Source organism: Prunus avium, chromosome 8, assembly GCF_965620075.1.
Source record: "Prunus avium chromosome 8, drPruAviu1.hap1.1, whole genome shotgun sequence".
Lineage (NCBI taxonomy): Eukaryota > Viridiplantae > Streptophyta > Magnoliopsida > Rosales > Rosaceae > Prunus > Prunus avium.
Genome location: NC_142291.1, coordinates 24571219 through 24642116, shown reverse-complemented (window position 1 = coordinate 24642116; position 70898 = coordinate 24571219). Strand labels below are relative to the sequence as shown.

General features: G+C 38.7%; 5 protein-coding genes and 2 long non-coding RNA genes across 9 annotated transcripts; 3 read left to right on the top strand and 4 right to left on the bottom strand.

The window, feature by feature from the left end:
* Positions 1-15109: 15109 nt before the first annotated feature.
* LOC148292363 (uncharacterized) lies at positions 15110-15637 on the bottom strand. The gene has a single exon (XM_088245792.1). It carries the CDS (start codon positions 15635-15637, stop codon positions 15110-15112), a length of 528 nt encoding a protein of 175 aa, XP_088101918.1.
* Positions 15638-15691: 54 nt separating this feature from the next.
* LOC110766319 (uncharacterized) lies at positions 15692-17020 on the bottom strand. The gene has a single exon (XM_021969621.2). It carries the CDS (start codon positions 17018-17020, stop codon positions 15692-15694), a length of 1329 nt encoding a protein of 442 aa, XP_021825313.1.
* Positions 17021-24282: 7262 nt separating this feature from the next.
* On the top strand, positions 24283-31801 carry LOC110766318 (threonine--tRNA ligase, mitochondrial 1-like). Its single transcript, XM_088245543.1, has 20 exons — positions 24283-24620; positions 25074-25323; positions 25418-25507; positions 25791-25880; positions 26034-26108; positions 26232-26360; positions 26465-26554; positions 27036-27124; positions 27212-27308; positions 27387-27473; positions 28101-28185; positions 28463-28557; positions 28816-28848; positions 28948-29034; positions 29467-29559; positions 29900-29992; positions 30083-30307; positions 31191-31262; positions 31340-31411; positions 31547-31801. Exons 1-20 carry the CDS (start codon positions 24493-24495, stop codon positions 31640-31642), a joined length of 2076 nt encoding a protein of 691 aa, XP_088101669.1. The 5' UTR covers positions 24283-24492; the 3' UTR covers positions 31643-31801.
* A 1804-nt stretch (positions 31802-33605) lies between these two features.
* On the top strand, positions 33606-34378 carry LOC148292362 (uncharacterized). The gene is made up of 2 exons (XR_015826229.1): positions 33606-33914; positions 34129-34378. It is a non-coding gene; the product is annotated as an uncharacterized LOC148292362 (long non-coding RNA).
* A 2014-nt stretch (positions 34379-36392) lies between these two features.
* LOC110748734 (fructose-1,6-bisphosphatase, cytosolic) lies at positions 36393-39297 on the top strand. Its single transcript, XM_021948679.2, has 3 exons — positions 36393-36952; positions 37806-38202; positions 38549-39297. Exons 1-3 carry the CDS (start codon positions 36494-36496, stop codon positions 38947-38949), a joined length of 1257 nt encoding a protein of 418 aa, XP_021804371.2. The 5' UTR covers positions 36393-36493; the 3' UTR covers positions 38950-39297.
* A 1052-nt stretch (positions 39298-40349) lies between these two features.
* On the bottom strand, positions 40350-41103 carry LOC110766317 (uncharacterized). The gene is made up of 3 exons (XR_002528140.2): positions 40943-41103; positions 40678-40830; positions 40350-40575 (listed from the first exon to the last, which is right to left on the bottom strand). It is a non-coding gene; the product is annotated as an uncharacterized LOC110766317 (long non-coding RNA).
* A 5408-nt stretch (positions 41104-46511) lies between these two features.
* EX1 (UvrB/UvrC domain protein (DUF3506)) lies at positions 46512-53188 on the bottom strand. Of its 3 annotated transcripts, none has more exons than XM_021969622.2 (12): positions 52629-53185; positions 52407-52523; positions 52228-52293; positions 51957-52063; positions 51021-51102; positions 49968-50687; positions 49747-49870; positions 48802-48971; positions 48149-48223; positions 47943-48035; positions 47674-47824; positions 46512-46761 (listed from the first exon to the last, which is right to left on the bottom strand). In XM_021969622.2, exons 1-11 carry the CDS (start codon positions 53028-53030, stop codon positions 47732-47734), a joined length of 2049 nt encoding a protein of 682 aa, XP_021825314.1. In that variant the 5' UTR covers positions 53031-53185; the 3' UTR covers positions 46512-46761; positions 47674-47731. The 3 variants fall into 3 exon arrangements, with proteins under 3 accessions (XP_021825314.1, XP_088102047.1, XP_021825315.1); XM_088245921.1 differs by lacking the exon at positions 46512-46761 and adding an exon at positions 46806-47110 and having other exon boundaries at positions 52629-53186; XM_021969623.2 differs by lacking the exons at positions 46512-46761; positions 47674-47824; positions 47943-48035 and having other exon boundaries at positions 48802-48985; positions 52629-53188.
* Positions 53189-70898: the final 17710 nt, after the last annotated feature.

The following is a 70898-nucleotide window of genomic DNA, read 5'->3' as shown; positions in this document are numbered from 1 at the left end:
CCTCATCCGAGCTATGTAGGTTGCTGAAACAAAGCTTGCAATATGACCTACGGAACTGGACTGGCAGGGGGCTGTAGCCAAAATGAGTTTGTCTTTAAGCTCTTCATCCATTCATCCAAATTAGGCCCTAACATGCATGGATTCCATCATTTACTATCCAAAGCCCTCATTATTACCTAAAGCTCAATGAACTGAAAGATAAACACAAAAAGGATTAAAAGCACAAGTTTAACTCAAAAACATAACCAAATCATAAGCTAGAAGGGTACAAAATGATATACAATTATGAACCGATCAGTTTGTCATATTTGACGTCTATAAAAGGGAAAGAGATGGGGAAAATACAAAATCAGAAACACATAAAAGAGAAAAGAAATAAGAAAAGATAGAAAGAAATCAAATGGCGTCTTCCTTCCCATTTCGTTGGATCTCAACCTAGCTCAAACATGCCAGTAAACGACTCAATACTCCTAGACAACGATGTTGCCACTGGAGTTGTGAGAAATTTAGTGACTCTCAGAGATATACATGTGTTGGGGACAAGGGATGAAAACCGGGTCGTGAGCGATGCCATGGCATTAAGTGTGCAGAGTATGACATGTGTTGCAAGTGTGGGTTATTGTTCGGTTCATTTTTACACATGATTTTTCATGTTATTCACCTCTTATTTTGAGTTAGTTCTTGACATTTTATAGCTTTTTACTTCTTTTTTGTGTTTTAATAGGTTTTACCTTGGTTATAATGAAAATGAGCTAAAAGTGCATTATTAGTGATAAATTCTGTTTTGTTCATTTTCGTAGGTCAACTTCTTGGCCTCGGATCAGCATGCTCCGGTGCTCGGATGAGGTGAAGATCTTCATGAAACTTGTTCCAATGGATGTTGACTACAACATATCCAAATTTGAGCTCCATTGGATAAGTATTGCCTATCCAACCAATCCAGCATGTTACCACAGCTCTGGAAATCCGACTTGGCCAGTTTTCACCTCCACTTAGTGTGATCTTACTTCTACTTGTTACCATGCCATTTGATAACAATAATTTACTTTAGTTAAGTGGAATTTTCTGAGAGTATATTTGTGAGGACAAAACTTCATCATGAGGGGAGACAAGAAAACAAAGGCAAAAGTGTGCCATGATTAAAGGAGGAGAGAGAGGAGCATAGAGAGGAATCAATTGACTTTGGGCAGATTGGAAGGGCAGCAGCTAAAAAACGTATCATTCATTCAGTTTTTGGATGCCAATTTGCAGAGACTTTCAAAAAAAGCTGGGAGCTAGAGAGCTAGAGGAGGAAGACAAAGTCATCCAAGCAAGAAGTGGAAGAGATTTCCACCATTGAAGACCTTGAGCTTCCACCTTCACAAAAAGCTGTAACTTCTTTCTAGTTTTATTTCGAATTTGTGTTTGAAATGTTTATGAGGAACTAAACTCCATAGCTAGGGCTTAGGTTGAAGCCCTAAACATGATTACCTTTTTGTTTTGATGCTTGAGTGTATGAATTTCTAGATATTGTTGATGAATTCCAATTCACCAAATTAATCTATCCTTGATGTATGTTCTTCTTTGATTGATCACCTTTGAAAGCATGCTTCTTGAGATTGTTGGGATTATGTGTATCCTCATGTTATCCTAAGCAATAAATGGATGAAGTAAGAATCATCCATGTGAATTGGTTTCTTGAATACCTAATGTAAACACAATGCTATTAGGATTCTTGTGATGTTCATATTCTCTTTGAACTTAATGGGTTCTCCTTGTAATTGAATCGAAGTACGAACCATACCTAGGTTCGTTTATGAGGAGGGCACAAGTATTGTAGCACGAACCATGCACTTTACGTATATTAGAGAGAATCAATGCGTCTTGAGCCACGACCCATGGTCTTGATTGCGAACATCTTCATCAACACGTTTAGAGTTCATCACTTGAGTATTCATGAACTTGGGTAGAATTGTTTAGGGTGGATTCCGAAACCCTAGTGTTTGTTACATTTTGATTTCACATCTTGATAATTCATCTCCGCCATTCTCATTTAATTTCAAAGTCCATTTACTTTCATGCAATAGAAATAGGTCACTTCAAACAAATCAAACCCCCCCCCCCAATGTGTGTGTGAGTTGCGTGTTTGACACGTTACGTGTCTTTGTTACTAAATGTTATCTGTTTCCGTAATTGTTTTGGACTTTTGGTCCGCGTTGTGTTCTTCCATTTTCTGTGCTGAATCCAACCGTATAAAGAACGTGAATTTTGGACGTACGGTTGGAAAGTTATAGGCAAAACACTGAACAGAGGTCGAAACTGGATAAACAGAGAAAACGACTCTGCCCAAGAACGACCGGTCGCTAGTGTCTCACGACCGGTCGCTCAGCACACAATTCTGAAGTTTCGACTCTGTACTAAAACGACCGGTCGCTTTTACCTCACGACCGGTCGCCAGACCACAACGACCGGTCGCTCTTACCTAACGACCGGTCGCTGGTCACTGTTCACAGCACATTTCTTTTTTTGTTTTGTTTTTTTGTTTTAGGTTTCTTTTACATTTCTTTTAGTTTCAAATTTGCATTTGTGCATTGTAGTGTGTTAGTTAAGTGTTCTCTTTGTACTCGAATTAGAACTTATAGGCAACCGACAAGTTCTTCGTGGGATCGACCCCGTACTTACACAATCTATACTTCGATAGATTCGTGCACTTGCGGGTATTTTTAATTGGTTGTTTGCACATTAAATTGTGTCCTTTTAGGAATGCAACAGTTATCGCCTAATTGCGAAATCCAATGAGGCGGAGGTGCTTAAGGCTCAGTTGGCAGCGGAGCGGAGTTTGGTTGAGGAATGTCAGGGTGTTATAATTGGTCGAAGTAACAAGCTCACTGTTGCGTCGATTCAGCTGCACCAAAATGGGTTCAACTGCATCCTCAACTTGTGATACTCGCAAGTGCACGAGCCGTTGGTAGTTTAGCATATGTAAGTGCGAGGTCGATTCCACAGGGATTGGTGATTGAATGATCCAATTCAATTTTCCTACACAAAACAAAAATGAAAACAAAAGAAGGAAAAATGTTTTGTACAACATTTGAGAACATGGACATTTTTTGGAGGGAAGAGAAAAGTGTTTAAGAACTTTGAGAATTTGATGAAGGAATGGGAGAAGTGTTTGGAGAGTTTAGAAGAAGAGAAGGGAGAAGTGTTTGGGAAGTTTGGAGAAGAGAGGAGAAAGTAAGGAATGTGGTGTTTGGGAACTTTGGGGAATTTGGAAGAGAAGAGAGAAAGTGTTTGGGAAGCTTGAGGATTTTGGAAGAGAGAATGTGTTTGAGAGCATGTGGAATTTGGAAGCTTTGAGAAGGGAGAAGAATGTTTGGGAAATTTGGGGATTTTGGAAGGGAATGTGTTTGAGAACTTTGAGAATTTGGAAGAGAGTGGTTGAGAACTTGGAGAATGTTTATGATCTTGGAGAATTTGAGAACTTAGGGAAGGGAGAGAAAGGTGTTTGTGAAGTGTTTGAGACATGGAGACTTTAGAGAATTTGAAAGAGAATAGAGAGATGTTTGAGAATTTAGAAGAAAGAAAATTTAGTAGAATGATCTTATTACAACAATTGAGAACTACAAAGGGAAACTAAGAGAATTTGAGGGAAAGAAGGGAAGGGAGCTCTAGAGAAGTGCTTGAGAGCTCCCCCCCTTGGGGTGTTATTACAAGCTTAGAGAACTTCCCTATTTATAGGCCTAGGGGAAGTGAAAATATGAATTCAATATGGCTAATGCATACAACACTTGAATTATAAAATCTGAAATGGCTGATGCACTAGTATTAGAAAATCTAAATTGGGTGATGCACTTGTATTAGAAAATCTTGAATGGGTTGATGCACTTCACCACTAAATCCCACCAGCAGCCCTAGCTCATCTTCATGTCACCATGACCAAGTTTCCAACCAGAAATGATAGCTCATGCCTAGCTCACCATGACCAAGCATCCAACCAGCACATGCTGAGGTCAGCATGACCAGCAACTTCAAGGGCTTACAACTTGGGATTCTCTTAATCAAATTAGGACTTTAAGCACTCGAAATTGAAGTTCAGAATGTCTTCTTTCCAGCCATATGTTATTTGGGCCAATCCAAGGTCGGAGGAAGAAGTTAAGGCCGAAACAAATTGCTAGGTAACGGACTCCAGATTTATCCAATGGGGCTGAATTTTGGATATGTTATAGTACACACCCATTGGAACAACGTTCATGAAGAATGTGGCCTCATTCGAGCTATGTAGGTTGCTGAAACAAAGCTTGCAATATGACCTACGGAACTGGACTGGCAAGGGGCTGTAGCCATAATGAATTTGTCTTTTAGCTCTTCATCAATTCATCCAAATTAGGCCTTAACATGCTTGAATTGCATGAATTATGTTCTCCAAAGCCATCATTGTTACCTAAAGCTCAATTAACTGAAAGATAAACACAAAAAGGATTAAAAGCACAAGTTTAACTCAAAAACATAACCAAATCATAAGCTAGAAGGGTAAGAAATAATATACAATTATGAACCGATCACTCAAACCCTTTTTACATTTGTTAAAGCAAACACGTTTGCCCCTTCTGAATGCATTGCTTGTCACAATCTTATAAACCCACCACACTTTGGTGGCCAATTTTCATTATATTGATGACCTATCAATATCATATAAATTGGAATTAAGTACGTGGACTACTTACACTACCGTCAAACACGTTTGCCCCTTCTGAATGCATTGCTTGTCACAATCTTATAAACCCACCACACTTTGGTGGCCAATTTTCATTATATTGATAACCTGTCAATATCATACAAATTGGAGTTAAGTACGTGGACTACTTACACTACCATCCTTTAGGTTTCAAGTGTTTTTCGTGTTTTTACACTAATATTCTTTGAGGTTTCAAATTGTTTTCATAAAAAATTCTCCAATTAATTTTCCATATTAAAATTATGTAATGTCATATAAAAAGTTAAGCAAATAACAAAGTTAATCTTGAAAATTAGATTGCACGTGTATCTAATCATTGAGGTTGACTTTGTCATTTGAGTAGTTTCTTATATGACATTAATAATGTTTAGATGAAAAATTAACGAAATAATTTTTGTAAAAACAATTTGAAAACTTAGGGACCGGACCAAAAACCTTAAGGCATGTAAGAGAGAGAGAGAGAGAGAGAGAGAGAGAGAGAGAGAAAGAGAGATTAAACTATATCCAGCTCCAGTTAATTCTTACATTTGCCCCCGGAATTAAAAGCGGCCCACCTTGCATTTTTTATCAAGGTTTGGTGTTCCAATTTGCCCCTAACATCATCTCAAGTAATATATAAATTAAAATAAGAATAAACTCATTTAAAATATTTAAATTTTAAAAATAATAAATTAACATATTTATAAATCATGGCAACCCATAAATCAATATGTTCTTGTTATGAAGGAGATAGAGTATGGTGGTAGGTCGGGAAGTGTTGTGTAGATTTAGCTCCACCAAAATGGATTAAGCTGCATCCTCAACTTGTGATACTCGCAAGTGCACGAACCGTTGGTAGTATAGCATATGTAAGTGCGAGGTCGATTCCACAGGGATTGGTGATTGAATGATCCAATTTAGTTTCCCTACACAAAATAGAAACAAAAACAAAGAACATAAAACAAGGAAGAAAGAAATAAGTAACTCAAGCAAATAAGTTCCCAAGTTCAATTTAGATTAATGGATTGATTCTAGCTAAAGTATGATTAAGCCATGGTGTGTGGTCATAACCTTGTGTTCCTAATTCCCTAATTTGATCATTTGTTGTCTAACCTAAAATTAAGCATTAGGAACCCATTAAGCATAGAAGAACATTTTAAACAACCAAGCATGTATCTAATCCCTGTTGTCGAATGTCCATACATACTCTTCCTATTCATAGTTCAATTCGAATTAAAGCATGGTGTATACTCTTAATTCAAACCAAGATAGCTAACATGCAAGCCTAAATGGTGATCAATCATTCAAACTAGCATATTAACTTATAAGCATAATGAATAAGAACATGAACCATAATTGAAACTTGGAAACTAATCAAACTTGAAACTAAAGAAAAGAATTTACATAATGAAAAGTAAAGTGAACTAAGAAAACTTAAGAAGAATTTCAACACAAATATTTCATTACAACAATTGAAAACTAGAAAATGAAACTAAGAGAATTTGAGGGAGAGAAGGGAAGGGAGCTCTAGAGAAGTGTTTGAGAGCTCCCCCCCTTGGGGTGTGTTTACAAGCTTAGAGAACTTCCCTATTTATAGGCCTAGGGGAAGTGAAAATCTGAATTCAATATGGCTAATGCATACAACACTTGTTTTATAAAATCTGAAATGGTTGATGCACTTGTATTAGAAAATCTAAATTGGGTGATGCACTTGTATTAGAAAATCTTGAATTGGTTGATGCACTTCACCAATAGATCCCACCAGCAGCCCTAGCTCATCTTCATGTCACCATGACCAAGCTTCCAACCAGAAATGATAGCTCATACCTAGCTCACCATGACCAAGCATCCAACCAGCACATGCTGAGGTCAGCATGACCAGCAACTTCAAGGGCTTACAACTTGGGCTTCTCTTAATCAAATTAGGACTTTAAGCACTTGAAATTGAAGTTCAGAATGTCTTCTTTCCAGCCATATGTTATTTGGGCCAATCCAAGGTCGGAGGAGGAAGTTAAGGCCAAAACAAATTGCTAACTCATTTTCCACGCTGATAAGATCCATCCTGAGCATGGCTCTGTGTTTGCTAGGTAACAGACTCCATATTTATCCAATGGGGCTGAAATGTGGATATGTTATAGTACACACCCATTGGAACAACTTTCATGAAGAATGCTGCCTCATCCGAGCTGTGTAGGTTGCTGAAACAAAGCTTGCAATATGACCTACGGAACTGGACTGGCAGGGGGCTGTAGCCAAAATGACTTTGTCTTTTAAGCTCTTCATCCATTCATCCAAATTAGGCCTTAACATGCTTGAATTTGCATGAATTATGTTCTCTAAAGCCATCATTATTACCTAAAGCTCAATGAACTGAAAGATAAACACAAAAAGGATTAAAAGCACAAGTTTAACTCAAAAACATAACCAAATCATAAGTTAAAAGGGTACAAAATGATATGTAATTTATGCACGATCAGGAAGCGAGCGAAGGTTTAGGGTATAGTTTAGGACTTGAAAAAAAATTTCAAAGATTGAATACAAGTTTTAAATACTTAAAACTTGTAGGGGCTTTTTCCTTCCGGCGGCAAGTGGGCTGATGAAGTTGTCCCCCTTTGTTTGAGTTCGAAATTAAGCCCCAAAATACTTCGAAATGGCAGCAAAGCCTTAGGAAGTATTCTGGTTATCTTCTCCAACAAAGCAACAACAATTTTACAGATAATTTCTTTACATTCACAAATAAATTTCTAGGCTTGGCATGACGGGGCATGTGGCATGAGAGCAAAGTTATCATGAGTTTAGCACTTTGGAAGAGAGAAAGTTTGTGGGTTCCTATGGAGGTCAGGGATTCTAATAGGAGAGAGGAGAGGTTCTAAGGGGGAGAGTTTTGGGTGGTTTTTGTAGCTTCCGGCAACTCGACAGTGTCTCTGTCAGAGCTGTAGCAATTTTGCCAAAGCGTGGGAGATGGGGGAAATGGGCTAGCAAAGCACGGAAATTTGGTGGGTTTACAAGAGAGAAAGCTTGCTCTCTGAAGATTGTGGGTTGGTTGTGTTGGGTAGGGGAGGCCCTATTTATAGTTGCTGAGGTTTTTTCTTCTCCAAGAAACCCTAATGGTTTCATCCCAACTTAGCTAGGCTTTCTTCTTCTTTTCTTCTCCTCCTTCTTGACTTACCTCATGGTGGCAAAGTCACCTCTGCCAAATCCACAAAATCAGAGATCTTGGGTGCTCCAGGCCTCTTCCAGCGGCGGCCTCAGAGGGGAGCTTCCCCTTTTCACCCATCTTCTTTCCCCCCTTTCTTCCTCTTTCCATGGCCAAGACTGATGAAGGAAAGAGAGTGGGTGTACCCGTTGGTTTGAGGGATAGCATCTTCCCTTGCGTGCCAAAATCCCTTGGTTTATTGACTTATCGCACTTGGAACTTGCTCCCAGTAGCTACTTCTCATGTGCATCTTTGGCCTCTTCGAGGTTTTCTGCTTCAGCCGAATACTGAGGATTCTGACTTCCTCTTATCCAAATAGTTTGGGCCTTTTAATATATATAAAACCAAGTCATTTAATAAGTGGGCTAAATCCATCCAATATTTAGGGCTTTATGGGCTAAAGTAATGGGTTATTTGGGTTGGGCTACCCTAGTTGACTTAATGGGCTATTTTGGCTGAAGCAATGGTCCATCTCCTTCCTTGTGCTTACCCATGTTTGGGCCTAAGAAAATGGGCTTGAGTCCCGAGGCCCCCAAGCGCCCCGAGACTTCCATTTCTCGACCCATCGATGGGCCCCATGATAACTTGTTACCATACATACCACAACCCACTCAAGCAAGCCCCGGGCATTTGAGTGGCTTGGTCCCACTTAAGCTTGCAATGCAATTGGGTGTGAAATAACGATTTCCCACTTGGCATGACATGTTGCTAGGCATGCTTTTAATTATGACGCTTGATAAGATAATTAGCATGGATTCGCAGAGCTAAATGCATTTTTATAATTTTAGTCTCATTTTCTAGCATGATGGATTTTTATTTGGCATGACATGCGAAATATAACTCGTGCATGGCAGATTTTGCGTGCTCTGAATTTAGTCTTTTCTCAATAATATATCGCTTTGGGCTAGGAATTTATTCGGGCCCAACCATGAATTTTTTAGGCCTCAACATTAGCCCCCTTAATTATAAGGGCCATGGGCAGGTGCTGGAATGGGCTTGATAATAAAAACCAAACAAAAAAAAAATCAGATTTGTAATTATAGGGCACCTCTCTTCTTCTCGCGTGCAAAATGACGGCGTGCCATGATGGAACGGTTGCTTGCTGTTTTCCAATACCAACTGCCTTCTTCCCCCTTTTTATTATTTCATTTTATTATTTTTTTTTGTTTCTCGTTCCGCGCACCAGACCCAACCTTTTGGTTTTCTTCTTCCTTTCTCTTTCTCTTTTCACGCACCAGACAAAGAGAGCCTTCTTCTTCACTTGTCTCTTCACTTTCCCACAAACCCAAAACGAGCCATAGTGAAGCCAAGCCCAAAACCGCCCCTCTTCGACTGCTGGGAGAGAGATCGAGTCGAACCCGGCTCTGCCATCCTTCTCCGTACAAGGAAAACCTGTTCGCCGCCGCCGGAAGGGGCCTCGTTGTGCGTGCTTTGCTCGTCAGAACCTCTGATTTCTTCTTTTCTTGGTGCATCCTAGGCCGCCCTTCGAGAGATTAGAAAGGTATGTCTTTCCCTTGTTTTTCCCTTGGATTTATTGAAAAATCCATCGGTTCCTTACACCCTTGAAGATTGCTTCTTGTTTTGAGCAGCCAATCACCAAACCCTTGTTGACCCATTTCGTTGCCGCCGTAACAAGGGTTCACACGACGCAAGTACTAGCAAGGAAGGGTTCCTTCCAATCTTCTGAGATTCTCTTCTCCCTGGTTTGCCCTTTTCTCGAGCTGCTGGAAGGGCACCGAATCTCATCGGTGTGTTCCTTCTTCTTCTTTTTCATTTCTTCTTTCCTTTTCTATCTTCCCTATCTTGCATTGACTTCTTTTGCGCTTATGGGATGTCTGAAATTCGAACGATGTGTTCCCTTTTCCTTTTGGTGCAGGTGGCTACGTCTCTGACACAGGGACAGGTGCTGGAAACCTTGCCTTGCATTCTTCGCTGCTGGAATCTCTGAGTGCCTTGGCTCCCCAACTTAGGCACTTAGCCTCCCATATCAGTCTCTCGGTGAGTAATTCTGCCAATTTGAGTCCTTCAGAAGTAAGTATAGACTGATGCTTGGCCTAGGTTCACTTTCCTTGTGAACACATGTATGTTTGATGGTGTATGTGTTTTTTTTTGTTGCTGCTGGAAATCGACAGAAGGCATGTCTTGCGATGCTTGTTTCCTTTTGAGAGAGGCTTTACTTGTCACACGTGTTGATCACAAAAGCGCTACTTTTGCTTGCCATGAACTTGAATTTTAATTTGCATGTTTGCTTGGACAAACTCAACCTGCCGTGCTTGGCGCGTGTTTAGCATGTGCTAAATTTTTTATTTTCCCCTTCTTTTTCGTGCAGGAATCCCAGCTTTGTCATGACGTCCGCTGATTCTTCCTCCATCATTAGGGATCATCTCTATTCTTTAGAAGACAAGCTAAAAAGGGGTAGGCCCCCTCCCTTACTCAAAGGTGCTGGTGAAGACATAGTCATAGATGGAGAGCCGGCCCCGGAAGTAGCTCCTGTGATTGATCCTTCCTCCATATTGAGGTGCTGCATAGAGAGGGGCCTATTTCCAGCAGTCCCCCTATTTTTTCAGTATCCGTGCGGCACCAGCAAGGGCTGGTCAGAATGGGTAGATCGAGAACTAAGGGACCCATCTACCCGTGACGTCTTGAGCCGTGCATGGGTGCTGGACGCTGTCTTTCTTTCTAAAGCATGGGACGTCCACGTTGAGGCCAAAATGCTCCGACATGTAGTGAGGCGATGGAGCACCGAGACACACACCTTTGTCTGTTCATGGGGAGAGTTTACTCCCACACTCGAGGACGTAGCTAATATTCTTCACCTCCCACTTTGCGGCAGCCAAGACCCTTTCCATATCATGCTGACTCCGGAAGATAAACTGAAGCTTGAGACTTTACGAAAGGGTGCCCCGACTTCTCCTAGCACCTCTCTTCGTTTTAGTAACTGGGTACAGTTTTTTGGGGATGTTAATAGGAACGAGCCGTGCCATCTTGTAGCGTTTATATCGTTATGGCTTGGCAGATTCCTCTTTTGCGATTTTTCCCAAGATTGCCTGCACGCGCGAGTGTTCCCTCTGGCTTTGGTGGTAGCACGTGGTGATATGATTCCACTAGCCCCCATGTTCTTGGGGCACTTATATCGTTTGCTTGATCAGGTTCAGCTTCTTGAGAAGGGAGCAGCCGGAACCATGGCCGTGGAAACTTTATTGAACTCTAGCTTCCTCCAAGTATTTCTATGGGAACGGTTCAAAGGGATAGAAGTATCTCCGCTTCCTTATTCCAAGGTCAGGGAATTTGCTGATTCTGATGGTGGTGCGTATGTGCCGGAGCAACTTCCTCTGATCTGCCGATGGTTCCGACGCATGCAGAGGAAGGGCCAAAATTTTCTAGAGTTGCTGGATAATGTTGAGAGTTTCATCTTCCGCCCTTATTGTGCCTTGTCGGAGGGATTTAGACATGTGCCTCTTTACGCTGACTCCGATGATTTGATTGAGGTTCCGGCAACCACGGCACGGGGTCGTCGACTACGAAGAGAGGCTCTGTTGAGTGCCGCCTGTTTTCCTTTGCCGACACTGGGTGACGACCATTTGGAATCTTCTGTGTATTACGGAGCTCACCGAGTCAGACGGAAACTCGGATTTGATCAAGGTGTGCCTTCTGATCCTAGTCATGGGGATCCCTTTTTATTGCACAAGGTTTTTTGGACTGAGGGCAATGTGCCGAAAGATGGCAGCCTCTTTGCTCTAGCTTTGGCCGACAAAGGGCGCGTCGGTGGCCTTTCTAAAGCTTACCGAAGCTACTGGAATCGCTGCTTTGCTTCATTCAGCCGGTTCCATGCTGCTCATTGCGACAGGTTGCTTCCCACTGTGATCTACCACGCTCGTCTAGTATCAGAAGAGAAGGCAATTTCTTTGAGTGAAAAACGAAATCTGCCCTTTACTTCCAGAAGTGGGGAAATCGTTGGTGACTTCTCCAAGCTAAAACAGAAGTTAGAGAAACCCAGCTCTCGTAGTGCCGGAAAAAGTGCTACTCATGGGAAGCGGAAGCGAGAGGAAAGCCCTAGTGTTGAGAGGAAGAGGCATGCTGCAAAAAGCCCAAAAAGATTTATTCCTAAGGTAGCGGCGAGCGGTCCTCCCAGCCCCAAAAAGAATGCTCCCACAGTGCCCTTGTTACGGCAGCAACCTGTGGCCTCCGCCAGCAGCAAGCAAGTCGGTAAGACGCCGGAAACTCCGCCTTCTCTCAGTAAGTGTCACTTACTAGTTACTCGTGTCTGTGTGTTCTTTATTTTCTCCGATGCCCGCAAAGGTAGGGGCGAAAGCTCGTGGTGATATATGTTCTCTTTTTTTTTTTTAATTGTTGGTTCTGGACTTACTTCCTCCCCCGCTTTTCAGGTTCCTCCCGGATCAAAAGCAAAGACAAGGAGGCTCCCGTGATTCCAAAGCGCCGAAGCATGCGCATACTTCAAACAAGATTCTCCGATGCCCGCAAAGGTAGGGGCGAAAGCTCGGGGCCTAAGGTAGTAGTGGCAGTTGATGATGATGAAAGTGATGAAGATGGGGATGCTGTCGAAACTGGGATTAGTGTCCATGAGCAAGAGGGCATTCGCAGCACGAGCGACACAGATGAGGATCTTGACGAGAACCAATATTACAGCCGTGATGAAGACACCTACCTGGATCCCGATACTCACTCGGAGAAGCCGGATACCCCGTATATGCTTCCCGGATTTGCTGGCAGCCATGAGCGACGCATGAACTTTGTACCGGTATCAGACATCCCCCCTATTTGTTTTATTCATGCACGTGTGCTGCGCGCTGCCTGTTTTAACTCGCCACTCATGCTCCATTTTTTTTTCTTCTGCAGGTTGTTCTTACCGCTGTGGACATAGCACATCCTTCCTCAGAGGTTGGCTCTTGTCTTCTCGTTGTTGTCACCGACACCACACAAACCGCCAACCAGGTAACCGTCGTTGGTTTACCCTCTTCTATGCCCTGGTCTTGCCTTCTCTCATTCTATCTGTCACTCTGCCTTGCTCTTCTTTCCTTTCTCAGACTGAGGGTGCTCCACAAGGCGCGGAGGGTACATCCTCTACTCCTCCGATTGACGCAGTCGTCAATGTTGCTCTGCATCTTCCAGCGGCACCTACTCCTACTTCGACCCTCCTCAACATAGCTGCTAGCACCACTCCAGACCTTCCAGCAGCATCAATCCCTGTTTCAGCACCCCTCGACATAGCTGCTAGCACCGCTCCAGACCCTCCAGCAGCATCAATTCCTGCCTCAGCCCTCCTTGACATAGCTGCCGGCACCACTCCAGTCCTTGATGCGGGCCACCCAATTGGTAGTGCTTCCACAAAAGTTTATGATGTAGAGTGCTTATTGGAAAAAAGCATGTCTTGGCAAGATTGGGAGACTTCCTTCATGGCGTTCAAAGCTTTCTTTGATGGTGGCGTTAAGGTTCTCCGGTCCATCGACAAACTTCTTCCTCTCTGTTACAGGTTTAATGGGTATGCAATCTTCCTAGGTGCCTCCGTGTACCCAGAAACAATTGGAACCTTGAGGAAATTTATGGACAAGTACGGATGCTTTGCAGAGGTCACGGGTATCACTTCATCCTTTTCCAGGAGCACCGCCCTCCGGGCTTTGGGTTTGGTACTTCATGGGATGGACACTATGGAGCTTTTGGACATCACGGATCACCGGCTCCTTTGCTGGCGAGATGCGATCTGTGAGGCCATGACTTTAGGGTTTCATGTGGACCTTCTCCTCAATCTAGTGAGAAACTTAGCACACGCTGTATTTGGAGCACGGGCTATTGACAGTATGAGATCGCTGCTGGGTTCTGACGAGACAAAGGCTGCAGCCGACACGCTGAACCTAAAGCAACGCGAATTGGAAGACAAGCATCGTGAGTTCCAGGCCTTGCTTCTCGCTAAGGGTGTCTCGGTTGATAGTGCCGAATGCATGGCTGAGGCAGCGGCCAGGTCGTCTCTCAAAGCTTCTTCCGTTCTCTTCGGGCATTCCTCATAGCTTTAAGGTATGCAGTCCCTTTTTTTTTTATTTCTCTGTCGCACTACATCTTCCAGCATCACCTGGCCTTGACGCATGCCTTCTCTTATTTTTATTTTTTTGCAGGTTACCCTCTTTGACTTGGAGCCACTTGGCTTGATGTGTAGTTCCTCATGACCATAGGACATATCAACCCTCAGCATGTATCACTTGATTTCTTTTGCTATGACCATGTACCTTTTGGATAGTACAACAACTGTGTCGTTTTGCGATGTAACTTTGAACCGCTGGAACTTGTGTCAATTTCTGAATGCTTGAGGGATATTGTAATCTCATATATATATCTATTGCTCATTTGGAAAACTTGTTCTTGTGAGTTTCTGGAGATTTTCTGACAGGTTGGATATCCTAAAAAAACAAGGCATATGCTGCCAAAATATCAACAGGAACTCCAAACAAAAATCTTTGCTGTATTGCCTTTAGAATCTCTTTGCGAGGCTTTGCCTTAATCATTTGGCCCAAGATGCACCCCCTTTTTTTTTCGAGAGTTTCTGACAGATCGGATATCCTCAGAAACAAAGTATATGCTGCCAAAATTTTGGTAAGAGCAGAATTCCTAAATTTTCTTCGCATGGCTTGCCTAACTATTAAGCTTGAAAAAACACCTTCTTATCATGCCTCGAGAGGACCAGATTTGTGTGCCTGGTTTTCCCCAAAATTCTCAGATGTTTTGAATTGCTTATCGAGGGGGGTATAATGGTTCTAATGTTCCAGCACCTCAGGAGTTGCATGCCCCCTTTTTGTAATGGCTTGGCTTATATCATTTTGCTTAGGCGTGATGCTTGTTGACAATTCGGGACCCCATCCAAGTGGCTTTGCTTGGCATGTTTTACTGCTAAGTGGCATGTATATATATATATATATATATATATATATATATATATATATATATATATATATATGTTTTTATTATTGTTATTATATACGTATATATATAGTATTTGGTGCAAGGCGAGTTTGGTGCTACATAAAGGAAAATAATAGCTCAGAGACAGATTTTCTTTTTCAAAATACTCCTTCCTTTTCATTGCAAAGCTCATGCTACCATAATGGTGCATTATACAAGAGTTTCCAAAATACTAAGTAAGAACATAGAAGGAGTTCATATTTAAAACAAAGGAAAATACCATAATAAAAAATGCTGGGCATGAAATGAACTTAGCAGTAGTAGGGCTTGAGCCACTTCCCATTGATGGGATCCGTTAGCATGCCTTCTTTGACAGAGACCAAGCGATAATAGCCGCTGTTGTAAACTTCTTTGACTGCAAATGGTCCTTCCCATTGCGGGGCGAACTTGGAAGGTCCCGAGACTTGTCTTCTAACATGCTCGACAACTTTTAGTACGAGGTCTACTTGCTTGAAGGCTTGTGGCTTGACTGCCCTGTTGTAGGCTTGGGTAACAGTTTTGTGGTAAAGTGCTGTTCTTCTTTCGACTTCCTCTCTTTTTTCATCCAAGGCCTCCACGTCTATCAGGTGCCACTCCGAGCATGTCTTCGCATCCCATTCAAGGTCATTGACATCCGATACTCTAGCAGTGGGTATAGTAATTTCAACAGGCGATATGGCATCGGAACCATAGACAAGCGAATAGGGTGAGAAACCTGTAGCACTCCTTGGAGAGGTGCGGTAAGCCCATAAAGCATCCGGTAGGTGGACACTCCAGCCTCCTTCATACTCATACACCATTTTGCTTAGGATTCTCAACAAAGTTTTGTTTGTGGCTTCCGCTTGGCCATTTCCTTATGGGTAGTATGGCGTGGAACGACGATGCTTGACACTATTGCCGCTAAGCGTCGAGCTTACTTGCTTGTTAACAAATGGGGTACCATTGTCGGTGACGATCTTGTATGGGATTCCGAATCTGCAGACGATGTATTCACGGATGAAATTTGCAATGGCAGCCCCCGTGGCCTTTCGGAGATGAATTGCTTCAACCCACTTTGTGAAACACTCAGTGGCTGTGAGGATCCATATGTAACCATCAGAAGGTGGGTGGATAGTTCCAATCAAGTCAAGCCCCCAAGTGTGAAAAGGCCAAGGAGTATGCATGTCCTGCAATAACGTGGGAGGCTTGTGACTTAAATTGGCATGAACTTGACACGTATGACACTTCTTCACGAAATTGTATGCATAATTCTTCATGGTAGGCCAATAATACCCAACATTCAGCAGCTGCCGATGGAGTCTTTTCATCCCTTGGTGTTCACGACATTCTCCAGCATGAATTTCCTGCATCACTTGCTGCGCCTCAGGTTCTCCCAAGCATTTCAAAGGTTCACCTTTAAACCCTTTGCGATAGAGAGTGGATCCATCTATGAAGTATCTCTTTAGCGTCCTTTTGAGCTTGTGGGCATGCTTAATGCTGCTTGGTAGAACTCGTTCGATAAAGAATGCCAAGTATGGTGCCCTCCAATCTTCTGCAAACGAAATGGTGAATGACTCTTCGGTGGAGGGTATCGTTGCACAATTGGGACAATTGGTTTGAACTTCAGCTGCTTGTTTCTTCATCTCTGGCCAATAATAACCCTTGCGTTGCAGGCGTCGATATTTGCTGATTATTGGCTCCAAATTGCAAGTGGCTTCATGTACCTCTCGGAGTCTCCTTTGTGCTTCTGTCAGTCCTATGTAGCGGGTCAGAATACCTCCCGGCAGGCGTCTGTAGAGTTCGCTGAAGATAACCACATAATCCTTCAAATCCTTGATGTTGCTTCCTTCAATCAGATTTTCTTTCACAGATTTTCTCCAATCTTTTTCTTCCAGCGGCTCCTCTTGAGCCATTGCTTCGACTGCTGGAACATCTCTTTTTATTACGGTGATGTTGGGTTGCTCTTGGATGAATGAGAGCTTTGACCCCAACGTAGCCAAGGCATCTGCATACCTGTTAGTAACCCCCGGAATATGTTCCAACACAACTTTTTTGAAAGAACCAATAAGCCTTTCAGCAGCCGTACGATAGGGTGCCAATGTTGCCTCCTTCACAGCGAAATTCCCTTGTAACTGACTCAGCACCAGGTTTGAGTCGCCAATAATTTTGATTTCCTCTACACCCATCTCCCTTGATGTAGCCATTCCCATAATGAAAGCCTCATATTCTGCTGTGTTATTTGTGCATGAGAAATTTAACTTGAATGAGAGAGCCGTAGCTTGCCCCTCGGGATTAATGAGAGAGCCAGCATGTCAATAACGGCTTGTCCTTTGATGGCCTTAGGAGTTGTGCATGTGATATCAAATTCGGACAGCTGCAACAACCACCGTGCAAGACGTCCGGAGAGCACCGGTCTTGTGAGCAAATACCTTACGGGGTCAGACTTTACTATGAGCTGTAGCTTGTGGGCAAGGAAGTAGTGATGCAAGCGCTGTGCAGCATAGACAAGGGCAAGGCACAAGAGCTCGGTCTTCGGATATCTTGTCTCAGCTCCCCTTAATTGCCTACTTACGTAGTAAATAGGGTCTTCTTCTCCATCATGGTCATTTTGAGCAAGTAAGGCCCCAACTGCTGCGTTCGTTGCAGCTAGATAAAGCTTGAGAGGAAGTCCCGGAATAGGCGCTCTCTTGGTGGGCAGCTTAGTAATTATCTTGGCATTCCTTGCTCCATTCGTATGGCCTGCCCTTCTTGAGTAAGGGAGCAAAAACACTCATAGTGGCAGCAAGACCCGGGATGAAGCGCCGAATATAGGATAATCTTCCCATGAAACTTTTCAACTCCTTTGGATTTCTTGGAGGTGCGAGGGAATTTATAGCTGTTGTCTTTTCCGGATCAACATCTATGCCACGCTGATGCACTTGGAACTCCAAGAATTTTCCGGATGACACCCCGAATGCACACTTTTTGGGGTTCATCTTTAACCCATACAGCCGACACCTTTCCAGCACCTCTCGATGGCCTTCTCTAGTTTTTGACTTCACCACAAGATCATCCACATAGTCTTCCACCTCTTTTCCCATCATATCGTGAAACACTGCTGTCATGGCTCTTTGATAGGTGGCACCAGCATTTTTAAGACCAAACGGCATGACCGTGTAATAAAAATTCCCATATGGTGTTCGGAAGGCCTTCTTCTCAGCATCTTTGGGTGACATTTTAATCTGATTGTAACCGCTAAATCCATCCATGAAGGACAGCAAACCTTGACCCGAAGTTGAATCAATTAGGATATCCATGTTGGGCAGCGGGAATTCATCCTTTAGGCAAGCCCGGTTGAGGTCTCGATAGTCCGTGCATACTCTGATTACTCCGGTCTTCTTTTTTACGGGAACAATATTTGCTAGCCATGTTGGGTGCTTGATTGGCTTGATGAATCCAGCAGCTAACAATTTCTCAATTTCCACCTTGATTTGTTTTTCAACTTCAGGATGAAAATTCCTCCTTGGCTGCACAACAGGTTTCGTACCAAGCTCAATATTCAACGTATGACTCACCAAGTTTGGATTTAAATCGGGCATTTCTTCGTAGCTCCAAGCGAATACATCTCTGAATTCTCTTAACAAGGACACCAAGGCCTCATTTTCTTCACTTGTTAAATGAATGTTGATGGAAACAGGCTTTGGGGCAGAGGGGTCGTCACTCAAATTGATTGCTTCTAGCTGCTCAGCTACGGCTGTCGATCCATCTTGCATGTGTCTAGGTGCTACCATTGGCTCCTGGAAAGCACAAAGCGTGGACTTCTTGTCATCTGAACTGTCATGGCTGTTTGTTTGCATGGCTTCTTCTCCGTACTCGGGGCTTTCCCGTAGGATACGGTCGAGCCCCCAATCCCGTCATAAGCGGTACACGGTGCGTCCGTCTGGCAGCGTCACTTTCAAGCATTGAGGATGATTGTAGGCATGATTGTTAGCTTCCGAGTGTCTCTTTCTTTCTCTCTCAACGATGGTGATGAGTTCTTCGTTGCTCAAATCATGAATTTCAGTCCATGAGGGTAGGTAGACTCCGAAATCCTTAGATGGGCTGCTTCCAGCATCTGTGCACTCAGTGTAAAATTCTGCCTCGGAGTAGTGAGCTTCGTCTTTGTTGAACGATGCTTGATTCCCACGTATGCGAAGTGGCCTCAGCCCAATCCTTCCCTTCACGCACTGATGGTAAGTAGAGACCACAAGTTTATGCTTGTTGAGCCATGGCCTTCCAAGTAAAGCATGGTAAGCCACATCCACATCCACCACATAAAATTTGGTAAGCGACCTGATCGGCCCCACCTTCAAGTTTACTTGCACGTGCCCAACCGTGATCTCACTTTTATTCCCGAAACCGCTGATGCTTGTTTGAGATTGCACTATTTTGGACAATGGAATTCCAGCTGCCGTAAGCACAGACAGAGGCAAAATATTAACAGAGGAACCTGTGTCCACCAAAGCTCTTCTTATAAACACATCGTTGATTTGTCCCTCCAAGTAAAGTGGTCTTCTATGATCCGGATATGGAACTTCCATGTCTTCATTCGTGAAAACGATAGCATTGTCATTTCCCAAGAATGACCTTTGTGGTTGAGCAGCAAAGCAATGAGGATTCGACTCCGCAGAGATGTTCATGAGAGCTACAGCAGCTGCTTCTCTTGCTTGAGGCCCAAAGCCAAGTTGGTCAAAGAGTGACTTGAATTTCGGATTCTTTTGGAGGGCTTGTGAGGCCGTAGGTCCCTGCTTCAGACCTAGATAACGTTCCATCACACTTGCTTCGGCCTCCGTAAGATTGTGAAACGTTACAACGGCTGTTTCCTGCGACACGGATGAAGCCCCCAAGTAACATTCTTCCGGCACGTCCATCGGGAATGCTTCATGGGCTGTGCTATCCTCCCATCCATCAGCAAGGGGCCATGGGGTATTGTAGCTAGAAGGTTTCGAGTATTTGCACCAATAGGCTTTCTCCATGCTTCCACAAGGCTCCTAAATAGCCTCGGGTGGCTTCGGGTCATTCTTTCATGGGTGGCATAACTCATCGTCGTCGAGTAAATCATCGGAGCATGTGATGACAGCATCCATCTCCTTTCCCCTTCGTTTTAGCAAAGGGTCTTCATCAATAGTTTGCTTCCTATAGGGCAGCTCGAGGACTCCCTCATGTATTTTAGCATGTAAAATCCTCCTTAAGCTCTGACAAGCTGTGGTTGGGTGTCCCACAAATTGGTGGTAACGGCAGTACCTAGGATCATTTTTCTCCTCTCGAGTGGGAATTTTGTAAGGTCTGAGAGGCTTGATTGCACCATCTGCAATCATTGTGTCGAGGATGGCATGGAATTCTTCGTCTTTGCAAGGTAATGGCGGGTACGTCTCCCTATCCTTTCGCTTGCGTGAGTTGTAGTCACCCGATGGTTTGTCGTCCACAGCCAACATCTGATGTGCTTCCTTCTTCTCGCTTCTCCAGCTTCTCTGTCCAGTTGGTTTGACAGACATATTTGTCTTCCTCACTGCTTCCAGCAGCCGAGAAAATTGACTAATGCCAATATTCTCCAAATAAACCCTATAGTCTGCCACAATATTGCTGATGCAAATTTCGACCAGCGCCTCCTCATCCTTCTCGTCATAGCAATCCAACCCCAGGTCCCGGAACCTGCGTACAAAGTCCACGGGATCCTCCCCATGTTTTTGGCGAGTGTTGTTGAGTTGAGTGGTTGTGACTCTCTCCTCATGCTGGAAGTACTTTTTGCAGAACCTACTTGCCAAATCCTCCCATGAACGAATAGACCCTGGTGCTAGTGTCGTATACCATGTATAAGCACGATCGGTAAGGCTTTTCGAGAACTCGCGGAGCCGAAGATTATGGTTGCCAGCATGCGGTCCCAAGGCATCAAGGAAGCGGTTGACATGCTCCTTTGGGCTTCCTTTCCTCCCATCAAAGAGGACAAAGGTTGGTGTTTCATAGCCCTTAAGATATGGCTGCTGGAGCAAGCTTGATGGGTACGGTGGCTGAGGAATATACTTCCAGTCCTCTTGGCTCCTACTCAGTTCCTTTTCCAGCATAGCAATGACATCTTCTTGAGTGACAAAAGATGGTCCCTTTTGTTCAGACCCCTTTCCAGCAGCAGTAGACTCTTCTTGTGGGTGTCTCTCGTTTTCTTCACTTGGCTTAGAGACCAAATTTTTTAGCTCCTTGATCGTGTCTGCCATCTCCTTCTAAGTTTCTCTCATGGCATGGATGGCAGCGATAAGGTCTGAAAGGGTGAAATCTCCCTCACTTGCACGTCCTTCTTCTCTAGAGGAGGCATTTTGCCTTGATTCCGAATCACCATGATCTGGCCCCTCTTGAGAGGTCATGTTGTTGCTTCTAGTCTTCTTCTTTGGAGGCATTGGATAAGATATTGGCTTAATCCCCAGTAGAGTCGCCAATTTATGTAGGGGCTTTTTCCTTCCGGCGGCAAGTGGGCTGATGAAGTTGTCCCCCTTTGTTTGAGTTCGAAATTAAGCCCCAAAATACCTCGAAAGGGCAGCAAAGCCTTAGGAAGTATTCTGGTTATCTTCTCCAATAAAGCAACAGCAATTTTACAGATAATTTCTTTACATTCACAGACAAATTTCTAGGCTTGGCATGAGGGGCAAGTGGCATGAGAGCAAAGTTATCATGGGTTTAGCACTTTGGAAGAGAGAAAGTTTGTGGGTTCCTATGGAGGTCAGGGATTCTAATAGGAGAGAGGAGAGGTTCTAAGGAGGAGAGTTTTGGGTGGTTTTTGTAACTTTCGGCAGCTCGACAGTGTCTCTGTCAGAGCTGTAGCAATTTTGCCAAAGCGTGGGAGATGGGGGAAATGGGCTTGCAAAGCACGGAAATTTTCTGGGTTTACAAGAGAGAAAGCTTGCTCTCTGAAGATTGTGGGTTGGTTGTGTTGGGTAGGGGAGGCCCTATTTATAGTTGCTGAGGTTTGTTCTTCTCCAAGAAACCCTAATGGTTTCTTCCCAACTTAGCTAGGCTTTCTTCTTTTTTTCTTCTCCTCCTTCTTGACTTACCTCATGGTGGCAAAGTCACCTCTGCCAAATCCACAAAATCAGAGATCTTGGGTGCTCCAGGCCTCTTCCAGCGGCGGCCTCAGAGGGGAGCTTCCCCTTTTCACCCATCTTCTTTCCCCCCTTTCTTCCTCTTTCCATGGCCAAGCCTGATGAAGGAAAGAGAGTGGGTGTACCCGTTGGTTTGAGGGATATCATCTTCCCTTGCGTGCCAAAATCCCTTGGTTTATTGACTTATCGCACTTGGAACTTGCTCCCAACAGCTACTTCTCATGTGCATCTTTGGCCTCTTCGAGGTTTTCTGCTTCAGCCGAATACTGAGGATTCTGACTTCCTCTTATCCAAATAGTTTGGGCCTTTTAATATATATAAAACCAAGTCATTTAATAAGTGGGCTAAATCCATCCAATATTTAGGGCTTTATGGGCTAAAGTAATGGGTTATTTGGGTTGGGCTACCCTAGTTGACTTAATGGGCTATTTTGGCTGAAGCAATGGTCCATCTCCTTCCTTGTGCTTACCCATGTTTGGGCCTAAGAAAATGGGCTTGAGTCCCGAGACCCCCAAGCGCCCCGAGACTTCCATTTCTCGACCCATCGATGGGCCCCATGATAACTTGTTACCATCCATACCACAACCCACTCAAGCAAGCCCCGGGCATTTGAGTGGCTTGGGCCCACTTAAGCTTGCAGTGCAATTGAGTGTGAAATAACGATTTCCCACTTGGCATGGCATGTTGCTGGGCATGCTTTTAATTACGACGCTTGATAAGATAATTAGCATGGATTCGCAGAGCTAAATGCATTTTTATAATTTTAGTCTCATTTTCTAGCATGATGGATTTTTATTTGGCATGGCATGCGAAGTATAACTCGTGCATGACAGATTTTGCGTGCTCCGAATTTAGTCTTTTCTCAATAATATATCGCTTTGGGCTAGGAATTTATTCGGGCCCAACCATGAATTTTTTGGGCCTCAACAAAACTATTTTTGGATGATCAAAATAATTGTTCCAGTTATATAAATTATCAGAACTGATTTTTGGAAATAAGAAACTATTTTTAAAATAATTTTGGAGATTAAATCCTTATTTTAAAGTCAAAAAAATAATTTAAAACAATTAAATATAATTAAATAATAATTAATTAAATAATTAAACTTCATCAGAAAATTTCAAAATTAATTAACAAAATATTAACTATTTTCGAAATAATTAAAATAATATGTTATAACTACTTAATTAAACTAAAACAATAATAAAAACTAATTCACTAAATTTAATTAAGAATACTATAATTTAAAACTAAATTAAACTAATTCAAACAAGAAACTAAACTAAATCAGCCATTCTAAGTCCGCGTCAGTGCATCTTGGCCATCGATCTCGACAAGCCAGCTCAAAGCAAATGGCTCTGATGGTGCCATGTCTCAAGCCAATTTTAATATCAATTCCTAATTTCCTAAACTTCAAAATTCATCAAAAATACCTCCGACCTTTGAAAAACTCCCTAAAAATTCGTATGAATTCATATTCACCTCTACTATTTTTCGTAATCTTCACTTCTCCAAATCCTTTAAAATATGTTTCCAAATAATTTTGTACAATTCAAATAAATCCTAATAACTTCACAACTTCAACTTTCACAACTTTTGAGCTCCAAAATTTTTCTTTCATACAAATGATACCAAAAAAAAACCAAAAATTTTCAAATGTGAGCTACCCCTTCTTATAAAATGGTTCAACCACTCGGTCATGGTTCACCCAAGGGCGCAATCATTATGCCCTAAGAAAAACTCATCGTAACATATTGTGTTTAAATAAAAGAAATAAAAAACTTCAAAGGAGAAAAGAGAGAAAAATTGCATACTACTCGTGTTTATATATATATATATATAATTAGCTACAGCATGCATGCAAATAAGTTTTCAATTAATAGTGGTCATATAACAACAGAAACAAAAATTACATATTCATGCATTCATTGGAGGATCCATAAGCATACAACCTGCACAAGGTATGGGTCGGGCCTGGTTTGTACTAGAGCCGGCTTATGGGTTTAACTTCAAGAGGTATTGTTACGTTGCTATCTTGCTTGACTGATTATGTCGTCATTGTTTGGAAGGAAAAACTTCCGTCCTCGACTATCGTGAATAAATCAAATTTGGATAAATTATTCAGTCGGCTTTTCAAATTTTCCCTTCCTAGGGCTTTCAATTTATCGTGAATAAATGAGATTCGTTTTAATAAGGGTGGCTTCCGTTAAATAATCGACATCCGAAAAAATTCAACTAAAAAATAAAATTAGAACAAAAACAGTAATTTTTTAATTAAGGGAAAGTAATTTATTTTGTTTTTTGTTTTTTAGGTGGGAAAGGGAAAGTACTCCGTACACGCACATTATCTCTCCCAACCAAACCTGGATTCCTATTCTCCACTCTTCCGCCGCTGCATAAATAAGACACCAGACATCCAAACAACCAATAATAAAAAAAAAGGGCACCTGACTCTGAGCCATCACACCAAAATCGCGGCCACCATCAGCCGCCAGCCACCCGCCGCCACATCGCAGATCCGCCAGTCATATATCTGCTCCTCCTTCCAGTCGAGCAAAAGTGAACGGCCATGGCGTTCCACGCCAAAGATAGTGCCTACCTCATGGTCGACGTTCCTAAGCGCAACAAACTCTTTGAGTCAATTCAGGCAGAACAACGTGCTGCTCGACAGTCTCTCCCCTCTTCCGATCCTATCAGGTAAACCCTAAACTCCTTTTTGTACTACCTGACATATGAGTACCAAAATATGATTTTGAATTCATTACCTGCACCATTCATTAGCTACGTTGTCCTTTTTGAATTCATTGTGATAAAGATCAAACTTTTTATTTCAAAATAAACTGATACGTTGACAAACGCTTCTTATGATGTGGATCTAATGGTTTTGAAGATTATAGCTCTTCACCACATGCTTCAAGTGGGACTTGGCATATCAAAGAAGGCCCCAGTCATCTGGTTTTGATGGAATTCGTAAGTAACGTCTGTATAGGCGTTGCGTTGTTGAGGAACTTTTGGGTCTCCAAGCCCCACTAAGAAAAAGTCCTATCGTTACATTTGCCAAATGAGATAGTTTAGTTATGTGGAACTTGTAAGTACATGCGATGGTAAATTCCTTCTCTTAAGTAACTAACTGCTGTTGGGGTTTTTCAGGATTACATTGCCGGACGGGGAGGTGAAGGAGGGCAAAAAGTGGATAACTTCCCCATTCGAAATTGCAAGTGAGATTTCAAAGAGCTTAGCTTCCAACGCTTTGATTTCTGAGGTCAATGGGGTTCTATGGGACATGAACAGGCCTTTGGAGGGCGATGCTGAGCTGAGGATCTTAACATTGGACTCATTCGACAACAATGAGGATGTCCGCCACACTTTCTGGCACTCTAGCTCCCACATTCTTGGACAGGTAGGTACCAAGAGTTATTATCGAGATTTTTGGTTTTGGTTTGCTGTATGATTTGATTTGGGTTGGATGCATTACAAGTTTCCATATCGTGCAGGCACTTGAGATGGAGTATGGATGCCGTCTCTGCATCGGTCCGTGTGCCAGAATTGGAACAAGACTCGATATGTGTACCACTAGCAAAGAGGTTTTTAAATAATCGTACTAGTAGTTAGTTTAAATTTGACATTTTATACTTTTTCTGTATATTTTCACCTTATTTGGTTGACCAATATGTTGCATGGAATTTTGTTTGCGTATGTGGTTTCCTTCGCGTGCAATTCAACTACTAGGATAGTTCAAGTTTTGTGATCCCAGTTTTGAGAAATGTTATATTTTTATGGTCTTCTAAAACATATTTCATGGTTTTGCTATGTGTTTTTGTGGTTTCTCATTTGGTTCCCTTATGGAATGATTGAATTCAATCGCAGGGTTTTTACTATGATGCATTTTATGGAGATTTTGGCTTGAATGATGAACACTTTAAGAAAATCGAATCATGGGCAGAGATGGCTATTAAGGTATTGTTTGTTTTCTTATAATAGAATTCATGCAAACTTGTTGTATGGAGGAAACTGTTGCTCCTTGATTGTTTGCAAAATGGTAACAACTTTCAACATTTTGCTGGTTCTGGATTGAATCCTTGACTGATTAGTTGTAATATATTTCCGCAGGGGAAACAACCTTTTGAGCGCATTGAAGTATTAAGGGAACAAGCCCTTGAGATGTTTTGTGATAATAAATTCAAGGTAAGGAAAGGTGCTTAGTTTTGTTTCTAATAAATAGAATGAATTTTTTTTTTTAAACTTCTTTTCATACATGCGTTCAAAATTGATTTAAGATTTATTTTTGCTTTGGGATATTTTAATCAGGTTGAAATCATCAATGGTCTTCCAGCAGACAAAACTATCACTGTATATAGATGTGGCCCTTTGGTTGACTTGTGTCGTGGACCCCATATACCAAATGCATCATTTATCAAAGCATTTAAATGTTTGAAGGTATGTGTTCTATGCGGGTTAGAGCCGCAATTTGTAACCTTTTCTATCATCTTGTTATTAATGTATTGCGTGTCTGTATTTAACTCATGAATTTGCAATCCCAGGCTTCTGCAGCCTACTGGAGGGGTAACAAAGATCGTGAAAGCTTACAGAGAGTTTATGGAATATCTTATCCTGACAAAAAACGTTTGCAGGTGACATTATGTTTTTGACATTCCATAACTTTGGTTTTGGTTTTTCTTATCTGCTTTCTTGTATCAGTTACTTTGGCTGCGTTTCTGAGTGTTTGTTAAAAAATAAAGTTCCTTGTACAAATTGGTGCACTAATTCCTTTAATTGACATCAAAAGGAAAAGTGTGCATAGCTGTTCCGCTTTATGAATTGGTGGATTTCAGGGTATTTTTAAAAAAAATAAAAATCAGTGCTATGTCAACTGAAAATAAATGGTGCTGTATGAAGTGCAATGATTTCAAGCAATACAAGTTGGTGTAATTTTATTAAAGGAATGATGTTGAGGACATGAACTTTTATACCCTCTTCAACATAAATTAACATTGTAAATCACAGTGCAATATTACAGGCCCCCAGTCTTTGAAAAGTCAATTTGTAATGGTCAGATTATTATACTTATTGAATTACTTGATTTTCTTACAAACATATACCTTTTTTCTGCAGGCACATATGCATAAGCTAGAAGAAGCAAAAAAATATGACCACAGAGTGTTGGGTAAAAATCAAGAGCTTTTCTTTTTCGACCCAATTAGGTATGTATTGAGTTCATATTTCTTAACTTTTTGAACTGACCAAGAGTGAATGATTTCCATTTGATTATTTCCACTTGTCAATTGCAGCCCAGGAAGTTGCTTCTTCCTCCCTAAAGGGGCTCGGATTTATAATAAATTAATGGAGTTCATAAAGAACCAGTATAGAGAGAGGGGATACGAAGAGGTTGGTAATCAATATTCAGTTGTTGCATCACCCGATTATCTTTAAATAATATGCTCATAGTTTTCTTTACTTTGGTAGGTTATATCACCAAACTTGTACAATATGAAACTCTGGGAAACATCTGGCCATGCTGAAAAATACAAAGACAATATGTTTTTGGTGGAGGTTAGTTTTGACACGACTTGATACCATTGCGTTTGTTTTTGTTGAAGCAACTGTATGCTTAAAAGTAATCTAACTGTGAGGGATCAAGTACTGGGAAGACAGATTGATGGATAAACATAAAAATAAGGTCAATACACAGTAAATGATCGAGTAGTCAAATTGGGAATCAGTCCAAAGAGTACAAACGTATATTTGATTATTTTTTTTTTTTTTAAAGAGAGGAAAAACTGACTTAAAAATCCCTAAATCTATGCAAAATTGAAGTACCATTAATGTGCATATTGGTAAACAACACTAATTAGCAGTATTTTTGGAATATGAAAAATAAATAAGGTTTTAAACTTAATTAGGTAACTTGATGAGTTTGAAGGGGAAAATTCATATTTACTAATTTATTTTATTATACGTTCTCTTCTGTGTATATGAATGATACCAAATATTGGATAATGTCATGAAGAAGAAGGCTCTGTTGCTCAAACAGTAAAACAATATGGAAATTATAGTATGAAATTCAATGCAGATGATTGATTGAGATCATCATCTACTAGTTATGCGGTGTAAATGAACTGGACTAAGTTTATCTTGATTTTGTATCCTTTTATTTGACGAAGTCAAGTTCCACTGCAGATTGAGAAACAGCAGTATGGATTAAAGCCAATGAACTGCCCAGGGCACTGTGTAATGTTTCAGCATAGGAACCGTTCTTATAGAGGTATTTTTTTTCTTTCTTGAGCTTTTTATTCACTTGAATTGCTCAATAGCATTTTCTATTGTCGATATGGTTTGACGCATAGGCTGCCACACTATTATGTTTAGGAATAGTTAATGGAACTCTGTGTACTTGTAGCATTAGTCTTTTTATATATTTAGTTTTCAACAATCATCTTTTGTAAATAGTTTATTGACCCTGGTAAAACTGTGATAGACCATCCTTTGCTGTTAAGGACTTGAACTTGTTACTTATGTGTGCGTTTGATATTTATGCAAAGAACTACCTCTACGAATGGCTGATTTTGGGGTGCTACATCGGAATGAGGCCAGTGGTGCACTCACTGGGTTAACACGTGTCAGGAGATTCCAGCAGGTATACTTTGATTTTTTCTTTTTATTTTGGTTCTAGGAATTTACTTTAGATGATATATATATATATATATATATATATATATATATATATATATATATATTCTCAAAAGATAATGCCTACAATTGAGCATTTTGCATAGTTAGATAATGCCTACAATCTGTCTCCACCAAGATACTTTAGTGATGTTAATGTTTTAGGTTTGTATAGTTAGAGTATTAGTACCAGTTCCCAGCATTATTGACGTTCTTTTTGGTACAGGATGACGCTCATATCTTCTGCAGGGAGTCCCAAGTGAGTTGACCTTACTCACATACCTCCTAACATTTTACTTTTGTTTTTGTATTTTTGCGGTTTCGTTTTGCTCATAGTGCTATTATGTCTCTGTTTCAGGTGAAAGATGAAGTGAGGGGTGTCTTAGAGTTTATCGAGTATACCTATAATATATTTGGCTTCACTTTTAAGCTGAAACTTTCAACAGTAAGGTTCTTGATCCCTATGATTGAAGAGCTGAACATGTAGTTTTTCTTTTTACTTTTTGGTAGCGAAGTGTCATTGTTCTTCCTCACAAGTTATCGGCCTAAGCTGGAAGTTTGAATTATATATTTCTTTTGCGTATTTTCAAATTTAAAATAGACGACAAATACTCTCATGGGAATATCTTATCAGTCTTGTTGTAGATATAGCTTCTATTTTGTTAGTGTGATGTTTGGATTTGGATTTGGATTTTTTATTTTATTTGATCATCACATAGTATTGATAGTCTGATTTTACATTTTAACTCTTTGGGTATGGGTCACATCTAATTATTTTGGTACTGCATGATGCTGAGTAATAATTGTCTGTATCTATCGCCCATCTAGGAAGTATGGGGAATTCATATTTATTCTGCCTCGTACGTTTATGTTGTAGATGCCAGAAAGCCACATGGGAGACTTGGCAACATGGAAGAAGGCTGAGGCTGCTCTTAAAGAAGCTTTAATTGAGTTCGGCAAGCCCTGGGAGGTACTTTTACTTGATACTCTAAATGCACGTAAGCATCTAGCTTATTCTTCCTTTGGCAGCTAATGATCATAAAATTCACGTGGAAGAAAATTGATCCAATTTTCATTGTGCACTAGTGTAGTTGCTTGCTTTTTGTTTTTGTTTTTCCTTTGGTTACATTGGAAACCTATGACATCCTAACTGATTCCCCCACCCAGCCTTAGTGGGTTAAAAACTCGACGAAGCTCAGTCAGTGGAGTTTTCATAATTGGCTTAGCTGGAACTCTGAACCAGATGGATTGGTTTGGAGTAGCTAGATTGTGTCTGGAGTTGTGGTTACATCGCTAGTCATGTTGCGCAGGTGAATGAAGGGGATGGTGCATTTTATGGACCGAAGATAGATATCACTGTATCTGATGCATTGAGCAGAGATCATCAGTTGGCAACATTACAGGTATATGATGATCACTTTTTTTTTGTTTCATGATCTCTTTACGTTTCATTTTGTTGCTGTTACCATTTTGGAAAAATGCTGTGGTTGCAGCTTGATTTTCAACTTCCCGACCGCTTTAAGCTGTATTACTCAGCAGAGGGTGAAGACGGCAAGATGGAAAGGCCTGTTATGATACACAGAGCTGTTTTAGGTTCTGTTGAGCGTATGCTTGCTGTACTGTTGGAACACTACAAAGGGAAATGGCCCTTCTGGCTTAGTCCACGTCAGGCAATTGTTTGCCCTGTGTCGCACACAGCCCTGCCTTATGCTCTACAGGTTGGTTTTTCTTTCTTTCATTTTTTATTTGTACTTTTCCCTTCTTTGGATAGACTGTTTTGCTCGAGTGTAGCTTGTCTAGTGTAAGGCTATGAGCCATGAATTTTTTTTTTATATCAGGCTGTTCATCTTGCGAGCCAATCACCATATTTCTTTCTTTCATTTTTTATTTGTACTTTTCCCTTCTTTGGATCGACTGTTTTGCTCGAGTGTAGCTTGTCTAGTGTAAGGCTATGAGCCATGAATTTTTTATTTTTATTTTTATTTTTATATCAGGCTGTTCATCTTGCGAGCCAATCACCATATTTCCTCAGTAGCCTCTCTCTTGGTGGCCAACTGCTTTGCCAAGCTAGAGTGGCTTACATTGTTTTAGTTCTATTTTTGACATTTTTGGTTGTCGGAGATACAGTTAGCAAACGACCAATCAAACTGTCTGACATAATATTGTCCGTGGAGAATGAAGATTTAGATCATGGAGTTATGGCTAAAGTCTTGCCTCTTTCTCCAGATTTCATCGCCTCTCTATCATATCTACTTTCTTTATATGTTTTTGAAGTGAAATCTAGTGAGTTTTATATTAGGTTTTGGTACTGAAGTACACTTTATTCAGATGCACAAATTCACTTGCTAACCGGTGAAGGAAACTGATCCAACCCAACCCCTCTTTCGTTAGATTAGGGTTTTGTTTCTTTTTTTTATAGTTCTTTTGGGTTTGTTTGGTTCGTCTTCGGTTGATAATTTAGGAAACTGATGATCTGAAAATATGTTTTTAGTTATTGATGTTATGAGTTGTACAAAATGCTTGTTGTCACTAATGGAGTAGAATATCTTTAACCTTAAGTCCTAGCTAAATTAAAAACTGCATGCGTTTGTATTTTTGTAGGTACGGGATCAGCTCCATCAAGCTGGTTATTATGTCGATGTTGACACAAGTGATAAAACAATTCAGAAAAAGGTGAGCATTCATAACTTGGGTAAATGCAGGATTTGATGCCTTGTGTTTGTTTACTGATAATGCTCTTGTTTTTGCAGGTACGACAAGCTCAGATGGCACAGTACAACTACATTTTAGTTGTGGGTGCGGAGGAAGTTCAAAATGGACAGGTCCGTTTTTCTTTTCTTCGTAATTTTGTTATTTTTGTTTATGCTGCTGCCCATGGTCCTTTGTTGTAAGTTAAACTCTGCCATTAAGTCTTCTAGTGAGAAGTTAATCTGTGATCCATCCTCATATGGTTTCAGGTTAGCGTAAGGGTTAGAGATAAGGGTGATGTGACAGTAATGAGCATGGAGGGCCTACTACAACACTTCAAGGACCAAGTTGAAGCTTTCCATTAGGATGTCCCTTCATTTTGTTATTTATTTTTGGGCGTGATGCTCTGAACTTGTTCCACACAAATACCATTTTAACACCGTCTGCGTAGCGACGGGTGATTTGATGATCTAACACCGATGGATTGTTTATTTTAACTAAAATGTTAAGACTTTCTACCTCCACATTTGATGATCTAACACCGATGGATTGTTTATTTAACTAAAATGTTAAGACTTTCTACCTCCACTAGCAGTTGATGATTACCGTAACCGTTGATCTTCAATTTTAAGTTTTTTTTTTTAAAATTAGGAAACAATTTTTTTGAATCATGCAAAAAAATAAAGAAAAAGGAAAAAGAAAGTTGAAATGGAACATATATGTATTCCATCACGGCAATTAAATGTTGATGGAGCAAAAATGGAGGAGAAAATGTACACGGGAAATTATTAAAACTGATGTTCTACTTGAGAAGAAGAAGAATTGTTGGCTTTTGAAGAATTGGGCGCGACTTTCTGCCAAAATTGTATTTTTGGTTTCTTGTTTTGTTTTGTTTTGAGGAAACTGTTTGGATAGAAAGGACTTGAATCCCTGTGTTGTTGAGGACGATTTTTAGTTTGACAAGAAAATAACGTTTAGTTTAGCTCTTGGAAACAAATTTTATTATGGTTCATTAAAACTTCACTAGGTCCAATCTACATGTGGTGTTGGAACTTGGAACTTCATTTTATGCGAAACCAAAAGCATACGTTTGAATGTATTTAGAAATCCCAAGGCTTTAATCTCAATGCATTTATTTTTCAATAACTAGATTCTCTATTTGCAGAAAGAAAACTTGTTTGGGAGTGACTCTGAATAGGCCAAAAAGCGCTTCTATGGAGAATCACTTCTCCAAATAATTACTTCAAGTGATTTTAAGTGATTTTGTGTAGAAACACATAGGTGGAGCTTATGACCAGAATCACTTAAAATCACTCATAAGTGATTATACAGAGAAGCACATGGGACGTGGCTCTCCCCAGAAGTGATTATGGCATATCTAAATAAGCCCTAAATGTTGTGTTTAAAAAGATATATGTGAAAAAATACATTCATTCTAAATATGGTGGATTAAAGTACTCGCGTTTCAATTGTATTATGCTAAAAATACATTAGAAATAATAGAAAGTAGTTTTTTATTTTATAAATTCTTACAAATTGGTACTTACAGCAAAAACTATCTTACAAATCTGTGTTAAAACAGAACATATTGGCTTAATACCCTGTTGCATAGCAAATACTGCAACATTCTTGCAAATGCTGACAATCCACAGAAAGGCAAAAAACACAAAATCATACCATAATTTTATACCAATTTTCTGGAATAAACATATGCAAAGAGAAAATAAGCCACTAAAAGACATTAACTAGCAAATTGATGAGCAGACTGGAGGTTCCTATATTGATTGCTCCAGTTCTTTTTCCTTGGATCTTCCTCCATGGGAGAAACATGCTGTGACATTGAAATGCTTTGACAAATGTTGTAGTAGTAGAAAAGAAACCTGCCACCATCGAAGAAAGTCCCTCAGAAAGATCAGAGTCATCATCCCCATCATCACCATCTTCAGCATCTTCACTGCTCGCAACAAGTAGATCACCTTTTTCTTCAGTTGAATCTAAAGAATTCAAGCTGCTAGTGGCATCCAACGCTTTGGAGCTAACTGGCGAAGAATCCTCAAAAACTCCTCCCCGCTTTAAAAACACAGCCTGAAATTCATGGCATTAGAATATGAAGTGCATTAGATTTCACAAACCTTCAATGTAACAGTATGGAGAAACAGGCAAGTCCTGGAAAGGGCTCAATAAGCACATGTACATGTGCCTATGACACCCAGCGATAAATTTGCATATGACTGTCAAAACTAAACAAGGATCATTACATAAAAACGGTCAATAAGCATGAACTACTTTAGCATTTCAATTTGAATCAATAAGCATGAACTACTCATAAATTTTTAGTTATCAGATTAACTTTAGAGGTTGCTAAGTACATAGAAAAATTGAGGATGAGAGATGATAAAACATAAAAGGGGATATCAAGGCACCAAGCCTTCATGGGAGTAAACCGTTCGGCAAAACTTTATTTTAATTCATCAAAATATGAGTGGCTTTCCTTATTTGTAGGATTTGCAAGCCATGCGAAGAAGGGAAGGGGGAGAGGGTGGAGTAGAAAGGAAGAAGGGAAAAGAGGAAAATTTATCTTCTTTCCTTTTGTAAAATATAATGCACAGATGCATTAGTGGCCTTCATCCCTATCAGGCATGATCTTTTAAGGGAGCGAGTGTTTATGTGTTTATCTTGTATGGACATCAGTTTTCCAGTTTCTAATCATCATTAGAATATTTTCCTTTGTGGTTTTATTGCTCTAAGATGTTAATTATTAAATAGAAAATTATTTAATTACAAAATGGTATGATAGCTGATGCAATGCCCTCTGATGAAGTTTTCCTTTTCTGTCTTTGTTGTTGTCCAGTTTTGCAGATATTTATTAGATATCTATCTGATGGGCTACATATCCAATGCTCACTCAACTGACTGGTGCACTTGCAAGCATGCTGACTCAAAAGCAACTACTCAAGCTTTGGAATGCAATAGAATAGATAAAGCCATTCTGTTGACCTGTTTCCAGAAAATGGTTTTCTGTCAATGTATGTATTTAACATCTACCATACCATCAATGTTTTATTTCACTTATTATAAATTAAAGTTATTACTTTTGTGCAGTCTATTTCTTATATCCTGTCTTGAGTAGTTTTCATTCTGTAGAAGCAGTTAGCACTTGTGAAATACATGAACTATAGATGTGAGAATTTGATTCCTGTGGATATTGGTTGGGCTCATTCAATGTGAATAATAGAAATCAAATGCAATATAACTATCTCAGTTTCTCTTCTCATAATGAAAGGATTACATTTACAATGTTTGCACTTCTTTTCTGTTGGGTTTTATTATTGGTTGTGTTTTTCGGCTATCATATTTGTTCATGATGAAACATTGAGATTACCATGTTTCTTTCTCTTTGTTTTCCTTCCTAGGTATTTTTTTTTTTTTACTCTTTTTTCAAGGTTTTGGGTAAAGGTTTGAGCAAAGGAAGTTGTAGACTAGAAGCCTGTTACTGACTTTGCAGTTTGCCTGGTGATTTGCAAGATGTTCTCATCAAGACCCTAAATCCTTATGCTTTCTGTAGAAACCAGTGTTTTAGCTCCATTCAGGTAACACCTTACCATAGATGGATGCCTTGATAGAACCACGCTTTAGATGCAGTTGAAGAAGTGATATGTTGTTGCTTGACCATCACTCCAACACTGATATTGATTTAGATGCAGTTGAAGAAGTGATATGTTGTTGCTTGACCATCACTCCAACACTGATGTTGATTAAGGCCACTTTTGATTCAAAGGATTGAATTAGATAGGATAATTGAAGGAAGAAATGGGGACCAACTTCTAAATTTTGTCCAAGTTGAAGATAAAGGACGGATTAGCCATAAAGGAAACTTATCCCTTTCAATCCCAACAAAATAAGCTTGTTTGATAACCATTTTATTTTCAGATTTTAGTTTTTAATTTTTGTTTTCACTTTTTTTGAAAACTAAAAACATGTCTCGTAATAATTTTCATTTTTTTTTTTTGAAAATATGAAATCAGCTTTCAAAATAAGGGTGATATTTGAAAACAACTTTAAAATGTAGACATTTTTCAGTTTTCGTTTTTAGGCCCTCCTTTCTAATTCATCAATTCTACATCACACATGCATCGTAATCCAATTCCAAAAAAAAGGGCTGCTTGACTCTAAAGATTTAAAATTCACAAAAACATTCGTCTTAAATCCAAACAATTCCACCGAAAAATGCTACATTTTCTTCATAGCATGCACTTTTTATTCTATAACCTCAAATTCACAATTTGATCCCAAAAAAATATCATTTTAAAATTCCACATGAATAGGTATTACTTCAAAGTTTCATTATAATTGAACTTATGTAAAATAATTGAAATTATGATATGAGATTCGCCAACTTGAGCAAGTGGACCCCACCTATTACCCTCTAGCAAGCACCCGACATTGACTACCAGACTCTTCTCCAACTCTTGCACAATCACACCTTCGCACTCTCGCACTCCCGCATCTGCACCATCTCGCGCATTATTGCACTTGCATCGTCGCACTCTCACTCCTACACCTACACTTGAGGTCAGATCAGATCTTATAAATATAAGACCAGGTATTGAAGAGCTTCATGTAGATGTCAAGATCTAGTAGAATCAAAACCGACCCGAACCAAATCGATCTTAAACCAATTTGGTTTGGTTCAAATGTTTTGAGAATGTCAATGAAAATCAAAATTGGACCGTGTCCACCGCTACCAACAAACATAAAGGTTTTTTTTTTTTTTTATATAGATTTTTTAGCGCAAATATTTAACTTTCAGTCGCTTAGAAAAATAACTTTTTTGATTATTTAGAAGACTCTTGATTTTGCAACTATTAATAAAGGTATTTAGAGAATTTAACTAGAAATTTAAACCACCGTAATTTTTCTTTTTTCTACATTTTTCTTCTCATTTGAAGAAAAAATAATCAAAGCTATGCTCCATTTTATTTTTCATAGTGATAACTAACAAGAGGTATTGTAATTTACTAATAAAGTTATCAACTTAATATAATTTTTTATATTTTAATTTTCAGTATTTCTTCAACAGGTACCTTTTTAATGTAAATGTTCTTATTATTTGTTTTGGCTTGGACAAGCTTTTTAAACCAAGAGCCCCTTATCCCCCGTACCTCTCTCTTTTCCTTCAAACCCCAACTCATCTCCAAAAATGACTCTAGACTCTTATGAACCCCCCAAAACTCCATACATATAATAACATGCCATTACCCACAACCATAATACCACCGTCCTTGTGCCCTGCTCCAATCTTCCCTCCAAATCACCCCCATTTCCCGCCAAGAAACCAGTTTCCTCCAAGACCCATCTTTCACAGGCCAAGAATGGCAACTCTTTCTGGGTTCATTGCTGGGTCACAACTTGTGGGTTCTTCAGGCAGTGGTGGTGGTGGTGGTGATAATGAGGCCCGCACTCTGATTGAGTATGTTGGCGGCGGAGGTGTCGATGTGGGCGATGATCTTGTGCTTTTAATCCATCACTTACAGTACGCCTGCAAGAAAATCGCAGCTCTTGTGGCCTCTCCTTTCAATTCTACCCTTGGGAAGCATACGGGTTTTGCTGCCGGCGCCGGCAGTTCGGCCGGTGGGTCAGGCCGGGATGCACCAAAACCGCTTGATATTGTTTCGGTGAGTTTAGGCTGTTTTCTTTGAAACCCAGAAGATATAATTGTCTTTTTTTATAATGTACTTTGGTATTTAGTGATTTATAATGTTTGATAGTCATAATAAGTTGGGGAAGAAACTATGTAGTTGGTTGGAATGTTTGTATTGTTCATGTTTGGGGAATTGATTGTTGTAATGCAGTTCTTGGACTGATTGCAATGTAGATATAATTTCAGTGAATGTGATTCAAATTGCTTGAGTTGAACTTAACTCCTTTTGAGTTGAAGTAGCCTAAACTAGATAATTATTGTCCTCAAACATGTATGGGAAGTGATAAGAGATAAGAGATAATTTTTCAACCCAATCGGGCTTTACTTAACTGTCCATTGAATTGAGAAAAAAAAAATGCAATTAATGTTTAACTTCTCTTGTGCTTGACCCCTTTAGAAGATAGGCCTGAAATATGCTGTGTGTGCTTCATTGAACCCAGAGCATAGAACCTTTTTTTTTATTCTCTTTGTTACAAACTGAAGATGATTCAACTGCCTATATCTGATAACCTATGGCATGGGTATTTCAATTCAAATAATGTTTTTGGAATAACACCTATGGCTTTCAAATGAACTGCTTAAGCCAGACCAAAAATAAAACATAAAAAAGAAATGCTCTAGGATCAAATCTCTTCTCCATCAAGGTTTTGCGGATTTCCCATCTTTGTTGGTGTGGGGTGTTAAGGGTTAACTAAAAGAAAAAATTCAAATAAACTGCCGGGAATATAGCACTGATCATCTCTCCCTTTGTAAGTATTCACATTGGCTTGTCATCATGAATAAAGAAATAACATTTCTGATTAACTGACCTTTCTTGTTTATTATAGAATGAAATCATCTTGTCGTCACTTAGAAGTTCTGGGAAGGTAGCTGTCATGGCATCGGAAGAAGATGACACTCCAACTTGGATACGTGATGATGGCCCATTTGTGGTGGTAACAGATCCTCTAGATGGTTCGAGAAATATTGACGCATCCATTCCCACTGGAACAATTTTTGGGATTTATAGACGCCTTGAGGAACTGGATCATCTACGAACAGAGGAGAAGGCTTTGCTGAATTCACTCCAGACTGGAACTAGGCTTGTAGCTTCTGGTTATGTTCTTTATTCATCAGCCACGATATTCTGCGCCAGCTTTGGTTCAGGAACACATGCATTTACATTGGATCATTCCACAGGAGATTTCATTCTCACACACCCAAGCTTAAAAATTCCTTCTCGAGGTAACACTGAAATAATAATATACTTCAATATAGTAGATTTGATTTGAATATTTATATAGAGTTCTGACAGAAAAAAAGAAGAAGAAGGATTTATTCAGAAAAATCACGAAATTATCTAACCTGTACAATGACTATTACACGTTAACAATAGATTGGGCGGTTGATAATTGACTGTTATTTATCAGAATAAGCATCTCCTGACAAATACTACTATAACTTGGTAATAAATAGCCAAAGAAGTCAATTTCATGAGAGGGTCTGCATGTTTGTTTAAGAAAAACGAGATATTGAGGAATGCAACATAGAACCACTTAGTTTGCACTTACGGTGGCTCTTTATTTTCCAGGGCAAATATATTCTGTAAATGATGCTCGATATTTTGACTGGCCCGACGGATTAAGACTGTACATAGACACTGTGAGACAAGGAAAAGGCAGGTATCCCAAAAAGTACTCTGCCCGTTATATCTGTTCTCTGGTAGCTGATTTTCATCGAACACTACTGTATGGTGGAGTTACAATGAATCCAAGAGACCATCTTCGTCTCGTGTACGAGGCCAACCCTCTCAGCTTTCTGGTGGAGCAAGCTGGGGGCAAAGGCTCTGATGGTAAAAATAGAATTCTTTCAATTCAGCCAGTGAAGCTGCATCAAAGGCTGCCTCTGTTTTTGGGAAGTTGTGAGGACATGGAAGAGTTAGAGAGTTATGGAGATGTGCAACAGAAAGTGAAAGCTGGATATGAGGTCTGATAGTATGCTAATACCACAAGATCCGGTGGATATATGGCCATAAAAGCCAACTGTGACATTTAAAGCGCTGTGTGTTTCTTAACCACTTCAAGTCCTAATAGTTGTGTGATTCCTTGTCCTCTCGGCAACTATATATGTCATGAAGAGTCTAGGTGTGAAAAAACAGGTGACATGAATCTCTTCGATTTTTGTGTAATCTCGTTTTATCTGTTTTGGTCGTGCATCTCTTGTTGTCAAATTTGAGCAATAAATTGCAGACTTTGCCATCATGTAAAAACTGAATGAGTACTTATTTATCATCTCATAGAAGTGCTGAAGCAATGAAAATATTGGTGTACATTTTTTATTTATGGTTTGTGCTGCTTGTTTCACTATCAATGGTCAAGGAAAAATTCACCAAACAGTCATTGTAATTTTGAAAAATTCACCGAAAAAATTACGAATTCTTTGTAACATGCACTTTCATTTTATGACCTCAAATTCATATTTTGACCTGAAAAAAATTCATTTCCAAGTTCCACATTAATAGATTTTTCTTTGAAGTTCCATTATAATTGAACAAGGTCGAGATTGAAACTATGAGAATGAGGAAGACAGAGCCCCCAATTCTCAACGTTATAAAAATTGACCAATTTACCCATTCCGTCAAGTTCAACGTTTGGTATTCTGTTAAATTGATGATGTGGCAAATGTGGAACACAGTTTTATACTGATGTGCAAACAAGAAACAATAAAAATTTACTTTAAATAATATGAAAATTATATTTTTAAAACATAATAAAAAGACTTATTTACTGTAGTACCCCCTCAAACTATGGTCAAATATCCACTTTACTTTAACAAATTTTAAGTTGAGACCGTTACACCGTCATGTGGTGTTGCTAATTCATGTATTATAATACAAGTTGATAACATTGTTCTATGTATTGGACCTTAGAGTATAATATTAATATATAGATACACGCATTATAATAGTAACGCCATATGACGACGTGACCATGACACCGAAGACTTTGTAATACAAATCCAAAAGTTATCCTAAACCCTAAATCATATATGAGGAATTAAAATTCTTGGGTTTTTTTTTTATATATAAAAGACTCAAATTAAAAACCATGCAATATGACTGGGTTTTTTTCCTTGCTATGTCTTTGTAAATAGGTATTAGAAAAGGCCAACTGGAACTAAAAGTGGAAGAAGGAATGTGCCAAGTGATAGGTCGAAAATGGTTGGAAGCCTAGGATCGCCAGACCTCATCAACGACTACAGAGCATGCTCAGTTTCAGAGAAACCTAATGGAAATGTATAAGTATGTAGTGGATATGCATTTTCTATGACTCATTCAAATCCCAAATGGATTAGTTATGGTGTCACGTGCTGTTAGTTGTTTCCAACAAGAATAATAATAATGACTCATTCAAATCCCAAATACATCATCGAAGTCATTAGGTATTACAGTCCAGAGTCCACACCATGACCATGGGGGCATAAAGTACATAATAAAGTTGTTAATTAGCGGTCTAATTTATTACTATTACAGTCCGCATAAAAACTTAACAACATAACTTAAGGAGAGACCATGAGGAAGCCGTCCAACATGGTCTATAGAAGCAGCACATCCATAGCCTACATATATAAAGAAGACAAAAGAGAATATGATACATAAGTTACATAATTGATTATTAAATGAATTGAAAGCTAGCCAAGAGTTTATTATAAAAATATGACCTTATTTCGTCTTGGTTGAGCCAGTTGCTTCACCTTTTTTCTGTTTGTTCTCCTCCTTTCTTTTCTTTTTCTCTTCTTCCCTTTTTCTTTCATTCTCTTGGGCCTTCTTGGAAGACTCGTAGTCTGGAGCCGGGCAGTTGGTGTGGGGAGGAACTGAAAGCAGGAGCACACACTTTAGAAAATAAAAAAGGAAAAAAATAGAATACTTTTCCACTAGAAATAGCTAGCTTTGTACAAATTTCTTTCCAAATTCACGATTACATACATTGTTCCATGTTGAGATTAAGAGATTAAGAGAGAATAGAATAGAGAAACAGGATGCTATATGAAGTGTGAAGTGGTGAAGAAATATGAATGCCTCTTCTCTTTATATGGAGGAAAAATGAAGAGAATGTGATGGATTGTCATAGCAAATAAGAGAGGAAACTTTTTTTTCAGGAATGGGAAGAAACAACTATGAATCACATGGCATACAAAGGACAATTGTGAATGACAAGTGTGATGGTGGAAGAGATAAGAGGAGATGTACCCAACCTTACCAAAATTGAATTCATCCAAGCTTCCTCCTCCATTTCTCTACGTCATAATTGCAAGTTTTTGAAAGATCATGAATGACCATTCAGCTAAAGTTAGAAGAAGAAGATGTGGCCCAAAACAAGTGAGGACGTCCTTAATATATTTTTGGCTTTTTATCACAAATGGTCTCTAACGTTTGTGAAATTATCACCTTTTGTCCCTAACCTTTTTTTCTGACACTAATGGTCATTAAGGTTACCCTCTACACATCAAAATGGTCCCTACCGTTAACTTCCGTCAAATTTTCTGTTAAGTGGCTTTAAATAAAATAAAATATATTTTAAATATTTTAAAACTTAAATCCATAAACTCTTCCTCCTCTTTCTCTCTCTCCCTCTCCCTATCCCATATGATTCTGTGCAGGCGCGGAGCCACTCTTCAGCTCCAAGTACACTACTAGAAAAACGCTTTGGAGACTACAATAAAAACAGTCTCAATAGATTGCTATTAGGGACTGATAATAGAAATAGTCTCTATAAAATGATAAAAGGGACTGATTCAATAATTTTCCATGACTAATAAATTTAAAAACTCAGAAATCCGTGCCTTCAGTATTAAAGAAATTATATATAATACTTTCATGTCAGATATATATTAGAAAATAAGACACTGACAAATTAATCAGTGCCTAAGTTGTCCACCATTTCCAGTAGCGGGCACGAATCAACACAAAAACTTAATTAAAATTTTAAAAATATATAAATAAAAGACTCAGTGAAATTATACGTATACCAAAATGACTTTCCTCCTTTTTCTCATCCCAAGAGTCCTACCTCTCGCTGCTTACTCTCTCTCTCTCTCTCTCTCTCTCTCTCTCTCTCTCTCTCTTCAATTATTATTTTCTTAACCACACTCTCCTTTCACTTCCCAAGCTTGCTACTGTTTCCTCCTTTTCCTCCTCTTTTCCTTCCATTACTCTCTCTCTCTCTCTCTCTCTTATATTTTCTTAACAACTTTCTTGAAACTTCTCTTTTTCTCTCCTTCAAATCTATACGCACCCCTTTTGTCTATTATTTTTTTCTTCTAATTCTCATCTTTTTCTTGGTATTGTGTTGTGTCTGGACTTCTTGGTCTAGTTTTAAATTTAATTCTTGGTATTGTGTTTGTAAATCTAACCCATTGTCCGGTTTGGGCTAGATCTGTGTTATGTCTCTTACAAATCTTTCATTTGAATGAGTTTTGCTTAGCGAATCATGGTTTTTGTTTGACTGGTTGTAGAAATAAAACGTATGGGACAAGTTCTTGCTGTTGTTGATGGCATATTGAATCTTTGTGAAAGGTAATTTAATGAAATTTCTCTTGTTCATCAATGAATTCACTCTTGGGGAGGAGGTTCTCTAAGCTTGACAGAGTACAAGGTTTACAAGAGTGACAGTTTGCAAACCGAACGGGAAAGAGAAAACCGATGAATGGTTTAAAGAACCGATGTTTCAACATATTGAAACAACTTTGACCCAAGAAAAAACATATTAAAACAACAAAATCGCTATGGGACAATCAGATATTTTTATAAATAAAAAAAGGTTTATGTTTTTAGGGACTGATAAGCATTCTGTACCTTTTAATTCTATTAGGCACGGATGTATTTAGAATGCATGTACGCGTATTGGTTGGACAGAATATGGGACCCATTGGGAAAATAAGTCACGGAGATTTGCAATCCGTGTCATATTAGCAATAGAGGACCCCTGTAAAAGACACTGTTATAAATCAGTGCGTATTACTACATTAGGCACTGTTTTCAGTCCCTAAAGAATGTAAAAGGGACTTATTACACTCAGTCTCTTTTAGTCCTTTTTTAGTAGTGGTAACTCCAACATTTCATAAAAACTTTACACTAAACTTATGTAATTGCTGGAAAAATATGAAAAAATCTAAATTATTGGCCCCACAAAAAATGATCTGGAATCAGGTCTAGAACATGTAAATGAAATTACCCATAATCCACGACCTTATATAAACCAGTTCTTTCACTTAGCCAAAGAGATGCATTTTTGGTTTAATTATACTATTGGATGTATGGGCTCCACACACACGCCACGTCAGCAACTTAACAGAAAATTTGACGGAAGCTAACGGTAGAGACCATTTTGATGTGTAGAGGATAACCTTAAGAACCATTAGTGTCACAAAAAAAAAGTTAGGGACGAAATGTAATAATTTCGCAAACGTCAGGGACCATTTGTGATAAAAAAAATATTTTATTTTAGGGCATTACATGTTACCACAAGAGAAATACTATTCACAATCACTTTATTGTGGCCATACTCTTGCTAGAAACCTGTCATAGCACATGTGCTCCCAAGTATCTTTTGTACAATGCTTTGCCATTCACAAGCGACTGTGACAAGAGTCCCCACTGTCTCCAATTATAATGTTACAACCAAGGTCTAAAATATCGGTGATATCGGAAATATAGGTAGGCTAAAAATATGGAAATTTCGATGGAAATATCGGGATATTATCGATATCGATAAAAATTGAATAAAAACCACGGAAATTGTAAGAAAAACTTGGAAATTTTTATTGAAACTTTGCAGGATGTTTATTTAGTCAATTATCTATTAGTTTATCATAAAAATTGGAAGGAAATGCATTGGATGATGGATTTAACTGATTTAAGTTAATTATATAGCGAGCTGGTAGACACTGTGAGTGTAAAAAATATGTAGTAATTAATGAAAAAAGATTAAACACACCATAATCAAAAGTAGAAACTTGAAAAGGAATGGTCAAAAGAATTCAAAACAATTTGTTTCTTGCAAAAAAAAATCAAAACAAAACCATGTATATATATAAATATTTTAGCATATTTTCACAAAAACATAAGTAATATGGTGGTTAAGGTGTTGAATGAGTAAGATGGGAGCGGTTTGAATCCCCAGGTCATCTTCTTCCTCAATCAGCTGCTTGCAGAATAGCCGCCCTTCGTCCGCCTCACCACACGTTGCCACGCCTCGCGGTGCTAAACGTGCAACCTGCTAAATAGATGAACGCTTCAGAAGGTAAGATTAATTCTAGAATATGTACTCAGATTTTATCGATAATTTTGATAATATCGAGATATTATCACCATTTCAGCTTGAATTTGCACGAAAATATCGATCCCGATATTGTCGGCGATATTGTCGGCGATATTGTCGACATTATGACAAAATCTAATTGGTCTGTGCTGAAAATATTGCAAGTCAAAAAATTCGATATTATCGCCGATATTTCGGCGATAATATCGACTTTTCAACCATGGTCTAGAGTCATTTTTGGAGATGAGTTGGGGTTTGAAGGAAAAGAGAGAGGTACGGGGGATAAGGGGCTCTTGGTTTAAAAAGCTTGTCCAAGCCAAAACAAATAATAAGAACATTTACATTAAAAAGGTAGCTGTTGAAGAAATACTGAAAATTAAAATATAAAAAAATTATATTAAGTTGATAACTTTATTAGTAAATTACAATACCTCTTGTTAGTTATCACTATGAAAAATAAAATGGAGCATAGCCTTGATTATTTTTTCTTCAAATGAGAAGAAGAAATGTAGAAAAAAAGAAAAATTATGGTGGTTTAAATTTCTAGTTAAATTCTCTAAATACCTTTATTAATAGTTGCAAAATCAAGAGTCTTCTAAATAATCAAAAAGTTATTTTTCTAAGCGATTGAAAGTTAAATATTTGCGCTAAAAAATCTATAAAAAAAAAAAAAAAAAACCCTTTATGTTTGTTGGTAGCGGTGGACACGGTCCAATTTTGATTTTCATTGACATGCTCAAAACATTTAACCAAACCAAATCGGTTTAAGATCGATTTGGTTCGGGTCGGTTTTGATTCTACTAGATCTTGACATCTACATGAAGCTCTTCAATACCTGGTCATATATTTATAAGATCTGATCTGACCTCAAGTGTGGTAGGAGTGAGAGTGCGACGATGCAAGTGCAATAATGCGCGAGATGGAGAAGAATAGGTGGTCCACTTGCTAGAGGGTAGTCAATGTCGGGTGCTAGAGGGTAATAGGTGGGGTCCACATGCTCAAGTTGGCGAATCTCATATCATAATTTCAATTATTTTACTTAAGTTCAATTTTTTTTTTGGTCAGAACTTAAGTTCAATTATAATGAAACTTTGTGAATGAAATTGAGGTTATAGAATGAAAAGTGCATGCTATGAAGAAAATGTAGCATTTTTTGGTGAATTTTTTTGGAGTTGAGACAAATGTTTTTGTGAATTTTAAATCTAGAGGTCTCGAGGCCAAACACAAGAGTCAAGCAGCCCCATTTTTTGGAATTGGATTACGATGCATGTGTGATGTAGAATTGATGAATTAGAAAGGAGGGCCTAAAAACGAAAACTGAAAAATGTCTACATTTTAAAGTTGTTTTCAAATATCACCCTTATTTTGAAAGCTGATTTCATATTTTCAAAAAAAAAAATTCGAAAATTATTACGAGATATGTTTTTAGTTTTCAAAAAAAGTAAAAACAAAAATTAAAAACTAAAATCTGAAAATAAAATGGTTATCAAACAAGCTTATTTTGTTGGGATTGAAAGGGATAAGTTTCCTTTATGGCTAATCCGTCCTTTATCTTCAACTTGGACAAAATTTAGAAGTTGGTCCCCATTTCTTCCTTCAATTATCCTATCTAATTCAATCCTTTGAATCAAAAGTGGCCTTAATCAATATCAGTGTTGGAGTGATGGTCAAGCAACAACATATCACTTCTTCAACTGCATCTAAAGCGTGGTTCTATCAAGGCATCCATCTATGGTAAGGTGTTACCTGAATGGAGCTAAAACACTGGTTTCTACAGAAAGCATAAGGATTTAGGGTCTTGATGAGAACATCTTGCAAATCACCAGGCAAACTGCAAAGTCAGTAACAGGCTTCTAGTCTACAACTTCCTTTGCTCAAACCTTTACCCAAAACCTTGAAAAAAGAGTGAAAAAAAAAAAATACCTAGGAAGGAAAACAAAGAGAAAGAAACATGGTAATCTCAATGTTTCATCATGAACAAATATGATAGCCGAAAAACACAACCAATAATAAAACCCAACAGAAAAGAAGTGCAAACATTGTAAATGTAATCCTTTCATTATGAGAAGAGAAACTGAGATAGTTATATTGCATTTGATTTCTATTATTCACATTGAATGAGCCCAACCAATATCCACAGGAATCAAATTCTCACATCTATAGTTCATGTATTTCACAAGTGCTAACTGCTTCTACAGAATGAAAACTACTCAAGACAGGATATAAGAAATAGACTGCACAAAAGTAATAACTTTAATTTATAATAAGTGAAATAAAACATTGATGGTATGGTAGATGTTAAATACATACATTGACAGAAAACCATTTTCTGGAAACAGGTCAACAGAATGGCTTTATCTATTCTATTGCATTCCAAAGCTTGAGTAGTTGCTTTTGAGTCAGCATGCTTGCAAGTGCACCAGTCAGTTGAGTGAGCATTGGATATGTAGCCCATCAGATAGATATCTAATAAATATCTGCAAAACTGGACAACAACAAAGACAGAAAAGGAAAACTTCATCAGAGGGCATTGCATCAGCTATCATACCATTTTGTAATTAAATAATTTTCTATTTAATAATTAACATCTTAGAGCAATAAAACCACAAAGGAAAATATTCTAATGATGATTAGAAACTGGAAAACTGATGTCCATACAAGATAAACACATAAACACTCGCTCCCTTAAAAGATCATGCCTGATAGGGATGAAGGCCACTAATGCATCTGTGCATTATATTTTACAAAAGGAAAGAAGATAAATTTTCCTCTTTTCCCTTCTTCCTTTCTACTCCACCCTCTCCCCCTTCCCTTCTTCGCATGGCTTGCAAATCCTACAAATAAGGAAAGCCACTCATATTTTGATGAATTAAAATAAAGTTTTGCCGAACGGTTTACTCCCATGAAGGCTTGGTGCCTTGATATCCCCTTTTATGTTTTATCATCTCTCATCCTCAATTTTTCTATGTACTTAGCAACCTCTAAAGTTAATCTGATAACTAAAAATTTATGAGTGCTACAACTCCACTATAATCATATCCAACACCCTCCTTACGATATGCTACATCAGGTATCAAAAAGTTAATTTTCAACTCAATCTAAAATGATTCATTGTAGAAAAAAAAAATGCCACTGGAATCTAGCAAACTCCAATACATGCAAGCAAAGTTTAGGAGGAAGTGGATCACCTCCCAAAACAAGACATGTATGACTAATTGCAGTGTATAGCAGAAAATTTAACAGCAACATTTTTTTATTTTTTTGAAATGAGAAAATGAAATTTAACAGCAACATTTGCAATATTACTCCATAACTTCAATAGTTACATTAGCTTTACCTTAAACTATCATTATTTTGTATAATTTAAATAGATAATTTCAGATGAAAAGGAACTTACCCTACAAAATTTCGAACAAAAAATATCAATAAACTTGAGCATTATGTACAATGGAAATCTACTGTTGAAGCCTCAGTCGATTGAAGAACACCAAGAAATGATACTCTGGAGCCCAATAAACAAATCCAACAACAGGTCCACCCTTAATGTACTGCAATAGTTTAATAAAGGTATATTATATAGTCACTATCATTCTGGAGATGGTGAATAAAGTATTGTTTAAGATTAAGACACACTGAAACAAAAGATAAAGCAGAAAAATATTAAACCTTCCCATCAAGAATAACAAGTTCACCATCGACCCATCGAGGATTGCGAAACCCTGGCTCAGCGAGTCTCCCCTGCCCTTTATATCGAGCAACCTGAGTTTCCAAAAAAGTCAATAAAAGAAACTCTTCCCAAGAAAAACAAAAGTGTGCCTAATAATAATAATAAGTGATCAGAAAAAATTTGATCTAACAAGTTAAGAATATACCACTCCAAATTCTTCTGGTATGATCCCCTTATGAGGAAGCTGATATCTTTTCCCAATCTTTGCACGAAATGCCACCTGCAGAAGCGAATTGATAATTTTCCACTAAGGTTTTGAGAAAAACTGGGTAAGAGCATCTACAATCATGCTCCCTATTTTCTACTTAAAATTTAGCTAAAAACACTTGAAAGCTATTTTATGAGCTCTCTATAAAATTTCAACTCCAACCATACTCCATAGTTTAGAGCGTGATAAATGTTTTAATTTTTAATTATAGGGAGCCACTAGGAGTCCTTTCTCTCTATCCAGATTTAGGGGCTCCAAGAGGTCTCCCTATTTTAGGAGGTGGGTAAGGAGTATGGTTGGAGTAGTGTTTTTTCGGTTCCTTCCTAAATTTTGTCTAAGGAGGTGGTTTAGGGAGCCCGTAGTTATTCATTGAAAAGTGTTGTTGGGCCCAAATGTTCATTCCAAAGTTCAGAGGAGCACTATGGAAGACCTAAGTTTGGCTTCCAGTCAACCAAATCTTGATAACTTGTTTCAGAAAAAAAAAAAAATATGAAAAAATAACTACGAGCAGATTCCATGCAAATATCCCAGGAGATTATATTTCAATGAACTGTTATGAAGCTAAGCAATAATCACATCCTTAAAATTACCTGGCCAGCCGGTACATAAGGATCCCCAGTAAGTTTTAAGGCTTCTACATATTCATAAAACTCAAGGTTTGAAGGCTCCTGAGTACCACCATCCTCTTTCCATTGACCAAATTTACGTCTAAGGTGAATCACTTCTGAGGTGTAGAGCCCATGTGCACCAATGTAAAGTCCTGATAAAACCAACCTATTCTCAGTACATTAAATCTAAGCTGCCGGAAGAGTCTGTCATTAAGTAAAGCAAATGCATTTAAAGTTTTTGGAAACAAAAAAAAAAACAGAATGAATAACTATAAGAAAACTCTAATGTATTGCAAAAAAATTACTCTATTATTTTCGGGGGTTCAGAAACAAGATTCCGTTTACTAAGTTCAAGGTGCAGAGGACAACACATCCACTGAATTTAAAGTCACAAACTAACAAACTTGAATAAACAAAAGTACAATACAAGCAGCAAGAGTGGCAATGAACCCCTTAACAAACAACAGCCCTCCAGTCAGAAAAAAGAGAATTGCATACAAAAAAAATTCCAACAATTATGAAAAGGGGAAAGGACTATCTGATTAGGGCTGCATCTAGAGTGATAAGAAAAGAGGTTAGGGGCAAGGAGCGAGGAATTTTATATAGTAAAAAATTTGGCACTACTTGAAAGATGGTTGCAGAGATTTCCTTTGAAGAGGGGATTCCTTATGCCATGCTGGGTTGCATGAAAATGGTTGGGATTCCAAGACAAGACAGTAATCAAGGGCATAAGTCAGTGTCCACAGAAAGGCAACTCTCATGGTATCAACTCCTTTTCTTCTTCTTGTCGCTTTGAATTGAGAAATGGAAAAAGGGTAAGATTTTGGAATGAGTATTAGGTTGGGGAAAGAGCTTCGTGCACTTACTTTCTTTCTCTTTATAGCATCATAAAGTGAAAAGATAAAATGAAATTTTGCAGAAACTCACCATTTAAAGGATCTGGAGAATCAGGCATTTCAATGCGATTGAAAGTGGTTGATCCTGACAGTGGTTGATGGTTGTTAACCTGGCTAAGAGCAAGATTTATTAACTCGCCAACATCCTTGAGTACCTGATAGTCGAAAAAGTGAACAGAAAAAAATTTAGTGTATGTAGTGGATTTGGTAAACTACAGGTTGTCCTCATACTGCAGTAAAAAGTCAGCAAACCTTCAATGGTATCTTCTCTTTACCAATGAACTTAGCGAGATCAAACATAACATTGTCAATGCTACGTTGACCTCCAAGTTTAGCTTTTTTATCTACTGATGACCGTTCCTTTTCTTGGGAATCCTGTTGGTCAATATCTTTCTCAACAGTAAAGGAAAATGATAAACGTCCCTTCTTCTCTATTTTAGCAGGTACTCGGAGCAAATTTTTCGTAGGGGGCCTACTTGATATTTTCTGCCCAGGACCACCAACAACTACTTTAACTGCAATTTCATGTCGCTCTGCACTTTGAATAATTCCAGGATCAGAATCCAGTTCAATCACATCTGTCTCTTCGTCATCCTCAACCTGTTCATCATCTTCAGCTTCTAAACTCTCTATTTCACTATCCTTATCTTCATCATCTTCCTCAATAATCTGTTCAATCACTTTCGATATTAGATCCCTGTCTACCTTCCCCGGTGACGTCACTTTCAAAACCTTGACCTTCACATTAGGAATCATATCTCTCAAGATACTCTGAAAACCAGAAAGTCCCTCAGAAAGATCAGAGTCATCATCCCCATCATCACCATCTTCAGCATCTTCACTGCCCGCAACAAGTAGATCACCTTTTTCTTCAGTTGAATCTAAAGAATTCAAGCTGCTAGTGGCATCCAACGCTTTGGAGCTAACTGGCGAAGAATCCTCAAAAACTCCTCCCCGCTTTAAAAACACAGCCTGAAATTCATGGCATTAGAATATGAAGTACATTAGATTTCACAAACCCTCAATGTAACAGTATGGAGAAACAGGCAAGTCCTGGAAAGGGCTCAATAAGCACATGTACATGTGCCTATGACACCCAGCGATAAATTTGCATATGACTGTCAAAACTAAACAAGGATCATTACATAAAAACGGTCAATAAGCATGAACTACTTTAGCATTTCAATTTGAATCAATAAGAAAGTTTGCAAAAGTCCAATTAAGATCAAAACAGTCACAAGCATTCACTAGAAAAAGCAACCCAATCACTGCCCATTATACTACAATTAGAGATTACAAGGATACCTGCTGTCTGTATTCGCCGTTCTTATTTGCTGTTACAAATATCTCAAACAATGGCACACCAGCTGCAGCTGTAGCAAGCTGCCTGAAAAATATGAAAATTCATAAAGATATAACTTTGGCAGGACGCACAAGTAGCGTGCAGAATGGCAAAGTCCATTTGATAAAAATTAATTCGAATACAAAATAAAACTTCCAATAGAAACCATAAATGGGAAAGGAGTCTTAACAAAACAAAATTACAATGAAAAATAAAACATGCCAATGCTGCAGATAGAACATAACACACTCTGATCCATCTATTTATACATAGGTTCTTAGACGGACCTTTTATAGTATCCAATACTGACACAGGAAGTCACTTAGTACCATCTCAATTCAAGGGATGGAGGAGTAGGGATATGAATGGGGAATGTTTAACATTATCTTGCTACTACCACGTCCAATTCAGTAACATGTCTTTTTATGAGACTCCTCTTCTTCTTTTTTTCTAGGCGAGTACAGATGCAAGCAGCTCAGACAAACTAGAATTAAAATGGTTAGATATGCAAGTCGGCAGAATATTGACTAGCCATCCCACATTAACAAAAGAAAAGGGAAAAGTGGTTATCCCTGTCCCCAACAGATCTCCACAAACAATGAAGGAAAAGACGATGCTGAAAATGTAATTTTATTACCTTCGTCAGTAGGAATTCTCCTATCCTATGCTAATATGCATCCCCCGTTTATCTTCATAACCTCCCATGCATCTTCCTATTTCTTCTGATTAACCTTTTAGCTCTTACAATGATAAAACAAGTGACCAAATTCTTAATCTTAAACTTCTCCCACTTGTTCTTGGTTGAGATTAACAATGCTCTACTGGGTTGGGGCCCATAAAAATTAAAAATAGAAACAAAAAGAGGTCCCTAAGTTACACTGAAAAGCAAAGCAACTTACCGGGGACTGTAACTCCTTGCAACATATCTTCCATGCTCTGCAGTTACTCGTATAATTAAACCATGAGGATCCTTCTTATCTTTTGAAAGGCCAGCCCACCAACCCACCTAGAACCCAAAATCGGAAGTCCACATACAATTAAACCAAGCACAGTTTTATCACTACCAAGTCAAAATTCTACCAGCCAAAAACACACTTAAATGGAAGAAATAATAAACATACATTTTCACATTATTAATCAAAAACTTAATTCCTTTCTAAGTAGCCTCACCAATCCAGCACCAGCATTATCTCGAAAAAATGCAGCGTCCTGGTATCGCTCTTCCTGTACAGCTCTCTGAAATTATTTTTTATTGCAGAAAAACACCATAATTAGAGTGCTAGCCAAAGAGAGATGCTAATTCTGTTAAACAGAGCAGTGAGGAATAATAAAAACAAACACACACGCACATTGAGATGAAAAATGACTCTGCCAACGACGTCGTTTGTAGCTGCAGCGGCAATTGCAACCTTGAGCCTAGCAGCATCCTCAAAGTCCTCTATATACACAGCACGACCCAACTGTGACTGTTCATAAACCCAAAATTCACATAAATAAGCAAACCCATCATCATTTCTATATTCTATATTCAAACAAATACATGCAAAAAGGAATATGTAAAAAGGCGATACCTTGAGAAGAGAGAGAAGGCGCTCTTGTTCTTCGACCTCAAGGAAATGCTGGCGCCAGCGATCCCAGTCCCAATCAGGCTCGTCCCTGTTACCACTCTCAAACGATGCGTTTTGGGAATCTCCTTGGGGTTTAAAATTGACGTAGGAATCGAAGCGTTCGATGGCATTTTGGATGAGGCCCTGGAGCGCAGAGTCCCATCTCCACTGAATTGACTCGGAGGAGGAGGAAGAAGAAGGGTTCTGGCATCGGCAGAGGGACGAATCGGGAAACCTGAAGCGGGTTTGTGAGGAAGGGGAAGAAGAAGGGTAGAATGGTCTTTTCCCAACGGAGGAAGGGTATGGTTTGGGGTTGGAGAAGTGGAGCTTGTGAGGGCTTGGGGTTGGAGCAGATATGGAAGCCATTACGAGAGAGAGAGAGAGAGAGAGATGGTGTTTGGTTTTTGTTGTGAGTTGTGGACGCTGGAAATTTTTGGATGAGAGAAGAGAGTGATACGCGTTGTGTAGAGAGAGAGTGAAGACAGGATATGTGTGTATCTGACTGTTGCCAAACTTGGGATAAGGATCCTTTTGCTTACACTTCTATTCAGGAGTTGGAACAAAATTAAATTAAAGGGTTAACTGATTATTTGCCAACTAAGAGCAAGTCCACCCCAAAGGGCTAAGTCAAGGGCTAAGGCAAGGCAAGGGCTGCTACTATTCATGTGAATAGTGGCAGTCTTGCCTTTTTTGGTTCCACTCCAAAAGGCTAGTGCAAGGGCAAATACTATTCATTGTACTTTATTTCCTATTTTTTTATACTTTAAACCATTAATTTTGGTTGCCACGTGTCCATAATTTTTCAGATAAGATTTTCGGATGAGATTCTCGGTTGCCACGTGTCTTATTTCAGATAAATTTTTTGGATATTTATTAAAAAAAATTATAATCTCAGATTTCAGATAAAATTTTCACCCTCTAAAATTGCGCCACGTGTCCCATGGCAGATAAGATTTTCAGCTTAAAAAAAAATCCATAATATCATATTTCAGATAAGATTTTCACTCTCTAAAATTGCGCCATGTGTCATCTCTATCTTCTAAATCCCTCTATAAAACTACACCCTCAACTCATACCTCTCACACCATATCTTCTCTATTGCCTCATTTCTCAGATTTTACAAAACACTTTCTACTCTCAATGTCTAACCTGAGGAGGGTGTTGGAGAGGCAAGAGTGAGAAGAGGAAGAAATCAGGCGCAGACGTGCTGAAGAAGATCGTGAGGCCGATGAAGAGGAGGAAGAAATGGTTGTAGCGGCGTGTATGCTTAATGAATCAAGCCACCACCACCGTCGTCGTGCCCAGAATGTAGACAGACGTAGGCAGTCTCGGGGTAAGAATCTCTTGGAAGATTACTTTATCCCAAATTCGTTATATCCTGTTTCTAAGTTTCGAGAGAGATATAGAATGCAGCCACATTTGTTCCAAAAAATCATGCATGATATTTGTAATTACGACACATACTTCATTCAAAAGTATGATGCTCTTGGAGTTTTGGGTCTTTGTTGTTAATATTATGTTAACTCGCAATTGTACGGGGCAATTAGTAGTAAAGCAAGACAAGTACGAGGTCGTACTCACGAAGACTGAGAAGTTAAAACTAGTTATGTACTTAGATTACCAAATTCAAGAAAGTAGGAGGTTATGTCTAAAACAGAATTTAAAACAAGAGTGGTTGTGATTGTTGAACAAAAGAAGCAAAATGAAATTGCAAACAAAAACAAGTAAACAAATGTAACAAATAGTGGTTTTAAGAGTTGGAAAACAGATTTTGAGACTAGGGCATTCGAATCACCATAACAATTCAATTATGGGTTATAAAGATTCAAGTAACAAGTCTAATTCAGATTCAAAGATTGATTCTAGCTAAAGTATGATTAGGCCATGGTGTTTGGTCCTAACCTTATGTTCCTAATTCCCTAATTTGATCATTTGTTGTCTAACCTAAAATTAAGCATTAGGAACCCATTAAGCATAGAAGAACATTTTAAACAACCAAGTATGTATCTAATCCCTGTTGTCGAATGTCCATACATACTCTTCCTATTCATAGTTCAATTCGAATTAAAGCATGGTGTATACTCTTAATTCAAACCAAGATAGTTAACAAACAAGTTCTAATGGTGATCAATCATTCAAACAAGCATGTTAACTTATAAGCATAATGAATAAGAACATGAATCATGAATCAAACTTGAAACTCCAAACTTATAAACCCAGAATATTCATGTTAGGTTACATCGAAGCCCTAGTTATGGATTTAGCTACTCATAATGGAAAAGAGACTTGAACAGAAATGAGAAAACATAATGAATGCAATAAGAGTAGAAAAACCCTTTTTTTGAAGTTCTTGTGGTGTCCAAGGCTTCTCCAAGTGCTTCTCCACTTCTAATGCTTCTCCAAGAGCTTCCCCACTTCTAGAAAGATGTATGAAGGATATGGAGGTGATTTGGGATGAGTTTGAGTGAGTGGTGATGGCTAACGAAGATGAAATTCGTAGGGAAATGGAAGAGAAGTTTGCTGGAGTTGTTTTGGTGATTGTTGGAGTGTTTGGGATTGTGAGAGTGTTTGAGGATGGTTGGAGTGAATTGTGGGGGTTGTGAATCTCAGGATTTGTTGTGTCTTGAATGTGGAATGGATGTGGTATTTATAGGGAGAGGGGAGTGATAAATCTGAATTCAATATGGCTAATGCATACAACACTTGCATTATAAAAGATGAATTGGTTGATGCACTTCACTAATGCATACAACACTTGCATTATAAAATCTGAATTGGTTGATGCACTTCACCAATAAATCCCACCAGCAGCCCTAGCTCATCTTCATGTCACCATGACCAAGCTTCCAACCAGCTACAATAGCTCATGCCTAGCTCACCATGACCAAGCTTCCAACCAGCTCATCCTCATGTCAGCATGACCAGCAACTTCTTGGGCTTACGAATTGGGCTAGGCCGAATCAAATAAAGACTTTAAGATGTCCATTGTGAAGTTCAGAATGTGTATGATCCAACCACACAAGTATTGGCCCAATCCAAGCTCGGAGGAGGAAGTTAAGGCCGAAACAAATTGCTAACTCGTTTTGCTCGCTGACAAAAATCCATCCTGAGCATGGTTCAGTGTTTGCTAGGTTACGGACTCCAGAGTTATCCAATGGGGCTGAATTTTGGATATGTTATAGTACACACCCATTGGAACAACTTTCATGAAGAATGCGGCCTCATCCGAGCTATGTAGGTTGCTGAAACAGATCTTGCAATGTGACCCACGAAACTGGACTGTAGGAAAAATGAGTTTGTCTTTAAGCTCTTCTTCCATTCATCCAAATTAGGCCTTAACATGCTTGAATTGCATGAATTATGCTCTCTTGCTCTATTGGCCTACAAAACACACAAATAGAGGCAAATAACTCAGAATTATAGGAAACTAAGCAAAAGAAGTAAGTAAATTGGGCATGTATATGTATGAAATTATGAGCTTAACAGTCTTCTCCCGGAGCAAAAACTTACAGCTGCTTTGCGGATGCTTGCTTATGGGGCATCTGCAGAGCAGGTGGATGAGATTGCAAGGATGGGAAAATCAACTATTCTAGAGTGCTTGGTGAGATTTTGTGATGCAGTAGAAAATCTATACACGAGGGAGTACCTTCGCAAACCTACGCCTAGGGACCTCAAAAGGCTTTTACGAAAAGCTGAGACTCGAGGTTTCCCAGGAATGATTGGAAGCATTGATTGCATGCACTGGCAGTGGAAGAATTGCCCAGCAGCCTGGCAAGGAGACTATGGGAATCAGAAGGGCCAAAAAAGTATAATTCTAGAGGCCGTAGCTTCATTCGACACTTGGGTTTGGCATGCATTCTTCGGAGTTGCCGGATCTCAGAATGACCTCAATGTGCTTGGTCAATCCCCGGTATTCAACGATGTATTGCGAGGTCATTCCCCCCAGATCACGTACCAAATCAACAATACCATATACTCTGGTGCGTGCTACCTTTCAAGAAAGTTACAGGAAAGACGTGGAAAGGTGTTTCGGTATCTTGCAAGCTCGTTGGGGTATTATTAGGGGTGCTGCTCGGATGTTTGACGAGGAGGTGCTGCGCAGCATTATGATGACTTGCATCATCCTCCACAACATGATTATGGAGGATGAGTATGATTATGATGCTGCAGATGTGTTCGAACCGGATCCCATGAACACAGCCTTGACAAGAATTTATGAAAGGCCAGTGGGACCAAATGGACATCCATTGGAGCACGAACCGTTACTTCGGGATGGTCGATTCAACAACCCCATGATTGATCGTTACGAAGAAATGCAATCTTCGTATGTTCACGAGATGCGTCAAGTTGACTTGATCGAGCACTTGTGGGAGATGAAAGGCAATCACAATGGATGAAGTAAAGATTAATGCTTTCTTTTCAAGTTTGCTTTATTTTGTGTGTGGTGTGTTTGAAATTATGTTTTGTTTTTAATTATGTTTTATTTTGTGTGTGGTGTGTTTGGAATTATGCTTTGTTTTGTGTGTTGTTTGCAATAAAATAACGTTTGTTTTTAATTCAACTTTGTTTTCATTTGCAAATATTTATAATAAATATTCATATTATTTAATGCTTTCTTTATTGAATAAAAGGGAAACAATACAACAATTCTTCATACATACGACAAATCTTTCAATCCAACCTAATTGTTTTGATAATTTAACCAATCCGTATTGCTAGGTCCGTCGTCATGGAAAAGTTTTCTTCTCATCACATCCCTTCGTTTCATCTTCCAATAGGACTTTGTTTCAGGAGACATATGGGTGGTATCCATGGCCATGATTTTCATCTCTCTATCCTCCATGTCTTGTTCTTGTGCCTGCTGCCTTTCAATTGCAAATGCTTCAGCTCGTGCCTTGTCTGCTTCTTCTCTTTTCAAGTCTCTCTCAAGTCTCAGTGCACCATTTTTAGCAATTTGCTCCAAAAATTGTGCACATTCATTCTTCGAAGTGCTCCCTTTCTTCGCCTTTGCCGCTTTTCTCCTAATAGGTCTCGGCGCACGTAGGAGTGGTGAGTCTTGATCCATTGGGGAGTCCACTGGCGAATCGGTTGCCGGCGAATCGTGGAGCGGCGTCTCATTCAACACAACCGGCGGAGTAGTGCAAATTATTTTGAATCTCGAACAATTCTTCACAAGTTCCCAACATTGGTGATTTTGGAAACTTTTTTTGCCTTGCCCCGTGGCACCGAACCACATTTGTGCTTGTATGATCTATTAAAAAAAAATGGAAATGCAACCAAAAAATGAGTAAGGGAGAAAATATAAATAATTTGGAAATGCAAGAAAAAATAATAATTATGCAACAAAATATAAATACATTAGAAATGCAAGAAATAAAATGATTATGCAAGAAAAAAATAAATATGGAAGAAAATATTAACAATTTAAAATTGCAAAATAAAAAAATGATTATGCAACAAAATATAAATAACTTAATATGAAAGAAAAAAAAACTTACATTAAATTAAATAAAACAATAATTATAAATATTTTACCTCATCCGTAAGATTTTGACCGCTTCGAAGGTTCTCCCTCGCTTTTGTCAAAGCATCCCTCCATTTCCCAAACTCTCTATTCAAAATTTTCCACCTGGAGGATAAGGCCATTTCCGTCCGAGCCGAACCGGATCTTTCAGAAAATTCTTCATGAATTTTTCTCCACATTTGAGAAAACTTCATCTCATTGCCTGATATAGGGCAATGACTAACTTTCACCCAAGACTCACACAACGCAATATCTTCCGCAGTTGTCCAAGCGCCTCCGGCTTCGACAGAAGATGCCATTGATCTTTTGATACAAATGGAAACTAGTAGAAAAATGTGAGTAGAATGGAAAATAAATTGGAAGGAGAAGAGTTTATATGAAGATTGGTGTGGAAAGTGAATGAAATTGATAGGTATTTATAGAGAAAAAATCCAGAATTTTTTGGTTTTTTTTTGAATTTTTTTTGAATTTTTTTACCCAAAAAAATCGAGTCCGTTGGATTTCTGGACAAAAAACGATCGAAGCATCCGGAAAGCGCCACGTGGCGTCTGCCCGTTGGGAGCTGTCAGTCGCTGACGTCAGCGCGGTGAAATCAATTTTTTTTTACCGTTGGCGCGTGCATTTCACGCGCCAACGGTATAAAAATATTTGATTTGCTTCGCTGACGTCAGCGCCTTCGGGCTGAAGCCCAGTCAAGTTCTGCCCTTGGGCTTGCCTGGGCTGGTGGGACCCAGGGCTTGCCCGGGCTGCTTTTCCTGCGCTGGAGGTCCAATTCGTGCTGGGGGGCCTGTTGCCCTGGCAAAAAAGGCTGCGGTGGACTTGCTCTAAAGTTGTACCTAGCTTTTGATTCACATTTTTAAAAAAAAAGAAAATTAAGGATGTAAGCTTTTGATTCGCGTCCCTTACCCACAGAACCCAGCCTAAACCTGCAAAGAGAAAAAGAGAGAGAGAGAGAGAGAGAGAGAGAGAGAGAGAGAGAGAGAGAGAGAGAGAGTATTATTTGAATTTTCTTGTTTTGTTTTTATTTTATTTATTTATTTTTAACATACAAAATGATCATTTTGCCCTCATATTTAATGGAAAATTGGATGAAATATTGTGGATTTAGATAGCAGAGGGGAAATTGGAGAAAAAAAGAAGTTCTTATCCTTAATTTTTGTTGCGTCGATTCAGCTGCACCAAAATGGATTCAACTGCATCCTCAACTTGTGATACTCGCAAGTGCACGAGCTGTTCGGTAGTATAGCATATGTAAGTGCGAGGTCGATTCGACAGGGATTGGTGATCGAATAATCCAATTCAGTTTTCCTACACAAAACAGAAAAATAAAAAATAAAATAAATAAAACAAGAAAGAAAGAAAAGAAAATAACTCAAGCAAATAAGTTCCCAAGTTCAATTAGATTAACGGATTGATTCTAGCTAAAGTATGATTAAGCCATGGTGTCTGGTCCTAACCTTGTATTCCTAATTCCCTAATTTGATCATCTGTTGTCTAAACTAAACTAAGCATTAGGAATCCATTAAGCATAGAAGAACATTTTAAACAACCAAGTATGTATCTAATCCCTGTTGTCGAATGTCCATACATACTCTTCCTATTCATAGTTCAATTCGAATTAAAGCATGGTGTCTACTCTTAATTCAAACCAAGATAGCTAACATGCAAGCCTAAATGGTGATCAATCATTCAAACTAGCATATTAACTTATAAGCATAATGAATAAGAACAAAAACTATAATTGAAACTTGGAAACTAATCAAACTTGAAACTAAAGAAAAGAATTTACATAACAATGAAAAGTAAAGTGGAACTAAGAAAAACTTAAGGAGAATTTCAGCACAAAGATTTCATTACAACAATTGAAAACTAGAAAGAGAAACTAAGAGAATTTGAGGGAGAGAAGTGTTGTGTAGATACAGCTGCACTAAAATGGATTCAGTTGCATCCTCAACTTGTGATACTCGCAAGTGCACGAGCCGTTTGGTAGTATAGCATATGTAAGTGCGAGGTCGATCCCACGAGGATTGGTGATTGAATGATCCAATTCATTTCTCCTACACAAAACAGAAATAAAAAAGAAAGGAAATAAATAAAACAAGGAAGAAAGAAAATAACTAACTCAAGTAGATAAGTTCCCAAGTTCAATTAGATTAACGGATTGATTCTAGCTAATGTATGATTAAGCCATGGTGTTTGGTCATAACCTTGTGTTCCTAATTCCCTAATTTGATCATTTGTTGTCTAACCTAAAATTAAGCATTAGGAACCCATTAAGCATAGAAGAACAATTTAAACAACCAAGCATGTATCTAATCCCTGTTGTCGAATGTCCATACATACTCTTCCTATTCATAGTTCAATTTGAATTAAAGCATGGTGTATACTCTTAATTCAAACCAAGATAGCTAACATGCAAGCCTAAATGGTGATCAATCATTCAAACTAGCATATTAACTTATAAGCATAATGAATAAGAACAAAAATCATAATTGAAACTTGGAAACTAATCAAACTTGAAACTAAAGAAAAGAATTTACATAACAATGAAAATTAAGTAGAACTTGGAAAAACTTAAGGAAAATTTCAGCACAAAGATCTCATTATAACAATTGAAAACTAGAAAGAGAAACTAAGAGAATTTGAGGGAGAGAAGGGAAGGGAGCTCTAGAGAAGTGTTTGAGAGCTCCCCCCCTTGGGGTGTGTTTACAAGCTTAGAGAACTTCCCTATTTATAGGCCTAGGGGAAGTGAAAATCTGAATTCAATATGGCTAATGCATACAACACTTGTTTTATAAAATCTGAAATGGTTGATGCACTTGTATTAGAAAATCTAAATTGGGTGATGCACTTGTATTAGAAAATCTTGAATTGGTTGATGCACTTCACCAATAGATCCCACCAGCAGCCCTAGCTCATCTTCATGTCACCATGACCAAGCTTCCAACCAGAAATGATAGCTCATACCTAGCTCACCATGACCAAGCATCCAACCAGCACATGCTGAGGTCAGCATGACCAGCAACTTCAAGGGCTTACAACTTGGGCTTCTCTTAATCAAATTAGGACTTTAAGCACTCGAAATTGAAGTTCAGAATGTCTTCTTTCCAGCCATGTGTTATTTGGGCCAATCCAAGGTCGGAGGAAGAAGTTAAGGCCGAAACAAATTGCTAACTCATTTTGCTCGCTGACAAAAATCCATCCTGAGCATGGTTCTGTGTTTGCTAGGTGACAGACTCCATATTTATCCAATAGGGCTGAATTGTGGATATGTTATAGTATACACCCATTGGAACAACTTTCATGAAGAATGCTGCCTCATCCGAGCTGTGTAGGTTGCTGAAACAAAGCTTGCAATATGACCTACGGAACTGGACTGGCAGGGGGCTGTAGCCAAAATGAGTTTGTCTTTAAGCACTTCTTTCCTTCATCCAAATTAGGCCTTAACATGCTTGAATTGCATGAATTATGCTCTCTAAAGCCATCATTATTACCTAAAGCTCAATGAACTGAAAGATAAACACAAAAATGATTAAAAGCACAAGTTTAACTCAAAAACATAACCAAATCATAAGCTAGAAGGGTACAAAATGATATTCAATTATGAACCGATCAAGAAGGGAGGGGAGCTCTAGAGAAGTGTTTGAGAGCTCCCCCCCTTTGGGGGTTTGTTTTGAAGCTTGAAGACTTCTCTATTTATAGAGCTAAGAGGGAGGAACATCATGATGAATTCCAACACCACCATTCCTCTTTTAATACAATCCATAACTCCCACTTCATCTTGTCTATGTTAGTGTGATTGGAATCAATTCCATCTCATACTTCTTTTGCTGCTGCACCTCAAGCTTTCTTCACATGAGTTTTCAAAGGTGTTCAATTGTGGCTGCCTTTTGCTGCCAACCCATGTGGGTTTTCTTTTGGTTGCTGGAAAAAAAAGATTCTTCTGAACCAGGCTTGGTGTAGGAAGACCTGAGGTTTCAATATGTATCCAATGTGGCTCAAATTTGGATATGTCATAATAGACACCCATTGGAACAACGTTTATGAAGAATGTATTCCCATATGAGCAGTACAAGTATACGTTTTGGGCCTTGCAAGTTGACTGCCGAAAATAGACTGGAATTGACTTCATTTCTTTTCTTTCCTTTCTTTTTGCTTCACATGCATGCATATTCTTTCTCTTTAATAGCTCCAGCATGTACCAACTAATCCCACTAGCAGCCTGGAAAGTTCTTCTTGATTTATCCAAACATGTTTCCCACAATGCCTTATTTTTGCTCCTTTAGACTTTCATAGCTGGAATGCCTATGTCATGCATGACAATGCATTGCAGTTAGCTTATGGGCTTGTTTTGGGCTTGATCTTCCCTCCTACAAAATCTAGAAAAATCTGGATCTTCAAACCCTTTGAATTATCTTTCCAAGAATATGCAGCCCAACTCAAGAAAAAATTGGAAAGACCTTCAAATGTCATTTTTGGCCCAGTAACGTAGATGCTGCTGAATTTGACCTTAAGCTGTCAAAACTTGCATAACTTTCTCTAGAAGACTCGGAATCATGAATCGTAAAATGCTCCAGAAACTAGACTTCTGCATCTTTCCAATGATATAGGGCTCATCATCTGGTTCATCCTGAGCAAGTACAGTCCAATTCGTGAAGTTGACTGATCTACAAACACCGTTTTGAGCTAACTTGTCTCCAAAATGCATTTAATGAGTCTCAAGCTTATTACACTGAAACAAACACAAAATTTATTAAAAGCACAAGTTTAACTCAAATCCATAATCAAATAATAAATTAGAAGGGTACAAAATGATATATAAATATGCACCGATCAATTTTCTTTTTAAAAAAAATGATATGGGGTAAATCAAAAGTTAGATACAAGTTCATGGGGCAAATCACCAGTTAACCCTTAAATTAAATTAAGGGCTTATTTATTGTAGTACCCCCTGAAACTTCGGTCAAATCTCATTTTACCCCCTCAAAGTTAAAGTGGCCCACTTAACCCCCTTAATTGTGATTTCGTGTTCCACTTTACCCCCACCATTATCTCTATTAATAACTCTGTTAGTTTTGATGACGTGGTAGGGCTATTTTTGTCTTTTTACCAAATGTAATTACTTGTTCAATTAAAAAATTATATAAAAACATAGGAAAATTAATAAATAAAAATATTGCTTCTCAATTCTTTAAAAATAAAATAAAATAAAATATATTTTTTTTAAAAAAACCTACCCAGATCCAACTCTCACTAAAGATCATTATCCCCAAAAATGGCATCATCCTCCTTTCTCCTCTCTCTGTAACAAACCACCGCACCATCATCCATAACCACCCAAACCCACCACTAGCCATACCCACACACACCCCTCATCAGCCATACCCACCCAATCCCCAAATATTATGACCATGAATTTGGCATCCATTGCAATTGGCGTCATTCCCCTATAGAGCAATTAGGGGAATTGACTAACTACAAAATTAAAAACCTTTTTAATGGCAGAGATTCTCTCTTCGTTGGGGTGGGGATTTGGGGTGAGGTGACTATTGGGGTTGAGGAAGTTCAGGAGGCAGCTGGGTTACTGGGTGTATGGTGTCGGTTTCAGATGAATGGGGGTCGGGGAGTGTGGATGGCTTGGGTGATGGTTCGGTGGCTAGGTTGGTGGGTTGTGGCTCGGGGCTTAGATGATTTGGGGGGCCGGGGGGGGGGGGGGGGGGAGTGTGGTTGGCTTGGTGATGGTTTGATGGCTGGGTTGGTGGGTTGTGGCTGGGGTGTAGGGGTGTGCTGGTGTGGGTGGTACAATAAGGAAGATGGTGGTTGCTGGACAAAGGGTGGGGCTGCATTGTTTTCATAATATTTTTATTTTATTTTATTTCTTAGTTATGTTGTTTTTTTTTAATCTTTTATTCTTTTGTTTTTCATTTGTTTTGTTGATTTACTACAATCTTGATCTAGGTACAATTTTTTTAAAATATTTTATTTTATTTAATAATTGTTCTAATTTTTTTGTATATATATTTTAATTAAATAAGTAATTACATTATTTTATACTAGCCTCTCCGCATGCGCTTCCGCGCTTGCAAGAGGCTTTTGTTAAAAAAATTAAAATTTATTTTAGAATTAAAAAAGATAATGGGTAGTTGTGTTCCATAAAAATAGGCCATTATTTGATTTTTCTTTTAATTTTATTTTTTTAAATATGAAAAAGTGTGAATTTACCATATTATCCTCATTTAATTAATAATTTCAATTCTTAATGTTTGCATTAACCAAGGGCATTTTCTGGTATTTTGAATGTTTCACCATTCTTTGCCTTTTGCTTTATATATATATAATTTGATTTTTCTTTTAATTTTATTTTTTTAAATATGAAAAAGTGTGAATTTACCATATTATCCTCATTTAATTAATAATTTCAATTCTTAATGTTTGCATTAACCAAGGGCATTTTCTGGTATTTTGAATGTTTCACCATTCTTTGCCTTTTGCTTTATATATAATTCAATTTAAACAAAAAAAGTGGGTCATTCACATGACACATCATCGCTTGTGATAAAAAGACTAAAATAGCACTGCCACGTCATCAAAATTGATAGAGTTGTTAATGGAGATAACGGTTGGGGGTAAAGTGGAACACGAAATCACGGTCAAGGGGTTAAGTGGGCGAAATCACGGTCAAGGGGTTAAATGGGCCACTTTAACTTTTGGGGGGTAAAATGAGATTTGACCAAAGTTTCAAGAGGCACTACAGTATATAAGCCTAAATTAAATTAATAACATTTTACAATCCTTGTTTTCTTTTTATCATATGAATTTTTTTTTATACGGGCTATTTTGGGTAAGGGGAATTGAACACATGATCTTGAGGGGAGGGATTCTGTGTCTGAAGATCAACCTAACCCTAACCATCTTTTACAATTCGGATTTGGAAACAAATTCGGATAATTCCACTTTGAATGTTTTCTCCAAGTCTTTTATTTTTAGATAATTTAGGTTAAACTCAATAAAATCTTTAGTAATTAGGATATGATAAAGGGATCTTTTACTTTTTGGTTTGGTCAAATTAATTTATAATTGTTGGTTATAGGTCAATGTGTAAGCTCGTACTATAGGTCAACTAGTGAAGTGGATTGAAGTAATTGCTCCCCATGTAACGTTATGGTTTCGAGTCCTAGCATCCGTGTAGTGTGTGTGAGTTTAGTCTATTATCACCCATCTCAATAGCAAAGGTCCTCAAAAAAAAAAACAAGGTAATTTTCACTTTAGTATAGTAAAGTTTACCGACTTTTAGAGTTTAATACATCAATTCTTTTTTTCGTCTCAGTCGCCTTCATAATATTTATTTCACACCAATTTAATACGTCCATCAGTGCTTCCGTCAATCCTTCTGTTAAACCGCTGATGTGACGGTACTGTGACCCACCATATCCTCTCAATTAGGGCTCCCCAATGGGCCAGGCCGGCTAGTTCGACCCAAAGAACCTCCCCAAAATGTCATAAGGATTAGCACAATCTTGGTCTACTCCGAGGAGTTCAGGTTGACCAACAAAGAAAAAAAGACAAAGATTAAGCAGGCAACTATGATCTCCTAAGTATTAACCGACTGCCCAGCAATAAAAGACAATCCGGTGATCGACTTCCAGAAGAAATACCTAACCAGGCTTGATCTACAGCACAATGATGCCCTCGTCATCAACATCCATATTGCACAGGTCGTGATCTACCGACTTCATGTAGACGAGGGCATGGAGACCAAGATCAACAAGTCAGCCAGGTCACTAACCTGCTTCAATGGGGCGACCATAGTCACCGTGGGGATAATAGAGCTCGATATATATTCTCCACCAGTGATCAGCTCACAGACATTCATGATCATTGACGAAGTCTCCTCTTATAATGACATCCCGGGCAAGCCATGGATTGGCAAGATTAACGGCATCACTTCGACTAACCAATTCCTAGAGGCGGTGTCGGATAGATCAACGACGATCAGGTGATGGCGAGAAGATGCTCAACCCAAGGGTTGAAGAAAAGAAAGCAAGCCTAGTTCATATCAGTAAGTCGGACATAACAAGCAGGGGGGAAGCAGATCTCGTTCCTGACAGTCGAGCATACCAGAAAGGAAAGGGAATAGCCATCTCCTAAGAGCAATTAAAGAGCCAGGACCAAGACGAGGGAATCCGTCCGAAAGTCTCTCTTAAAGAAGGATGAAGCCCTAAATAGGACGTTGAGCTAGTACCCCTTGATCCTGACTAGCCATAAAGAAAAGCACGAATTGGCTCGCGCTAAAGCCTAAAAGAGAAGATGGTGACCACCTTCCTCCATAACAACAAAGACGTGTTTGCATGGTCACCATCTGACATGCCTGGAGCATCCTAAGGAAGACGCATGCCATCGTCCAAAGAAGACTCATGCTAAAGGGAGACACATGCCTTCGTTTAAGAAGCGTCCTAAGGGAAGATGCATGACAACTACCAAAAACGTCTTAAGGGAGAGGCATGCCATTGTCCAAGAAGTGTCCTAAGGGAGATGCATGTCAACTTCTCAAAGCGTCCTAAGGGAGACGTATGCCATTGTCGAAAATCGTCCTAAAGGAGACGCATGACAACTGCCAAAAGCATCCTAAGGGAGACGCATGTCAACTTCCAAAGGTGTCCTCAGGGAGCGCGAAACAACATCCAAAAGCATTCTAAGCGAGATGAAGGTAAACATTGAAGCATCCTAAGGGAGATGCCCAGTTAAGACCCCAGCAAGTCACTCAAGCAGTTCACAAGACTCAATGCAAATTGAAGTTAAGGAAATAACTAAAGTTTTTCATAGCAAAAGTGACCAACTGGCCAGAGTTCAGCATAAAGTAAATGGTCAACCGAGACCAATTATTGTGAAAGAAAAACAAAGCTACAAAGGATGAAAAAATAAACAAGTCTTCGTCTATTACAAGACTCCGGTAGACGACTTAGAGCCAACAACCTCCTCGACTTCACGGTAGGCGTCGAACTTGGCAAACAGTTTGTCATAACTGTGGGTCATGTTGGCATGCTTATGCTCGAGATGAAAGTAGGCCTATTTTCGCTCATGCAAGGTAACAACAGAAAAGTTGAGTTCACTATCTTTTTGAGCAATTGAACTCTTCAGCATGGACAAGCTATTCTTTAATAATGCGCAAACATTCAAAACTAGACCTCGAAACTATGTTAGCCTACGTCCATAGAGATGCTCAAGTGAGTTTTTTTTGCTATTATTGAAAGTTTTTATAAAAACTGACATTTGTGAAAATAAGGGGTAAATTTTGACTATTTTTTAGAGGTGGGCATTATTACCAAAAATCCGACGGAATCAACTGAACCGGACCACTTTAGGTGGTTTGGTTTGGTTTTTATAATAAAAAAAATCCAAGAACCAATAAAAAACCGGCCGAACCGGCCATGAATCAGGTTGAACCAGTTTAATTTTCTCCAAATCGGCGAAAATCGAACCGGACCGAGTATTTTTAATTATATTATTTTAAAATAAATTAATAAACGCGGCAGAGGCTGATTCGTCCATTTTATCCCAAGTCTACGCCTTGACACACTCGATCACTCGCTCTTAGTGACTCTCTCTCTCTCTCTCTCTCTCTCTCTCTCTCTCTCTCTCTCTCTCTCTCAGTTTTGAGTTTTCCTCACTCGACTTTTCCTGTCAAATTGAGCCGCAAATTCTCATGAACGAGTTAGGGTTTTGAGGTACTAATATCTCGAAAACCTGATTCAAAAATTTAGGGCTTTGACAATTTATATTGATTTTGTTTGACTATGTTGTGATTTTATTTTCTGGACATATTGATTTTGAAGGCAAAGGAAAGGATTGGCTTGCTGCTGGTTGTGCTTTTATTTCTGGTAAATTTCCTTATTTTTTTTTGTTCTTGGTTTAGTTGTTATTTTTGGTTGCTGCTTTATTTGTAGTTTACAGAAATTGTGGTTTACTAATATCATGAACGAGCAATTTCAGTAGTTGACAAAAATGTGTATTTGCGTAGGGTATTATTTTCATGGAAGGACAATCTGAAACCCCTATTTCAACTAACCCACCACCACCACCACCAGCCCTTCCACAATTTGCCCCTCCACAATCAGCCCCTAGCACTTTAGGAAAAAGAAGGCCTTGTAAGAATGCTTCGGGGGTTTGGGATCATTTCACAAAGATGAAGTGTGAGGATGGTAGTAGTGACCAAGGTCTAAAATATCGGTGATATAGGAAATATCGGTAGTCCAAAAATACGGAAATGTCGATGGAAATATCGGGATATTATCGATATCGATAAAAATTGAATAAAAACCACTGAAATTGTAAGAAAAACTTGGAAATTTTTATTGAAACTTTGCAGGATGTTTATTTAGTCAATTATCTAGTAGTTTATCACAAAAAAATAGAAGGAAATGCATTGCAGGATGGATTTAACTTATTTAAGTTGATTATATAGCGAGCTGGAAAACACTGTAAGTATAGAAAATATGTAGTAATTAATGAAAGAAGATTAAACACACCATAATCATTTATATATAATGAATTACTACAATATTTTACACTTTATACATTGCATGGTAAGATACATGAGTGACTTAGTACCACATAGAGTTCCTATGAGGTTCAAAATTTTCACTATCTTCATCATCTCTATGTGTAGAGTAAGTATATTGTGAAGAGTAGTCATTCTCATCTCATGTGAAAATTTGTTTCTTGCAAAAAGAATTCAAAACAAACCATGTATATATATATAAATATTTTAGCATATTTTCACAAAAACATAAGTGATATGGTGGTTAAGGTGTTGAAGGAGTAAAATGGGAGGGGTTCGAATCCCCTTGGTGTTTTTTTCAATATCGAAATTTATCCTAGATAATAAATGTTAGCTTGCAGACATTTTAAAGACGTTATAAATATTACACACCGAAAATATAATCACAAACACATCCTTAGCGAGATGGATAAGGCGTTGTGGCTATTAACAGAGGGGGAGGGGTTCGAATCCCTCTATGCGCAATAGGGGAGGCTTTTCAAAAAAATTTATGTATTTTTGGGTTTCATATTGATAATATCGCGATATATTGCCCAAATCATTCATAAAAATGTTGAAATTATCGTCCCCGGTATTATCCTGATAATATCGATATATTGACGATAACTCCATGGATAGTTGCGAAAATATCGGCCCTCCAAAAAATCAATATTATCGGGATAATATCGGCATTTAATACCTTGGTAGTGACCCTAGATGCATATGCAAGTACTGTAAAAAGGACTATGCATGTGATGGTAGAAAGAATGGCACATCCACTTTGTAGCACATGCATTTAGTAAAGAGAGATGTACAATTGCATGTGTCAAGATGATTATTCGGGATGAGCTTCCGTTTAGTCATGTGGAGGGGATTGGGTTTCGTGAATTTTTGAAGGAGGCACAACCTAGATTTGATTTGCCATCTCGTACAACAATTGCTAGAGATGTGTGGAACCTCTATCAAGAGGAGAAAGCTAAAATCAAGAGTGTCTTAACACATAATTCACAAAGGGTGTCCCTTACCACCGACACTTGGACTTCCATTCAAAATATCAATTACATGGTTCTCACGGCCCACTTCATTGATGATGATTGGGTGTTGCATAAGAGAATCCTTAACTTTTGTGTCATTCCTAATCATAAGGGGGATACAATTGGTAGGCTAGTAGAGTCATGTTTGAATGGATGGGGGATAGACAAAGTCTTCACCATATCGGTTGATAATGCTTCCTATAATGATGGATGTATTAGCTATATGAAGAAGAGATCAGAAAAGTGGAATTCACTCATATGTGATGGTAGTTTGTTACAGTGAGGTGTTGTGCACATATTACTAACTTGATTGTAACCAATGGAATGAAAGAAATTCATCAATCTATTGAGAGTATTCGTAATTGTGCTAAGTACATCAACGGTTAGAGAAGTTTAGGGCTTGTTTGGAGATGGAGAAGGTTGACACAAAAACCATGGTTCCTTTAGATGTGTGCACAAGATGGAATTCAACTTACATGATGTTGGAGAGTGCTTTGAAGCTCCAAAAGGGTTTTGAGAGGATGGAGGAGGATGACACCAACTTTTTGGGGTACTTTGAGGAGTATGAAGTTCATGGTAAGGAAAAGAAGAAAAGAGTGGGGCCTCCAACATTGTTGGATTGGGAAAATACAAAGGTATTTGTCAAATTTTTGAAGAAGTTTTATGATGCTACTTTGAGATTTAGTGCCTCTAAAATCGTGTCTTCTAATGCCCCAATCCATGAGATATGTTCTTTTTTGGAACCTCCCGTGAATCTTACCAATGATGAGTTCAAATTGCTTGATTGGTGTTCGGTTCATTTTTACACATGATTTTTCATGTTATTCACCCACTATTTTGAGTTAGTTCTTGACATTTTATAGCTTTTTATAGCTTGTCATGGTGAAGTTGAACCACTAGGTAATTGCATTTCACAACATTCAATTTGCCAACAGAAACTAGGTAGTTGCACACACAACATGCAATTGCATTCACAATTTGCGAAAACCAACTTTCTGTTGTCAATTATGTTCGATTCCAATTCACCCACTATTTTGAGTTAGTTTTGACATTTTATAGCTTTTTACTTCCTTTTTGTGTTTTCTTAGATTTTACCTTGGTTGGAATGAAAATGAGCTAAAAGTGCATTATTAGTCATA

Bases quoted from the DNA above. Each gene is read 5' to 3' on its own strand.
- LOC110748734 (XM_021948679.2), top strand. From the start codon at position 36,494: ATGAACCCCCCAAAACTCCATACATATAATAACATGCCATTACCCACA. The intron at 36,953-37,805 runs GTGAGTTTAGGC...TGTTTATTATAG, and splicing joins AACCGCTTGATATTGTTTCG to AATGAAATCATCTTGTCGTC. The intron at 38,203-38,548 runs GTAACACTGAAA...TTTATTTTCCAG, and splicing joins CTTAAAAATTCCTTCTCGAG to GGCAAATATATTCTGTAAAT.
- LOC148292363 (XM_088245792.1), bottom strand. From the start codon at position 15,637: ATGGTGTATGAGTATGAAGGAGGCTGGAGTGTCCACCTACCGGATGCT.
- LOC110766319 (XM_021969621.2), bottom strand. From the start codon at position 17,020: ATGGCTACATCAAGGGAGATGGGTGTAGAGGAAATCAAAATTATTGGC.
- LOC110766318 (XM_088245543.1), top strand. From the start codon at position 24,493: ATGGCGTTCCACGCCAAAGATAGTGCCTACCTCATGGTCGACGTTCCT. The intron at 25,508-25,790 runs GTTTTTAAATAA...ATTCAATCGCAG, and splicing joins TGTGTACCACTAGCAAAGAG to GGTTTTTACTATGATGCATT. The intron at 26,361-26,464 runs GTATGTGTTCTA...TTGCAATCCCAG, and splicing joins AAGCATTTAAATGTTTGAAG to GCTTCTGCAGCCTACTGGAG.
- EX1 (XM_088245921.1), bottom strand. From the start codon at position 53,030: ATGGCTTCCATATCTGCTCCAACCCCAAGCCCTCACAAGCTCCACTTC. The intron at 52,294-52,406 runs GTGCGTGTGTGT...AAATAATTTCAG, and splicing joins GAGTCATTTTTCATCTCAAT to AGAGCTGTACAGGAAGAGCG. The intron at 48,972-49,746 runs GTGAGTTTCTGC...TGGTTTTATCAG, and splicing joins TTCTCCAGATCCTTTAAATG to GACTTTACATTGGTGCACAT.